The 60,948-nt window shown below is 38.5% G+C and overlaps 3 protein-coding genes across 3 annotated transcripts in view; 1 reads left to right on the top strand and 2 right to left on the bottom strand.

Annotated features, from left to right (window-relative positions):
* Positions 1–14,777: 14,777 nt before the first annotated feature.
* Positions 14,778–31,688, bottom strand: ASIC5 (acid sensing ion channel subunit family member 5). The gene is made up of 10 exons (XM_072863101.1): positions 31,649–31,688; positions 27,740–28,046; positions 25,550–25,781; positions 24,294–24,413; positions 23,156–23,305; positions 22,436–22,583; positions 20,757–20,813; positions 18,459–18,627; positions 15,587–15,678; positions 14,778–14,977 (listed from the first exon to the last, which is right to left on the bottom strand). The coding sequence occupies exons 1-10, from the start codon at positions 31,686–31,688 to the stop codon at positions 14,778–14,780; spliced, it is 1,515 nt and encodes a 504-aa protein (XP_072719202.1).
* Positions 31,689–41,590: 9,902 nt separating this feature from the next.
* TDO2 (tryptophan 2,3-dioxygenase) lies at positions 41,591–53,297 on the top strand. Its single transcript, XM_072862944.1, has 12 exons — positions 41,591–41,625; positions 41,999–42,104; positions 43,250–43,340; positions 44,166–44,236; positions 46,001–46,128; positions 47,802–47,988; positions 49,265–49,372; positions 50,352–50,463; positions 50,588–50,645; positions 51,158–51,237; positions 51,841–51,931; positions 53,144–53,297. Exons 1-12 carry the CDS (start codon positions 41,591–41,593, stop codon positions 53,295–53,297), a joined length of 1,221 nt encoding a protein of 406 aa, XP_072719045.1.
* The window catches only part of CTSO (cathepsin O), a 13,715-nt gene continuing 4,830 nt past the window's right edge, over positions 52,064–60,948 (bottom strand). The window contains exons 5-9 of the mRNA XM_072862943.1: positions 59,647–59,768; positions 58,257–58,420; positions 57,700–57,792; positions 53,945–55,977; positions 52,064–52,113 (exon numbers count right to left, since the gene is read on the bottom strand). Of these exons, the coding sequence (XP_072719044.1) occupies positions 55,943–55,977; positions 57,700–57,792; positions 58,257–58,420; positions 59,647–59,768 (414 nt within the window). The 3' untranslated portion in view covers positions 52,064–52,113; positions 53,945–55,942. The remainder of the gene's footprint in view (positions 52,114–53,944; positions 55,978–57,699; positions 57,793–58,256; positions 58,421–59,646; positions 59,769–60,948) is intronic.

Raw genomic sequence — 60,948 nt, 5'->3', positions numbered from 1 at the left:
CGATTCATTTTCCCGGCGTGGTATCTGTGGGTAAATGTTGACTTGTATTTTCAGTTGGAAAACACAGCACTACAGCTGGAGACAATCTCCATTGTCTCTTGCATTCCCAGGTATTTTAATAAATTTTCCAGTTGACAGGAGGTTAGCAAATGTGACACCCATCTACAAGAAGGGCCAGAAGGAGGATCCGGGGAACTACAGGCCTGTCAGCCTGACCTCGGTGCCAGGGAAGCTGATGGAGGAGATCATCCTGAGTGCCATCATGCAGCATGTACAGGACAACCAGGTGATCAGGCCCAGCCAGCATGGGTTTATGAAAGGCAGGTCCTGCTTGACCAACCTGATCTCCTTCTATGACAAGGTGACCTGCTTAGTGGATGAGGGAAAGGCTGTAGATGTTGTCTATCTAGACTTCACTAAAGCCTTTGACACCATTTCCCACAGCATTCTCCTGGAGAAACTGGCTGCTCATGGCTTGGACAGGTGTACAATTCACTGAGTAAAAAACTGGCTGGATGGCCGGGACCAAAGAGTGGTGGTGAATGGAGTTAAATCCAGTTGGTGGCCGGTCACAAGTGGTGTTCCCCAGGGCTCAGTATTGGGGCCAGTTCTGTTCAGTGTCTTTATCAATGATCTGGACGAAGGGATCGAGTGCACCCTCAGTAAGTTTGCAGATGACACCAAGTTGTGTGGGAGTGTTGATCTGCTTGAGGGTAGGAAGGCTCTACAGAGGGACCTGGACAGGCTGGATCAATGGGCCAAGGTCAGTTGTATGAGGTTCAACAAGGCCAAGTGCTGGGTCCTGCACTTGGGTCACAACAACCCCATGCAACGCTACAGGCTTGGGGAAGAGTGGCTGGAAAGCTGCCTGGCAGAGAAGGACCTGGGGGTGTTGGTTGACAGCTGCCTGAATATGAGCCAGCAGTGTGCCCAGGTGGCCAAGAAAGCCAATAGCTTGTATCAGAAGCTTGTATCAATACCTTGTATCTGGCTTGTATCAGAAGCAGTGTGGCCAACAGGACTAGGGAAGTGATTATCCGCCGGTACTCAGCACTGGTGAGCACTCGAATACTGTGTTCAGTTTTGGGCCCCTCACTACAAGAGAGACATTGAGGTGCTGGAGCGTGTCCAGAGAAGGGCAACAAAGCTGGTGAAGGGTCTGGAGCACAAGGCTGATGAGGAGCGGCTGAGGGAACTGGGGTTGTTCAGCCTGGAGAAAAGGAGGCTGAGGGGAGACCTTATGGCTCTCTACAACTACCTGAAAGGAGGTTGTAGAGAGGTGGGGGTCGGTCTCTTCTCCCATGTAACAAGTGATAGGATGAGAGGAAATGGCCTCAAGTGGCGCCAGGGAAGGTTTAGTTTGGATATTAGGAAAAATTTCTTCCCCGAAAGGGTTATCAAACATTGGAACAGGCTGCCCAGGGAAGTGGTTGAGTCACCATCCCTGGAGGTATTTAAAAGACGTGTAGACGTGGTGCTTAGGGACATGGTTTAGTGGTGGACTTGGCAGTGCTAGGTTAATGGTTGGACTTGATGATCTTAAAGGTCTTTTCCAACCTAAATGATTCTATGATTCTGATTCTGTGAACTGTGATGCTTCCTTATCTTTGGACCATGTTTTTCCGGGCAGCATGGCACTGTAGCAGTAAGAAGCATTACTCTCTGACTGAGTGCCATAGCCTATCAAAAAGAGCCAAAGTGAACTTTAAAAAGCCACTGATTCCTTTTCTCATGCTTTCTTCATTTCTGGCCTCAAGAGGCTAAAAACTCTCCAATAAGTTGTTCAGAAAGAACCTGCAAAATGAAGAGCTGCTGCAACATGGGAGATCATGCAGTAGCCAAACAATAAATCTGACTCAGTAGCTCTTCACTGGCACAGCTGCCAGTCCCCAGATTTTATGTTCCTTCTTGTCTAATGGAAGAACCTGTTCTGTGTCAAATGATGTCATGTCTTGTAATTAAATGCTGCAGGGTACTAATATTTGCTCCCCCTGTTGCTACAATAATACCAGGGAATCTATGTAGAATGTTACAACAGTCTTGAAGAAAACAAAAAGGATATCATACTAGACTGTTGTGTCAGTTTTTGAAAGCTCTGCAAGGCTGACAGGATAAAGCTGTAGTGGTTGCTTTGCCTATGATCCTGCCTGAGAAGTACCTGCATGTCCCACTGTAATACCACCCAGGTAAAATACTCTCCATCTGAAACACAATTTCAGTTTGCTTTGTAAAATCATAACAAAACATGATGGAGGAACATGCTTTAGAAGAGGAAATCCTACCTTTTCTCAGTTGAAACGTAAAGAGAGGCAATGAGATGGGTGGCTGAACTTGTGTTAGTCTTGCAAAAGGTATGAGGCTTTTCTTCCCAAAGCCAGGACCTGCCGCTGCTCCGGACCTGTGCTGGCTCTGCTGGATCCGCGCTCACCCTGGCAGTGGACGCCATCTACTGAAGCACCACAGCATTGTCAGAAACATTTCGATAAGACACGTGCTCAACTAGTCTGGGCTTCTCTTTTGTTGTTCTTTAATTTTTAGCAGGAAGTGTCATTTTTCTTGGGCAGCAACTCAAAACTGCTGTAAAACATTGGGAAAAACTAACGGTAGGGCCTTGCTCTGCCCTGACCCTAGCAAAAAAGACATTAACAGTCTCAAACAGGTCATCCAAGGGTGGAACAGGAGCTGCCTGAAGAAGAAATGTGTCTGGTTTGTTTGGGGTTTTTTTAAATTGAAGTCTGTAGAAGAAAGAACTGTGAACTGGATAGTTTTACCCTATCGTGTTTTAATGTTTGTTTTCTGTTTATACATGATTAGAAGATAAAGCTTTCCCTGGAAAAGAGCTAATTGACGGGCCGTGTGTTTGGTGCTGAGTTACTTTATGTTTGTTAGGCCGTGACATGAACACAAACACATTGCACAGTGTTGCTCTCGGGTGGAGGTTGTCTTTCTGCATCCTTCTGGCTGATTGCTGTTGTCTTGAGCTGTCACCTCTACCAAGAGCGGGGACTGCAGTCCCATTAGCCGTGTTACAGGATGTAAGAGTTTGCAACTAATACCCAGGCAAAACTCTCACTGAAGGCAGCCAGTAAATTCTGGATTAAACAAACACACAGTCTGTAGGGATAATTCACTTCCACAGATAGAGCATGGCTGGAGATACTTCATAAGACTGCAGATGTTTTGCAGGAATGAGGAGGAAGAAAAGGCAAAACTAATCAAAGAGAACCTGCACACAGTGTAGCTCTGGCTGTGAATGCTCAATTAGCCCTCTTCCCCCACTCTCCAAATGGCCTAACCTTGATAAACCCTCACTTGGCAAAGGAGAAAGGAGATGCAGGAGATCGTACCTACGTACCAAGGGTGCAACTTCAATATGTTGACTTCCGTGGGGTCGCTGACGTGCACAGATGGCACACTACATCTCTTCCTTTTTTGAATGAGGACAGTGCCTCTGGAGGTGTGGATTCATGAGCAGGTGGTGAGTAAGACCCTCAGGAGGTGACCTGATGCTGGTGTTTCTCTCCCAGCACTGCGCAGACACCCAGAAGAGACACTTAGAAGTCTGATCTGCAATCACGGGGCAGAGACTGCTGCCAGATGGGGAAGGGGCAAAGAGCTCACTGTGGCTGCAGGACTGGGTACCTCCAGGGTCTTGTCAACCTCCCCTGCTGTTGCTATCCTGGCAAAAGGGTACAGAGAAGCAGCTGGCCATCAGCCTGGAGGCAAGGGGCTTGCCTTGGGTGCTGGAGGCTTGGTTTTGGTTGGAGGTAGCAGGATCTTGCAGGTATTTGTTAGGGAAGAAGCACAGGGTCACCTTGCTAGTTGTTGGCTTTCTCCTGACTAGCATGCAGGTAGCTCTCTGCTGTGCCTGCAGTACTCCTGTTTAAAAGGTGAGGAATTAATCACTGATCAAACAGGCACCTTTGTGCACCCATTTGTGTACTGTACACTCTTGCATAGAGTGCATAGCGAGAGTGGCGGACAGACTGCAAAATCTGAAGTCAGCAGCTGTTGGAAGAAATTGCTTTCCTGAGGTATTAAATTTTCCTCCTAAGGAGGACCATAGAAATAACTGCTGCTTTGCTTTTGTCACTGGAAGAAAAGAAAGGTCAATTTTGTTATACAGGAAAATATTTATTTTTGAAAGCAATTGCTTCCTTCAACACATAATGATTTGTCAAAGTACAGAATTAGATATATTAATTTCCATTGCTCATTTTATAAGGCTGAAAAGAGAGGCTATCTCGACAAAAGTGCTAGTTTAACGATCAGATATCTACCTCTGTGAGAGGCTCAACCTCAATTTTCACTTGAACCTTATTTCCTGGGGGAATGGTCCCCAAACCATGCTGCATACCTGTCGAGGGACACTGTTCATCCTGTTGGTTCATTGGTTCATTAGTAAAAACAGTGTTTTTACTAAGCGCTGAATTCTCATCTCACCCCTGCCTGCCCCTGCCACTTGCAAGAAAAATCACAAGCCTTTCCCTTCTTGATTTCTTCTAGCTCTGCTTTGGACTTCAGACGTCAGTTAACGTTTGTGGTTAGTTTATCTAATACTGGTGGTATTAATGTTATTTAAAAAACATACACCATGTGGTTCATTACATTTTACTTCAGGAATACACAAACCAGATGTTTTGCCTCTGATGGATGTGTCGATACTTTGCATTGTAACAGCTGTCGTGTAAAAGGATGTAAAATAACCTACCGTTTTAAATTAAGATAAAATATTCTGGTATCTACATAAGAAATGGTTAAAATGCCATTGATCTTTGGCAACTTTTTTGGTAGGGATTATGTAACAACAGTGTTATGTAACAACCCAAATTCAAGATAAATTAGTTAAACTTTTCCCAAGCAGCACACAGTATTCCTATAACTGCCTTTACAGGACGCTTTTAGAAGAAAACTGTCCTAGAAGCAACCAAAACTTGTTATAAAGCAGATCCTGTTTTAAGAGATAATTGTTTGTTTTAATTGTTTAAGACTTACAAGCCAAAGATACTATACTACCACATCTTTCTAAACATTTCATTTCATATTTCATAGATAGTTTCTCATAAAAGAATTTTGGTGTCATTTCCACTTGCATAGTGGCCAATTTTATTGCCCCCATGAACCTGGAGACTTGCATCAACTGCAACATTGCTGCAAGACAATGTTATATTAGGTCATTACCATGATGCATTTATCTGGTCTGTTAATGGAATTAGTTGTTTGAAAGAGCTCGTCAGCACTTCAGGAGTGGCTTCTGTTGTGGAGTGCTCACTTCTCTGCTAGGAGTTTCCAGTTTCTGCTGACCAACAGTATCACTCCCAATGCAGGTAGTCCATTTTACACACCTATTTCTGTACCTTATGTTCATTTTGACCACAGCCCTCTGGTGAATATACAGAAAAAGTTCTATTAAGACAAATGTTACTGAAGGTGTCTCTGAATTGAAGACAAGATTGAAAATACTTGCAAAAAAAAGAAAAAATAGTATCATATTATCTCCAGACTGTTGCTCATACCTGGAGTATGCCAAAAGCCCCTAAGTCTGATGCTTCTGTTCTGTTCTACAGTTCTACCATCTTCAAACTATTGCACAATCTTAAATTATGAGGACATGGGTAAACTGGATGGACTGATGTTAAAGAGTTTTTGCTTCTTTCCCTCATCTGTTTCTGTAACAATTCCCTTTCCCTTCTACACATCGCAATAACGCACATGTGAACTTTGGGTTCCATTTATCAATCAGAATTGTTTTACTTGCTCACTGTACTTGAAAACATCCATAAGTCATTAGTGTTACTAACTGCAGTGGCTGGGTCAGGTTGGAACATCTCCTGCTCCTGAAGAACAAACACATGCTGGAAAACTCCCTGCCCATGGAAAAACAAAAAGCAGCTTTCCCCTGGCTGATAGGCAAGTCAGTGAATTCTATCAGTGCATGGCTTGGTGCAAAAAAAATGTAGTAGCAATCAGGGAATAGGGACCTGAGCAGGAAATTAGGTGATGAAGGGAACAGCCCCCACCCACCAGCACGCAGCTCAGTCAGGGAATAGCTTTAAGCACTGCTGTGGCTTTTTCATTGATACTTGTTTCCACCCTAGAGGGAGGAGGCTGCAGGACAAAGGAGTCTTGATGCTTTCTGAGCATTAGGCCTCATTCGGGCCCCTCTCATTGTCGGGGCACTTCCCTGAGCAGCAGCATGTGGGATGCACCTGCCTTGCCCGGTAGCAGAGGGGAGTGTGGCTCCATGGGTGCAGGGGGCCCGGGCAAAGGAGGCTGGTGTGCAAGATGCTGGAGGCTCTGGTCACTGCCGAAGACTTTCTTCCCATCAGCACCCAAAGCAAGAGTACAAAGCAATGTTGCTGCTTTTGCACTTTTAACAAGAAAAAGAGGGACAGAAGTTGGGCACTAACCAATTCTGTAAGTATGGCCAAAGGAATTGTTGTTTTATGAGTCTGAGAGCTGCCTGGCATTTGTTGTCTGTTCTGCTGTCCTTCATGCTCCTTAGGGCAAATATTCATCTGTTGATGCATGTGAACTATGCATTAATTTTAATTAACAAGTCCTGTATATGCTTTATTTCATTAATCTGTTGTTAGTAATACATAGCCAAATGCATGCAGTCAGAATACATGATACAAATCCATTCTTCTTGTAGCTTTCTCAGCAGGATAGCCACTCTGTCCTGATGACTGATTGCTGAACAATCTCAAAAACTAACCCTCAACCTCTTTCAAGCTGATTACTTGAAGGTAGAGAGCCTTTGGGTAACCTAGTGTTTATAAATCCAGACAGGGAGACTGAAAAAAAGTAGTCAAATTTTATCCTTGATGTAACCCTCCAGTATCTGGCTAGCTTTAACCACTATTGCATTGGATTTTGTTGTTAATGAAATCCATATTGATAAGTGACTGTTGCACGTTTTCCTTACAGGGCACCCTAGGGCTGATCTTGAAATCATGTAAATGACTGATCAGTTTGTGGACGTGTTTGTATTCTTTGCTCTATTGAGGGAACAATGTCAGAATTATGCAGTTGAATTCTGAAATATATTTGTTGACTTTAAACTGTGAGAGTGTGATGAAAGCTCCTGTAAGCGTTAATTACCGGAGCCTAACTCCATTGCTGAGTGCAAACGTGGTAGCAGGTTCTGCGTTTAGAAGGTATATTTCCTGTTTGGTGTTATGAAAGACATAGATGTTAAGAAAGAAGGCAAATGTCTAGGGTTTTCCTTAGCACAGGAACTGTTTGGATCCTCAGCCCTTCTGATTTTCCTCAGAGATATGAACCATACCTCTCATCGGAAGTGTCATAAGAAATACTCTGTTCTTCTGTCAGAAACTACCCCTTTCTCTTCCCCAAAGAGATTGTTTCCCCTATTGGATGTATCTTTGGGATTGAATACAGTTATTAATTTGCTTATAGTATTCTTGATTTTCAGACAGAATTTACTGCCAAAAGTTTCTTATTGGCTTATTGTACTGAAAACTTCTCATGGGATATGCAGAAACTGGCAATGCCAACTAGATAGAACTCAGTCATGTATCAGCAATAAAGAATGAATAGATTGTCTCCAAATTTGGCTATAAACCTTACAATCCAGTATTTGCTAGTGTCCCCAGCAGAGCTTATGTGGGTGAATATTTGCTGGAGCAAAATCAAAGATGTCATCAAAGTGACTGGGTGGCAGGGAGCTGGGCTGTTCAATACGATTCAAAACCCTTTTTGCCCCCCCACCCCGTTTCTTCACACACCGGGTGCTTAACATGTCTCCCTTCGCAAGGGAGGCTTGGGGGGAGTCATGCCCATCGCTATGGCAGTGCTGTTGCTGTTGTCTGCTCACTATTTGGGCCATTTGTTTTATGTTTAGACATCTAAGCTTTCCTTGTGAGCAGTAGGAATGAGGGAACAGATAATAGCCATTGCCTACCTACCCCACTTTCCTATCTGACCATTTAAAGTGGCATCCCAAAACACTTTGGCACTTTGAATTCCGTGCTTTGAATTGAGGGATGAGGCAGATGCTTTACAGGTTTCTAAGGCTGAAGGACGTCTGGAACAGGGTCCACATTTTGTGAAGTACTCCACACAGTGGAGTCCTCATCTGAACTGGGATACTGGAAAATACAGAGCATCTAGCAACTTACTCTTCAGGAAAAGTAAAGTCTCTAAAATATGGTGCTGTACTGCATGATGTGACTTTGTTTCTTTGTTTCCCTCACGTTTTATTAGAAGTATGTAGGTCTCTTAGTAACAGTTTTGCCTTTTTTTTTTTTTTTTTGCTACTTGTTACTGTTTGCTAGATTTTCATGTTTCAACAGTGAACAGCTTCTTACAATTAGTCTTAAACGAGACATTTTGTGATGTTTCTCCAGTTAAATAGTTGTTTTTTTCTCATATCTGGTTTGTTTCACGTGAGGTGCTGTTTGCCATTTTTATTCATACATTGCTCAGAAGTTTGAACTAAAACAACCTCCAAAAATTCCATTTATTCAGACTGCAGGGGAAGATCAAGATGTGATGTAACACTTCCAGACTAGAGCATGCACAATCTATAAGTGAACTGTAAGTTTACATGGGCATGGTCTGAAGTTGTTTGGCATTTTTAGGTTGGAAAATTTCCACTGAACTCTGGATCAAGTCTGTAATAAATAATATTAGTCCTACAGACTGTGACTAGAAACGTTAAGGATTCATTCAGGGTTACAAATGTAGCAGGCCAGGTGACCAACAGGAAAATATTCCAGGGGACCAGGGCTAGTCCTATTAGCCAGGAGTCGTAGCAGGCTTTCTAAATATGTTTTCTTTGGCAGCTACTGCACACAAAGACCTGTTGGTTACCCCAGGAAAAGAGGTTATATAAAAATTCTTAGCTAAAGTTATTGGGAGTATCAGTTATGGAAACTGCACTAAGAATTGAGTCATTGTTGTGCGAGGCATATAGGTTGAGTTGAACAACACCGGAAGCAAATTTTGATTTTTAATGAACAGTTTTTGCATGTTCTATAGCACGAGTGCAGCCCCGAGAAGCCCACATTTTTCACAGCTTGTGTATGGAAGTCTTCCTTCTTGTAACTGTTCCTGTTTCTTATCTTCAGTTGTTTCGCAGTTTAAAATTAAGCCGTTAAGTATGTGATGGATACATCAGCAACGGTCAAATATATAATAAATTCTGCCTTGAATGCCTGTTTGCCGAGTCTTAAATAGGTAGAAGTAGATAAGGGAACCCAACGCTGTGCTTAATTGAGACCCACGAGGGACACAACCTGTGTTAATCTAGGTGTTCATCACTTTAACTCAAAACAACTGGATAGGTTGAGAGTGGCTTTGAAAGTGTCACAAAGTCACAAAGAAATACTAACATTATAATGTGGACTACAAACCTTCTTTTCATCAAGGACCCTGAAGTATACTGGAAGTATTACTAAATTTTCTAAGGCTCAGGGTCCTTTCTTTGAAAGCAAACCCCACAATTAGCAATGCAAAACTAGATATGCACTTTACCAGGCTTCATGTTGCAAAATGACAGTTTTCTAGAGGTAGAAGGGTTTTACTATTTCAGTCTGGAAAGAACAGCTACATGCATGGATCTCTCTCTCCCTTCTACTGTTTTGTAAAAGCACTCCTGAGCCCAAAAGAGGTTGGTTTTTTTTTTTAAAAAAAAGTCAGCTTGAGCGCCTCTGTCCTGAGATAGGAGATGGGTAGAGAGCCCCTGTTTGGACGCCAGTTGTGTGTGTAGTGGGAAGGGCCATTTGGGAGTTTTCTAAAGAAGCTTCCCTTCCTCTTGTGATGACTTTGCTTCTAGTGAGGAGTCAGCAGAGGTGAGCTACTTCTGGCGGATAAAAGGACTTACAATGCAAGAGGGTTAACAGGACCAGGATGGTCATAAGCAGCATCAAGAAGATGTGATGCTAGCCCTGGATCTACAGCAGTATCCCATTCATACAGAGCTTATCGTTTACAACCCAGTCAAGTTTCAACATTGCAGTAAGTAATTACTACAATATGAGCTTGGAGATATATCCTGTATCCGGAGTTTAACAAGCACATCAACTGTCAGCCTGAGAATGTCTTTAACTCAGGATACAGTTACAGTGACTAGATGTACTAATGTTTGTAGCGTAATAAGGGATATAGACTTCTAAAAAGCTGTGTACTTTGACAGGCAGTATGAGTGAACCATTATGGTTTATCTGGGTCTGGGATTTTTTAGAATCACATGATGATCCTTGGACTTCCAAAATACGGAGCAACCCCAGAGCAGCGCTAAACTGGAAAGAGGCTGTAAGAAACCAAGGGGCTGTATCATGCTGCCATGGAGTACTACTTGGGTGAGGAAGACTGCTTTCCTGAAGTTTTGCCAGCACCAGATTCACACACTGCAAACACCTGTATTAGGACTAGAGGGTAGACACAGCTAACTACCTTCAAACTCTAGTGATTGTATAGGGAAATTCCTTTTTTCCTGTATAGTTTCAGCTTAAAGAATTGGTGAGGATTAGGGAGATTCTTATTTTACCTTGACCAACACTTTCTTAAGCAACAGTAGATCAGCTGGCTTGTATAAGATCCGTAAGAGATACTTCGATCAGCTTATTTTGATGCAGAATGGGGATGGCTGTATATTTTTGTTTGTTTGTTTACCTCAGAAATTGCTCTGAACATTGTGCAGCAAAGACACTGTCACTTATTCAGGCTAAGTAACGTCAGGTTTGCCAGAAACTCCTTTGAAATATTTCCCCAGCTCATACATCATTAATTGGAGGGAAATAATCTGACTTAAATTATACTGAGTAATTCCATAATAGATGCTGAGAAATCAACTCCACGCACGAGAAGGCTTGTGAACAGAAGCCTAAGGTAAGTGGGGCATCTACTGGCGAGACGCTGCAATGAATTAATCTACTGCGTAAAAGTCAGATCCAAATCCTTCTCCTGTACAGGCCATTCTGTGTTCCTTTTGCTTTGCCAAATAAGCAAGTGCCAGGCCTGTTTCCTAAGCTCTTTGGCCAAAATCACAATTTCTCCTTGAATAAATCCTTACTTTCTGGCACTCCTTTAGAGACGTCTGCCACGTACATTGCAATAGTAGTCTTGTGAAATACCTTAGAAGAAGAAAGGAAATGAGCTAAAGAAACTTGTCCAAAGATGTGATGCAAGTCTTTAACAATCTCCAACCTTCCCCCATCCCAATCTATCATGGCAGGTTCTCTGTCTGATAGATTATAAAGCTGTCTTCCTTGTACCAGGAGCTACTTTGATACTCTGATCTGCTCCCCAAGGATGTGAAAATGAATACAATGCATAAGAGGAAGCAACAATACTCTACAGACATAAAATTGAGAGCAGCCAAACACAGGTCGCTACCCACACAAGCCAATTGCCTTACTCCGTTCTTCAGAAAATGTTGTATGCAACAGCATGATATTCTCTACAATGTTAAATAAAGTTTAATGACTTTGGCAGAATGCATTTAAAAATATGTCCCATTCTTATTTTATTTGTTGTGCAACACTTACTACTTTGGGCCAGTTGGAGGGTGTCATCTTCAGGCTGACGTGTTTCTAGGTACAAAATTGTGTGTTGCATCTCCTTGTGCACATCAGACAAGGATTTGGAAGGAGCCCAAGGGGGCTTTCCCAATCACGTCACTAATTCCATTGTTAGGATTAACATTTTAGAATCAAACAATTAGCATGGGAAGAGCTTGCTGATATCTGTACTTGGAGCATGGATGTGCACTTGTGAAAAGGAAAAGCAAACAAATAAGCAGCAAAGTAATGCTAAATTGGGAGATGATCTAATCAAACTGTTAAAATACCTTGCTTCTGCTGCCCTTATAGATATGTCATCTTTACTTAGCTGGTAAATCCAAATATTTTCTTAAAACTTTTTACAGTCTTTTGCCTTCAGTAGTCATACATCTGTTGATTAACTACTGTTCTATTAGAACTACTGTTAGAACTACTGTTCTATTATGACTACTGTTCTGTTAGAACAGTAGTCATACATCAAAATACAAAAGCACCCTTACTTCTGCTCTACTGCACAGCACACTTGCTATATTTAGCTGTGCTGGGGAATCAATTGCTTTATATAATCTCATCACAAGCCATTGCTGAAAAAACCACATCTGAGTCTGTCACTTGACCTTGGGCAAAACACCAGTCTTTGTGCTTTCTTCAGCGCTCCTTCTGCCACATGTTAGAAGAATCTGTAACCAAGCAGTGATTTCAGCTGTCCTTGTCCAAAGTCAGTGGAGTAAGGAAAAGTCATTTTAGTCTGGTTAAACTAAGCAAAGATGCAAGTACCTTCCCTTTCTGAGAACTGGCTTTTTTTTTGCCGATTCTTTAGCATGTTTTGTGCTTCGTTTCACTTGAACTTTTGGAACAGCAGAAACAATACCAATTTTCTTTTGTTTAGTCCTTACAATACTATTTTGCTTTTATTTAGCCCTTGTTAGTAGAAGCAAACAAAAAAATAATTGTGATTGATAGCTACAAAACACTTTCATCTCTGAAATACAAGGTGTGCTAGAGCACTATGTTTAATCTTTCCCCTGGTTTTCTTTTTATCCAGAGGCCAGGTAATACCTGATTCCTACTTTCAAAAACATAATTTCTTCTGGCTCAAGAATTCCACAGCTGCAGACTGTTTGAGGCTGGGAGAAATCTTCAGAGAAATATTGCAGTATGTTTGGTCTGTTCTTTCCAGTCTTCCTCTCCATTGGCCAATGCACACCTCAGACAGTGGGGTTAGATAGACCTTTTTGTATGGCCGCTGTTCCAAGTGTGCGTGTGCTGGGTAATAGTGAGGGGGGAAAGTCCTGGCAGAAATGACCGATAAAAAAGAACGGAGCAAAAAATCTTTAAGTTAACCTTAAGGTCTCTCAAGCCTCTAGTTACTGAGGAGTAAAGTCAAGGCACCTCTTTCTAGGAAACAAAAACATTTCCTGTATTTCCTGAGCTGCTTCTCCTAGGGCTTACATTGAAGGGAACCTCTTGCCAGTGATGGCCAAATGGTAGCATTTTCGTTACTTTATATCTAACCTTAAGGACTTGGCTGCTTAATAAGTACACTTACTACTTTCTTTGTAGAAACTAATTTATTATTAGTCACTGTATTTGAGCAGATGGTGTGGAAGATAGTGTGAATTATAGAGCATGGCTATGGCCAATTGCTCACCAGGAGTTTCAGGTGCAGCATTGACATTACTTAAGAGCGCAGAGGCATGCTCCTGGGCAGTCTGAGGGTTGCAGAGCCCAGGCACCGACTGGGCAACAGTGGTTCAGAAGGTATAATGTTGTAGCCTTTGTGAGCTTTCTAATGTAAAAATGTTTTGATTAGCAAAACCTGTATGGTGCTAGTCTGAAGTCTAGACAACTGTCTGTAAGTTTTCAAATAAACAGTTATCTATTGCTATTACATATAGTTAATCAAATAGAAGCCAATGCTTCAAATCAGGATAATCCTTTATCATGTAGTCTTAAAATTAGTCTTTGGTGCATCTTTTACAAGACTGTTTTGTGTCTACCTCTCCTAAAGGGTTTCCATCCAGGCTCTGTTTGGCACCTCCAAATGCATCAAAAGCTCTGATTGATAGACTCTGGCAGGAGGCTTGGGCAAGCATGGATTTGTTCAGAACTGTATTCAGAGACCTGTTCTAGAGAAAGAAATGTATTAAAGATACACTGTATAATTTCATTGTATAAAGTGAAATTATCGTATCCTATCAACTCTCGTATTTTAAAATGATTATGCTGTTTACTAAGATGTTGTACTTAAAAAGAACATAACACCCCCCTCCAGTGCACACTTCTTGTTCTATGAGCTTTAGTGTGTGTGTGTGTTGGGGGGAAGAGGGTCTATTTACACTACACTATTACACATCTTTGGAAGTTTATTTAATCACTGAAGTCTTCTCTAAAAACATAAGACTCTAAACCACTACTGCTCCATAGGCCCACACAGACATAGGAAAGCACAGAAGCTTTTCTGAACACTTTTAAAGGAATAAACGTTCAGGAAGCCTGATTCAGCAGCAAACCCACAAACTTCTTACTCTCACTGATTTTTAGTAAGACTTAGGTGAAGCCTTTAGTCTTTATTATAATTTTTCATCACATTAAATGCTGAACTTGGCCTATGTTTGCCCACTTGCCAACCACTCAGATGCCCTATGGTTCTCTATAGTAGTTGGCAGACTCATGAGATTTTTTTTTTTGATGCATTTCAGACAAACAGATAATACACTGTAGAAGCACACTCCTAATTCTGATAGGCAAAGCTATGATATCCTTCACTGGAACATGTAACAGCGATAACCTACTAGCAAAGACTTTGTCATTAATAAGGAATCTGCTTTTTCAGCATAACAATGCTCCACCTTTATGGTGGTTAAGAATCTTGTGTGTATTAATTTGGCTGTGTGTTAATATTATTTCAAAATACAGAAGATAAAAACTGGGTCAGAAATGCTAAATTGCATTGTATGTCAGTATCACTTGCTATGTTATTTTAAAAAATTAGTAATTCTTTAAAAAAAAATTTAGGTAAAGATTACATAGATTACATTTTTCTTTACATGAGACAGAAAGTGAGACTTTCCCAAGTTCACTCTTTAAAGTTATTTAGCGCAGTTAAATAGTTCTAGACAATAAAAGAAGCAGGAAGAATAAGGAGTGCAAGGAAGGGAGCAATGCAAAATATTACTGTCTCCTTTGTATCTTAAAAAGGAAGGCAAGTTGCAGAAACAATTAGTTTTGTGCTTCTACAAGCTACTAACATTCTTGTATTCCCTTCTTTTTTTCCTTGTGTGTTGGTTGGTTCTGGGATGGATTGTTCCATTCAGGCATTTCAGGAGCTTTCAATAGAAGAAAGATGCACATCCAACAGAAGTTAGTAAAAATATACTCGAGCAGTTCTATGATTGTAATCATACTGGCACCACAAAACAATCCAAGCTGGCCACCTACATCAGCTGTAATAGAAGGAAATAAACATATGTCATCCTAAGCATTTGGTTTAGTCTAGCAAGCAAACAAAACCCTGCCGGGTTCAAGTGTTAGATAAATTCAATATACATAATCCATCACTTTAAGAAAACAGAATTAATATTCTTAAGAATGTTTATTGGAGAAGACTAATGTGTTTCTTAAGATTCTAAATAAAGCAAGTACAACACAACACATCCTACTGTGAAACAGATACTTAAAATATTTCCTACGTCTATGCCTTTTTAACTGTTCTGTTGCTTCTCCTCTCCCCTCCAAATCCTGTAAACTTCACTATTCTTACAGTCCTGTGTGTGATATAGCTGTAAACTAGTGCCAAACTTAATTCTTACTTTCAGCTGCTGTCCATACTGCAGGTTCTTTAATGGAATGACAGGAGACAGTATCAAAAATGACCATGAGGCAGACATGATTATTACAATTATAATATAAAAGGTATTTCTTTTTGTTTAGAAGCCTACATAGGCTATGACTCGGGAGGGGAGAGAATAAAAAAACAGGTTGGTTTGTGTGTTTTGGGTTTTTTTTAGATTAATTATTAATCAGCAATAAATAAATATTAAACACTCACTTACCAAGCAACTCAGATACAGTTAAGGCCTTCTGCTGCTGTGTTATTTTGTAGCTCAGGTCATGATACTTAATGTCAATACGCACAAGGTTCTGCCTAATGACAAATACATATGGTATTACTTGAGACAGTCAGGAGTGCTGTTCATCTTTACCAGCATTTATCAGCATGGACCGAGTTCAGGGAGAGTGTCTTGTAAGGAACAATTAGATGAGTGTTACCAAAATGAGTTAGATGACTGAAGAAAAAAAAAGTGTCCTAATAACAATAGTTATAACAGGAGCTTATCAGAGGAGTAGATCGTCAGGCTATGTTGAAAAAGTAACTAGATCTGTACTGTGAGATAGACTAGTGCTTTTTAAGGGTCACAGAGATAAGCTTGAGTGGAAGTGTCAAGCATCCTGACCTACAGCGGTTACAGTGCTTGGAAGTGTAGTCTACCACTCTTGATTATGTGCAACTGCATATTTAATTGTGCTTATTTCAATGAGCATGTTTGTGCAGAAGAGCCCTTGTCCTATACTCGGATGTTTACTTCTATCCTCTGCTAATAGCCTCGCTTACCTAATTATATTCTTGCCTACTGCAAAAGTGGAAGAGTAGGTAAATCTCAGTTGGAGCAAGACCTGTAGAATGATTCAGTGTGAGTAAAGAGCTCATCTTTATGATATCCTGTCTACAGAAAGATTCTGCCTAACTCCTAAATAGAATATAAACATTACAGTTGTGGAGTAAAACAGACGCAAAAACTGATTGCACACATAATGTTGTGACCTTTAAGAATAAAAGTAGCGATTATTCTTCAGAAGTGTGAACAGCTACAGATTTTTGGGTTGACAGTGATAATGAGCTCATTAACAATATTCATGAAAATAAAGTATTTGCTATACCAAATAATCACTTTATCTCTTTAGGTGATAATTCTAAAACTCAAGTAGCACTGAGTAATAAAAATAATCTTATTCTCATAGCTTTCATTAGTAAGACGTCCTACCATTGTCATGGAGTTGCTAGCAGAACTATCCAATAAATATTTAACTTTTCCCTTCTTATATCTTCAGAAATCAATATATCTCTACGTTTTATAGTTCAGAATATGTACTCGTTAATATGTGGGCAGGATTCCTATTGGTTAAGGCTTGGTAACGGGGGAATGTTCTGTATTTTCACTTGCTTAATTAAATAATTACTGGGTTGCGCATGATGTTTACAGACAATAAAATAATCAACAAAGATAAAATGTCCTCAAAGGATTAATATCTTTTGCATATAACAACAGGTTTAACTTTTATAATCTTCATTGGGGACAGACATTTTAATAGGGCCTATAGCGATAGGACAAGGGGTAATGGTTTTACACTTAAAAGAGGGTAGATTCAGACTAGATATAAGGAAGAAATTTTTTATGATGAGGGTGGTGAAACACTGGAACAGGTTGCCCAGAGAGGTGGTAGATGCCCCATCCCTGGAAACATTCAAGGTCAGGTCGGATGGGGCTCTGAGCAACCTGATCTAGTTGAAGATGTCCCTTCTCATTGCAGGGGGGTTGGACTAGATGGCCTGTAAAGGTCCCTTTCAACCCAAACCATTCTATCATTCATATAGTTCCTGTTCACGTATAAACATATGCAAGCGTTTGCAGACTGATGGCTTCAAGAGTAAGAAAACTGAAGTCACTAAAACAATGAAATACTCATAGATATTTCATTAGCCAAATTTTCTACAGTTCTTTATGAACATATTTTGATTTTGTGGATACTATGAGTTCATGTAGCACCTGTCAATACTTATTTGTACTGCTGACATCTATGTCTGTGAGCAAGAGGCAATTCAGTCTATAAAACTGTGTGAAATGCTCTTTGACAACTAGATTGTATCTTTCTAGCAAAAAAATCTGGAAATCATTCTATTTTTGGATATATAATGCTTGTGTTTGCAAGAAAATCTGGCATCAATTTATTATATTGTAACAGTAAGGCACGTATGCTCTATTAAAGCATAAGCATATATGATATCTCTTCTATGAATTTAAAAGTATGCAGATTATGTCAGCTCAGTGCTACTACTGAGCGGCACAGCTCTATGCGTAACGTAAGTTCTAATACCATTTCCTGGATAAAAGGTGTAGTCAGTACTGCTGAGACATGCTTTCACACTAGAAAGTCTCTTCTTTTGGGTTAGACCTACTTTCCTTTGCTGTGTAGCGTTTTCAGTCACACAGATAGAACCATGGTATTTCACTCTCCTGCTACCTCCTGAGAATTAATATTAAAGCAAATATTTTCTGAATAACTTTTATAATATAAATGGTATTAGTGAATTCTACTAACAATAGAAAAGATTATTAAACTTGTGACATTATTGCTACAATAAAACCTAGCTCTTCAGTGCTTATGAAGCTTCCTTTGGGAATGGGTTGAGATAAAGGAGAACAACTTTACACAGCATCTGTTTAGATTGCTCATTGACTTCAGTTGTGGAAGGATGAAGATTTGTCTTCTCTATTGGATGGATTGCTCACGTGGATTGTGGGTAGGTTTAATAACCCTGCCCTTTCTTTATTCTTAATTGCAAAAGTGATCAAAAAACTTTGTTACAAGAGATCAATGACACAGAAGGTAATTGAGGACATTACTTTTTAATTGCAGTATCTATTTTATGTTATCCACAAGTCTTAGATGTATATATTTTATATATGAATCTGTATAAATCTTAACCAATTTTGTCTAAGAGATTATTTTATCTTACAGACAACATTATTTATACCATATGTAAGAATATCTTTTTAAAAGGTCATATTTACATCATACTCTCTGTTAGCACACTTAAAAATAATTGATCATTTCTTTACTAGGCAAGGTGTTGAGCAAGATTACCTGATGTATTCTGGGCTTTTCTTCAGTTTTGCAGAAAAGTATTTTATGGCTTTTTCTCCTCCAAAACTTGAATAGGTGACAGTGGTAGGATAATCAGTTTCTTCACATGGGGAAGGGCAAGTGGAATTGTGGGTTCCTACTGTACATAATCCTTTTATCTCTATATCATCTGAAATTTCAGGATAAAGAATTTACATAATATTTCTAAAAAAGCATACAGTTTAAAACCTTTTTTTAAAACTTACAAAACTACTTTTAACTGACTTTGATAAATGTATGGGTTAGTTATACTGAGAAAAGTGGATACTTATCAGTTTTAAAAGAACAAATAAGTATTTGTAACTGGCATTTGGGAAACTGGAGCACAGTAATAAGGGCTGAGATTTTTTTGGTCATTTTTTCCAAAGAAATTCAGCACCTGTAAGTCTTTCTGCCTTCATTGGGGCTTTATGTGCTTGCTATTTCTCATCCACAGTTAAACTGTAGGACAACAGAAGACTTTCCATGTTCTGTTCTAGCTTTCTGATTATATACTTAGGTATATAATCCTTGGTCTTGATGCCTTGATGTCTACCTAGCTCATCTCAGTGCACAGAAACAGCTTCCAGAGCAATGCCAGTTGTAGTTTATTATCATCTGATAGCTACATAAAAATCTTGGTAAGCTAAGTTCACTTTACCTTAACCCCTGCCTGCCATTTGATAATTGGGCTTAAGACAGCTAAGAGGGCTTAGGGACAGCTTTGTTTCTTCAAATACCAAAGACAAGTCACAAAATTCTGCAGGTCTGGCTGCTCATGAAAGTGGGGAGCCATTCCTCTGATGAGGCTCTAACAGAAATAAATCATTATAGAAAGCTGGGAAAGCTGGAGAAAATTCATGTAGAAGAAAAATGGTAAGACATAAATCTTTCATAAAGCATAAACCATCACCCAAAGCCATCTGGTACTCTGAGATGAGTACCATAACCTCCTGCTTGTCATGCTCTATTTGTCCTGGTGTGGTGGTAGCCATTGTGTCTGTTCCCTCTGCGTGTGGGCTTCTCGCTTTTGCAAACCGCAGGGGAGGAGATATCTCAGCCTGTTAGTTGATGATTTGAGGTACTCTCCAGGGATGCTGGGGTTGTGGATTTCATTCTGGATAGCCTGCCTTTAGAGTTCCTAAAATAAATGCTCTCACCAACCGTAGGTCCCACAGATACTGGATCAGTGTGCTGTCATTTGAGATTTTGTTATCAGATGTCTAACCTCTCCTGCACTGTAAAAGGAGACTTAGCACCTAACTTGGGGTCCTGGGGACCAGGCACCTACAAGCCAGGTCCACCATGTACAGTACAGTGATGCCAGTTCCTTCTGGGGTCCAGCTCTAAATCCTACCCATCCTTGATAGGACTTAGGGGTCATTTTTGTTTATTGCTCAGTGGTTTCTTTGAAACTTGGTCACAGAATATCCATTAAGTAAAATAAAATATGTATTTCCACCATGACAGGCTATCAAAGATCATGATTAGATAAGAATGTGAACTTAGTGGAATCTATTTCAAAAGAGCCACAGGAAATAGTCATTGTTCATAGTAGTAGATCTTTCCTGAATGTTGCACACACCTAATCAAAACAGAAATAAACCCCCTCAGAGGCCTCTCAAAACTTGTTAATCTACTTGGTATCTTAATCATCATTGCTTTGGGAAGGGAGAGTCACATTACATAGCAGAATCCAAAACAATTTAAAAGGAGGCTTTCTAACGTTCATGAGAAGTTAATTCTCAGATTGCCATTTGCAGTATTTTCCAGAAAGTCTGGATTTCACATCTACTGCATGCAGATTATTTGCTTACGGAAATTAATTGCATTTGGAGCACTTTGAAAATACATAATTCATTTGACTTTTGAAAAGAGAAAACCTTAAAGTCCAGTGATTTTGAATTATATTTTCTGTCAGTTAGCAAACCTGTTATTACTGTGCTGTTCACTTTTCTGTCACAAACAAAAAGCATACAACATTGGAGCTACAAGGATGATACCATGAAGATGAAAAGATGCAAGCCAGAGGCTTGATAACTGAAACCAGATTAATTGAACATTCTTCCATTTTAAACCATTTCTGATTACTAAAATGAATTCTTATGGTTTTTTAATTGGCATCTATTTAATGCTCTGTCTGGTCTCTATTTTCAGAATATTAAATGAACTGGGATGTCCTCCATTTCAGTACTACTTTCAGTATTTTGTTTTAATTGATAGATGCTGCCTACTATTTGGAATTAGCTTAGAAAATACTAATATGAAGTTATTACTTACAGATTGCTGGGTAAACACAATTGTAAAACTTCAGCAAATCACATTCTGTTCCATTTCCTTAAAAATAAACAACAAACTTTAGGAACTTCAATTAACAATCTAACCCTTAGCTCTGTTTGTACTGAACTGAAATGTAAGGTCATCAAAGCCTGCTCACCACTTCATGTTTATCATTGTACAACTGAGAAATCAGTTCAGCTGGGCACAGTGCAGTTACCAACACCAAAAGGGGTACATAGTGAAAAGGGACAACAGACCAAGCCAGGAGGCTTGCTGTTGGAGCAAACATCTTTATTATGTGTGCAAGCCAGAACTGCCTTTAAGCTTGTGGCTCACTCTTTTTGTTAGCTTGCTAAAGCCAAGAATTTCTGTTTTTTCCTAGTGGAAATGAAAAAACAAAGTAGGGTAGATGGGATATATGATTACACTCCATGTGTTTCAGCAAAAGTTTTGAGCTTCATGCAAGAGTTGTTTGGAGACCTAAGGGGTAAGATAGCACCCTGAGCTAACAGCAAAATTTTCACATTTCAGATGGTCTCAGTTTCACCCCAATTTTTTCCCTTGCATGGAAATATTACTTAGCAGTTTAGCACACAGTTAAAGAAGGCATTGCCCTCCTTTATCTAACTGTCACTGTATAAAGCTCTCACCCTGGGTTTGGGAGACCTAGACCTAATTTCCTTCTCAAACCCCTTTCCATGAGAGTTTCCAGGAGATTGCCAACCTCCTTTCCAAGAGGTTGTCAAACAAACAGGCTAGAGATTACTCATTAATAGGTCTCCCTTAGTGAAACCATTCTACCTTGCTTGGGGATATTTAAAAACACATTGAGTCAGAAAGTGCAGGCGTGACAGTGGCTTTCTTGCCCACTAATTGTGAAAAAAAGAGCTGTGAGAGCAGAGATTTGGGTTCCAGCTCTTGCTTCAGATAGAGGTGACAGTATTATCTTTACTTCTAATGCTGGGAGGTGGGAGACTGGTCAGGGCTCAGTGTTACTGCATTGCATTTCTAGAGTGATTAGGATGCCTGGATCCTTGAGGGGAGTATTACAGCATACATCTGTACTCTGCATTTTGGGCTGATTAGATGGCTCCATGCAGCCTTTTGGCTTTTGCAGAGCCTTCTTCTGGTGCCAGAAGTCTTTCCAGAGACTTTTCAGTCTGGTGCCAGAGTCTGGTGCCAGACAGACTGTTTCCAGGGACTTTCCAGTCTGGTGCCAGAGTCTGGTGCCAGACTCTTTCCACAGTTCATGTGGGGGACCTCGGTTTCTGTCTTCAAACAATCAGGTCTGCTGGGGCTGCTAAACCTGCAAAGTAGGTTTTCTGTGGTATGTGCGAAAATCTATGACTCCTTATGGATTTAGTTCCAGCTCTTTAGTAAGTCAGGTTGAAGACTACAGACTTGTCTCACAGCCCTGAGGCATAATCTTTTCTTTCATGTTTTTTGGTCCATATCCTAAGAATAGCCAATGACCCAGATGCTAGGTCTAGAGCTGACCAAATATCTTGCTTGTTTTCTCTGAATTTAAAAAAAAAAAAAGACAAATTTATATAATTTTAATTAATCCCAGCTGTAGATATCCCTCAAGCATGTGCCCCATCTCCTTTGCTGTTCAATAACAGGTGAGGTCTCCTAGCAAGATGATCAGTGTATAGTATGATGCTATTCCTGAGAAATACCTGGAAGAATGAATGGCAAACAGCCACACCAGTCCTGTATGTACCGGGCTTTGCATTCCTGCAAACATCCATTAGTACTATAAATCTTGTGGTACTGAAGCTTTATATCAGGCTTGCACTCTCCCCATGGGTATTCTTGGATAATTGACTGTAGGGTAATAATAACAGAAGATATAATTTTTTTGTCTCTGTTTTAAATTTAGATATTCTTTTCTGACATTTTAATGTGCTGAAGGAAGCCTGTTGAAGACATAAGCAGTAACATTGTGATTTAATTGGAGGCAATTACAGTTCATGCTTTTGGGATTATAAAATCATCTCCTCTCTCTCACAGCAAAAGTAGGACCTGATCAGACAGCCTTGCACAGAAGGGAAGTCCACTCCACTGGGATTCCACTAGGAATCCGAGACAACCTTAATGGTAACAGAATGTGTTGATGGGGAAATGCTGTCATGTCCTTGTATCATTATATGTCAGCGAGACTGTAAGATGTTAGGAAAGAAAGGCTGACTTTCATAGATACAGATTATGAAGACCAATGACAACCCCCTCCAAAACAGCAGTAATTTTGTTTGTGTCTGGAGGAAATGTTCTTTTTAGGAGTCACTTTGTCATGATAAATATTTTAACTTCAAAAATGTCTAATTCATTGTCATGCTTCAGAAGAGAATTAGAGACAGTAAAGACCAATATTTCCACTTGATGGACAAAGTCCTTACCTTCAGCTGGCGGATTGAGACCTGTGCATGCATGCCGACCGGTGTTAATAAACCTAAACCATCAAAGCGTGGAAGCTCTTTGGGTGAATGGATAACAAAAGTTATACCAGCATCAGTATAACCAAGAGCAGGTTCATCAGTGAATTGTTCCTGATACAAAACAATTATTTAAAATAGTTTTGGCTTTGCTTACCATTTGAAGCTTTAGCTATATTTAAAATGGTACTATGCTTTTTGATTTGGTCTTGTATCTCTAGTCACATTTTTGGCAATTTACAGAAAAGTATAGAAGCAAACTGACTTGAATTTCCTTTGTTGATTACTTCTGTGGGTTTCCTTCCAGTTACTATAAACTTTCAGGTTTTTTATTCCTTCTGTCATCTCCCAATTTCAAAAGCAAGAAGGCATGGATGAACATTTACTCATAACTTCGATATTCATTCATTTTACTTGCAACTACCCATCACATTTCAGCAAAATTTCCGTTACCCCCTCCAGAACCTGTCACTCCTGTCTCATAATTCCTAGAGAACAAAAGTGAATGTCTAAGTCATTTATCACAGTAGATTTTAGTTTTCTTCCCTGATCTCACAAGGTGATATTCCCTGAGTTTTCTGGTTTTTGTTGGTCAAAGACAATTCTAATAAGGTCGGAGAGTATTTACAGTGCAAAGACCAGATCTTAGCTGGCATTGAGCACTTACAGCTGCTGCTGCTGCAACTAAAATTCAGTACTGCTTAGAAATTGGCACCATGTGACCTTCCCTACTGGGCCTTTTATTAAAACGAATTGATGTTATCCTGAAGTGCTTGCATAAAAATATATTATTGCTTTGATGACATGCTTCAATTGTAGGTGAACTGTGTATATATACGTATATATGCTCACTCGCAACTTTCAGAACCATTTAGCTGGGGACAGAGTCCATAATAATTCTGACTTTTAAAATCTGTATTAGACCTTTCCTTTAAAACACCCTCTCACTCAGAAATAGTCTTGATACAGAATTTTGTGCATGAAATTCTGTTAGTCTGTGTAAAACCAACCAAACAAAAAAACAAAACCAAACCCAAAACACCTCTGCTCATCTATAAGTTATTACACGATTTGTGGTTTATATTCATTAGGATAGCTGTACCTGTTGGACATCAAAAAGCAAATGTAAGCCTCTTCCAGACAAACTCACTCTTCTTGCTGGAAGATCATTGTGATTAAAGGTAAAGCAGTTTCCATATTCAGTGAAAACATGTTCAAAATCCTTCAATAAAGGAAAATAAGGAAGAGTAAAATGAAAGAAAGATCACTTGAAGTTTCCTTAGTGAATTACAATGCAAAAGATGGACTACTGGGGTTGTGGGGTTTTTTTCCCCCAAAGGCAGTACTAAATATTGCAATCAGAAAAGTGGTAATTGATGGAAATATTCAAAAGGATTTCATCCCTTTCTATAGAAAATGAAGCTTACAGGAGAAATTTCACATTGTTTATTAATACCTATGAGCTGCTCAGAATCATTTAATGAGGTTCTGTTGTTTTTCTATACCTGTTATTTTATATAGAAATTATATATTCAAGACCAACTTGTTTAATTTTTCCAGTAGATGTTTAGTGAAGACTGTTTCAAAACTGAAAGTCGTGTTACATATGAAAGTACAATATTTGCATTTTTTCCCAAAGCCACCTCATCATTTAACATGACTGTATCTCATTGCTTTAGTTTTAGTTATTAGCACTAGTGTCTTTCAGTTAAGAGAATTCTCCAATGCCTAATTTTAGAAGCTACAGCATATCTAATGGTTAGATTAATCTGGAAGAGTATAGGCCTGACTTTTCTGTTCATGTTTTCTGTTTAAGTCGGGAATTGCTCTATGGAATAAGTGACATAAAAATGGGACCATCATATTCTTTGGCTGTTGTCCAAAATTCACAGAGGTGGGCTATTTTCACCTCATTATTTAAAATTCCTGTGGACTCTGCATATAGTCACCCTGGCTGTCTATATTCTTGACCTCAAGAACAAAACTACGCAATCATGTCATGCAAAAAACTCCATTCAGACTGACCTTCGTTATAGGCCATTTATGGAAAAGGTTGTTAGATACAGCCTGGAGGTATGACAGCTTTCAAAGGGTGCTATCTGTGCAGAAGTGGCACTAGGCAGAGAGCAATTTAGACTGAAATCCCATTTTACAGCTCAGGGAGTCCAGCAGGCTCTGCAGTCAGTAGGAGAATCAGGGTCCTCAGGGTGACTTAGAGCAGGACTTTTTTTTCTCCATTGGCTGACTGTAAAGGGAAAACAGGGGGAGTAGCTGGCAAGCTAGATGTCTCAAGCTGAGTGGTAAGAATACATCCCCTTCCCCTCCATGCTACTGTTTTAGTAAAATAAACATATTTACCTGTGGGTAACATGGCTTTCCAAAAAATTCACATTCTAGCAATGTGCTGCTGTTCAGATAAAACCCATTTTTCCTTGTAAACTCTTTGATACTGAAGTTCTGATTCGCAAGAAGGAAATCGTTTAGCTCTTGAGAATATTTATCTTCAATAGCAAATTTACGGAGAAGTCCAGACACAATGTTCCAAATTAAAAAAATTACTTTGAGGTTGCTTACTGCATAAGCTTGAAACCTGTCAGTGGGAAGGAAAAAGAATTGCTTGGAATTCTGCAGTTATACGACTGATCTCAGGGCTTCTCTTGCCAAATCTGTGACACGATTTGTTGTCTGCCTGCAAACTATAAGAGATTCTTGCCCACCACATTGCACTTTGATCTCTGCAACATGAATAAACAATATAGTCTCAATTTCTGGAAGGTATTTTCCATATCTGAAAACAGAAAATGGACTCCTTCCCATGGCTATTCTGGTCAGTCATATTGGAAACATTTCTGTTGTGTGTGGTTGTTTATTAAAAAGATTAAAAAAAAAAAAACCTGAGTAGATTAGTCATCTGCATAAGCCAACAACCAGATTTGTACTAATGATGACAAGCTGAACAATTGCATTTACATGCAGGAAACTAGCTGGGAGGAGCTGTTCCTTTCAAAAAAGTTGTCTTCCATCATTTAGAAAACTGATTTCTAAGTGCATTTGCCGTAATCTCATATACCTGCTTTACTAAGGCACTACGCCCCAGTGTAGAGACAGTCTACCTTCCCATGAGCTCTGTGGCTGGTGACACAGTGGTATAAACCAAGGATGATCCTTAGTCCTAGAATCCACTCGAAAAATCTCAAAAACATGATGAGGCGTTGGAAGTGCTTTCCTGATGTACAGCACTGAAGTCCTTTACTGAAGTAAAGTAAGGGTTTACAGAACAGTTATAAGTTTGGAAACAGAATAAACACAAATGAAACTACAATTCCATGTTCTTTAGAATTGCCATTTTATGTAATCTTGTTTTTAAAAACATACCAATATATTTGTATAATAGATCTTAATGCCCCAACTTAAGGAAGATTGGTAGGAACAACTCTTCACAACTGAATTTGAGTAAAAAAATAAAGACAAAAGTAGATCTGTGCCTCTTTGTGCTGCCAACAAAAAAACTGGTTACTAAAAACAGGAGGGAAGGATAAGCACAGCATGAACAACAGATGGATGTGGCAGCAAACTGTCGCTTAGGCGGACAACTGCCATGCTCAATAGCTGACTATTTACTTAAAATGCTCTGCCGCTATAGTTATAAGAAGTAAGGCATTTTTATAAATAGACAGCCCATTGTAATGAAGAGGGACTTCTATCCACAGTGCCTGTTGTGCAGTATAACCCAGGATGGCTTTATGCAGGGCAAAGGGAAAGAGGCATCGTGAGGCAGAACGGCTTCAGATATTTGAGACTTGGACTTCTGGCAGATTCTGCCACCAAAAGGTAGAAGATAAGAAAACTTACAGTTCTTGAGGAAACAATGTGGGTAAACTTTCTGTATTTCTAAAACTGCTCCTAAATTACATATTTGCTCTAAAAATCAGGCTGTGGGTTTACTACATTATTTTCAAAGTGGCTGCATCTGAATCTTGGCCATTATCTTCAAATGTAGAAATCTGTAGTGAAGCTCCTGCTTAGATACATGACTTCCAAATGATCCAAATGCTTCCCTCCTGCAAATCCCACTGACATCAGCTGGAACCATAAAGGCTGAGCACCTCTGAAAAGAAAGTATCTACTTTGCCTAAGACTTCTACATTTGTATGATGCTTCTATTTGAATATCTCTAATTGCAAATCTTGTCTTTTATTTTTAACTTGTGATTCATGACTGTCCCGTAGTTACACTGTAGAAGCAACACTCATACCTAGAAGAACAACGCCAGAGATGTTTTTCTACTCCAACTTATGTTTTGAAACTTAAAAATCTGTAGTGCAATTGTTCATCTGAAGGGAGGGAAAGATTAAAAAAACAACCTCCCTTCCTTGATTCTCATATTTTCCTCTTCATTTAAATCTCATGTGGTGGTATGGAAGACACACCCCTTAGAGACATATTTTCCTTCTTTTATGTGATTTGTTCAAGCAAGTTGTGGAACCTGACTGCTTTCAGATAGAGAGGTGTTGCCTCTCAAGAGCAAATAACAAACATAACTTTTACCTGTTCAAGTTGCAAAAAGTCACAGCAGGGAATTTGACATTTTCCACATATTGAACTACCACTGTAGTTGTGGTTGGCCAGCTGAAGTAGTAGATGAAGCGACTGCAGATTTGCCAAATAACAATGGCAAGACAGCCCACGACTACTAACAGCCACAGCACTTTGCGAGTCTTGCTCTGCGTTTGAACAATATTATGCACTCCATGAAATGAAGTGGATGAAGCAAACTCCTGATGATACTTCCTTCTGTCTTCCAAATGTGGCAGCAGTTTCTTTATTAAGTACAGTCGTATCTTTTCCAATAGTCCTTAATACGGAACAAAGTGAAAACACATTTTTAAAATTAGCATTTAAATGGCACTTCAGAAAGGAAACCACGTAATTTTGATATTGGAAAGGAGTAGTAAAATTCCTCTTTAATTGTAAATTCTCTTTAAGTAGTGAACTTGCTTCTAGGTTGGAAGAGTTGTGTGCTGACATGAGCTCAGTGCTGCCTGAGAACAGACTATATCTTGCAATATTTTAAGCACACAAATTTTTAAGCACATTAATATAAAAGAGTAGTTCCACTTCTGTGGAAAAGATTGGATTTTGACATACCTCAGTGATCTAAAACCACAGGTTGCTGTGAACATACTGTAAAAAGCTAAGCATCTGATTTTTACATAAACATCCCATTAAAGCTCTGGTCCTTCATACCTGCTCTGAGAAATAAGGTAAAAAGGAAATGATATGGAATAATATGAAAGGGAGTTTCACACTTTCACTATTAAAAGTTTCTGGATAAAACTTGAAAGGTTACAGGCTCAAAAGGAAATCTATCTTTCTTTTAGGTTCGTACTTGTCTGATTCCATAACTTTGAAACAGGAATGTTTTTAGTTTTCATTTACCCCATGTTTTCTACAAACTGATGTTAAAAAAACTAAACCAAGCCATTTTAAAATCTAAGTTTAAGAGCTATAACAGCAATGAATATAATCAATACCTGGAAATGTAGTTATTTTCTTATGCTTGTTGCTGAATGATCTTTTGAGCATGGATTTGAACAGAATGCTCTCTCTCAAAACATCCAAGTGAGGGAAACTTAATAAGACCTTTCCTGTATCTAGTCATAATTGGACCAGTCTCTTTGCAAAGTGCTTCATTTACAGATTGTTATCTGCTACTTTACTCTGTCATTAAGAAAGTCCATAAGAACAGTAAATCAAAGAAAGTTTGTGAGACAATAATAATTATGATCTGAAAATATATTATTTAGATCAGTGTTTAATGGCAATTAAATGTTTCCCTAATTCTGTTTTTTAACCAAAAAATAAATTTAGTAGTGTGGCATGCATGGTAGGAAGAGAATATACCCTTTATGAGACTGATTTACTTGAGGCTATTACAGTTGGGCAAAGGAACAAAGGGATGTAAGAGTCATCTGCCAAAGCTATCGCAACCACATCAGCACTCTGGGATGTTGCTTTGGTCTCTGCACAGTCTCTGGACCGTGATAAGGAAATCCCAGATGGTGCTGGATTTCAAAATATTTCTGAAGGGAAAAAATTTTCTTTATGTTGTTCTTTAAAGATCTATGTAAGAACTTTGATCAATAGTGGTATAATTTACTGTGACCCCTTTTTATCATCAAACAGTTTTCTACTGGAAAACTGTTCAAAACTTTCTCTCCTAGCTCTAGTGATTATTTGATCCCATTGCAAAGCTCTTCAGCCATGTGTGCTTTTGTACATCGCACTGGAATGGAGTGGATTTCTGGTTTTGCTGTAGGCTTCTCACTCACCAGTGCATGTGTGGTGGGACAAGCACTTTGCACGTTCCCTGAATAACAGCAGAGCAAAGTACGTTCCTAGCATCTGTCTGTATCTGCTGCCCATAGACTCCAACAGGAGACCACAAGCAGGTCAGAAACTTTTCTCCAGGGAAAAGTGCTGTGCGTGTTTGTTCCTCCTATACACACTGTGCTAGGTGAGAGAATGATAGCATATCCCTACATAAAAGTCCATTGCCATCAAAAACCACTAGTTAGCTTAATCAGCAGAAGTGTAACTTAGAAACTATGCAAATATGTAACTAAACTGTATTTCAGCTTTTGTGCATAGCTACTACAGTAAGTATACGTGATGTTTTATCTGATTGAGAAAGTTTTGCTGTTAATGCATAAGATTATGCAATATCATACTGCTGCTTTCATTACTGTCTTTCACCAGAGGAATTAGCACTACTAGTTGAGTGCCTTTAAGTATCCTTACTCTACTTTCATATTTCATTAGAAAATGCTATAATTTTAAAAAAAGAACAGAGAGAAAAAAGATTGTTAACTACTCTACGTAGGATCAAGTGGTAAATTTCTAGTATGAAATTTCTCGCATGTGGTGGATTGGAAAATAGTGTGAAACGTGTAAGTTGGGACTAGCCATTTATTTGGGGATTTGGTCTGTTTATGAAGAATAGGTACATTCCAGTGATATATAATTAATAAAAGAATGGTTATTCCAGGTCTCAGTTAATGAATAATAAAATAATACACCTCAATAATGTGCGGGTGTGAGATTATAAATGATTAACCCTTCATCCTGTGCTGTGCAAAACTTAGGCTGTGTGTGTCTGGACTAAGGTTGTGTAACTAACACAGCTGAACTAGCTGTAAGTGAGTTAGAGTATCCCAGCTGCTGCTAAATACACAGTAAGGTCTTGCAAGACCTTAGACATGTTAGACAATAAGGTCTTGAGAGCGCTATGTTCTTTTAATAGCAATACAAAGTACATTTAATGTAGGCACTATAATAAAAAATATTTTTGTCAAAGATGTGAATAAAACCAATATTTATAGAAGATCCAAAGAGTAGAGGATGGATAAGTAAAAAAGCAAGAAGGTAACTAAATGAGAGGAATCCAGGTCCAGGAGCAAACCACATGTTTGGAGCCAAATATAGAACATGCATGTAAGAACTAGTAAGGTAGCTCATACATTCAGGATGGGCTGCAGATGCTTTGTCTCAGGAAACACTGATTACTGGAGAAGCCCTGAGAACCATCATGGTTAGTCAGGTAAACCTGATTTTCCAATCAATGTTGTTAAAGAAGAAATGGCTTCCCTGCATGTATAACCAGGGATACACGTCCAGGGACATACTATTATGAGCTTATATAAAAACATATATAAAAACTTCAGAAATTCACAGTATCCTTAATGTTAACACTGTAAATTGAATTTAAAGGGGTTTTTAACTTCAGGCAGCAGGTAATTGATCACAATCTATAGCTACTTGTATAGGGAACTGATAGGTAATAATAATATGATCTTTGATCTAGTGGGGAAAAAGATGTAACAGGACCCAGTGGGAAGAACTGGAAGCTAAGCTCTTGCATAGCAGAAATAAGGTATAACATTTTTATTTTTGTATTCCCAATGTTTAATTGTGATTGGATTTTCATTAATGAACATATTAAAAAAAGAATGGCTTTTTAAAAGCTCATCTTCAGCCAGAGTTCTTACCTGGAAGGATTTATTTCAGGAAGATTATATGTGGCCTCTGTGCAAGGGTTAGTTAGCCTAGATAGATTTGTGATTTCCTCTTTGCCTTAATCTAAAAATCATTCAAGTATGGTATCATTCAGAGAAGTAATTGCCTAGTTAAAACTGTGTTAGCTTTATTCTAAATGCATAAAGGACCAATAGCTAGAGACTTTTCCTCACTTCTTAAGTAAATGTATGATTTTTTTTCTACAAGCTTTTTTCATCTCTCCCTTCTTTATATCTTGAAAATGTACATTACTGCTATTTTTGGACAAGGTTACAAGAGAAAAGAGACAGATTTTCTCATTTTGGTTGTCAGTCCTGAAAAAAACCTACCAAAACGTAACAAAACTCTTGGTAAAGCACTCTAATATGTCTAGTCACATACCTTTAGGATCCAATTGAATGAATCTCCCAAGCTGGTCCATGAGGCTGTGCTTACTTCAGTAAGGAAGGAATGGATAACAAGCTGCCTTATCACTGTGATCATTGCCAGCTAATGGCTTTTATAGAAAACTAAATGGGAGGTGATACTCGATGACACATAAGGCTGGGCAATTTACCTGCCGGGGTTGCTATGTTTTACCTTTAAATAACATGGTCTGCAATGTAAAAGAGAAGATTATTTTTATGACAGGATCAGATGTACATATTTATATACATTTCAAGTACATATTATACTAATAGTACAAGTGCAGGCTTGTCTTGTGTGTTGCAACACCTTGCAAATTTCTTTCATATTTTTTCCTTTTATTTTAGAAAGACCAATTATTTTCACTAAAATACTCTGCTGTTCAGAACTGAATAGATTCTTTTTAAGTAGATAAGGAGCCCTTCCTGCTCTGGAGGGCAATAAATGTCTGCCACTAGGTTCTCACCAGCAGCAGGATGCAGTTCATCCATGCTTTGAACAGCTGTCTTCATAGCCAGCTCCAGATTTCATGTTCTTGGGGGCTTTAGCAAAAATGAGATATTATTCCTGAGAACTAACCCTGTGGGCGAGGATGAAAACACATGCAGAGCCAATCATTCCAGTAACTCCTTATGAAAAGGACAGAGACTGCTTTTGTGTTAGATGTCTGGCATGATCTTGTTTGAAATTTGTTCCAAGGAAATAACTGAGCATCTAATAAAAGGCAATAAAAAGTACTAGAAAATTCAGACCTGGAATGTGCTTGATTAATGCTTTAGGAAATAACAAAACCCCCCCCTTCACATTCCCTCTCTCTTCTGCAGGGATGGGAACAGCTGCTGCTTCTTTCATTCACTCTCTTAGTAATGGTGCAGTTGATTGCCCACAGTGTTCTTGGGTTATCAGGTGTATTAGCTTGGCCACTCAGTGCCTCACCGTCTAGTTGCTTGTCAACTGTTTTCTGGCCGTGTTGTTCAAGCTATGAGCTGCAAGGTAAAGCACTGATCTCCATTTAGTCATTCCTGTGTGACAAACAGAAGATTTCTGTACTCAGCTTCTTGGAAATCCCAGCTCCACTTGTCATTTTTGCCTCACCGATGAAGCTCTCTGCTGGGGCAAGCTTTGTACAGCACTTGCGTTCACTCAAGCAGTGAAGTGCTTAACAGTAAACTGTTTTTCACCGTCCTTATGTAGCTCAACCACATCTAATGTGCTGCTGAGCAGTTATTTGCAGATCCGTTGAGTCCTATTAATGCAAACCACTCTAATTCACAGAACCCAGACAATGCCTCTTGCTTGAGTTGCGTGAGTTCTTAAAGCAAATTATGTCGGTCTTTTATACCGCTGTGTGCATACAATTAAGAAGTACAAACTCTAAGTTGCTCTCTACATGGCAAATATGATTCATGTTACTGTTTGTTTTTTTAAAAATTCTGTGAGTTGATGTCTTACAAAGAGTCTTTATGCTTATGTAATACTGTAGATGAACACGGCTTGTGTTCTCTTGTTGTGTTTTACAAAAGAAATTAATTTTTAAAATTTTCTTTCTTTTATGGTTGTTTTACATTAATTCGTAAGCAAACACTAGGGGGCGAAGACCAACCGTCTTGTATTTGCTCCTCTTTCCCAAATGGCTTGCACAAATAGCTTTCAGATTATAAATTGGTCACAGGGAGCTTGGTTCGTCCGCTCACTCCTTGCGGTGTGTATCTGGTTATCTAAACAGCACATTCCCTGATACTTAATGCAGTAAAGGTTAGGAAAACTGACTGATGACAGAGGTGGTCACGATTTTTTGTATTCATACATATTGTAAATTTTGTACTCAAATTGTTATTTGAAGTCAGTCCTCAGTGCTGTTCAGTTCTCTTATGGTGCTAAATTTTTTAAAAAATGCTGCAGTAAGCATAACTACATAGCTATTTGCTGAGACAAATAGATAATGTGTTTCTGATAAAGTTATTTCTTTACACCCTAGTTGCAGCAAAATGTCTTGTAGGAATTCTTAAGGGCTGCTAAGAGAAAATATATACATACACACACACAAATATGTATTTGGTGCATATTTAGCTTTCACTGGACAATTTTTTTTTTCCAGAAAATGTCAAAAGTGTTTCCTTCCAACTTCTGTTTCATTGCATAAGGCTCTGTAAGTGCTTTATCAACATTAATGCTTCTTATGTTTTGCTTAGTTCTCTTTTTTAATAGAAGCATCTCAAATATTATCTCCTTTTAAGACAGAGCAAGTAATGCATTTGCTAATATAGCAGACTGCAAATATTTATACTCAATTCATACAAAAAATATTAGCAAAAAAGGAAAAACAGAGCAGAAAAAAAGCAAGTGACCACCATCTGGACTGTTATAATGCATTGTCATTGCCATTTCATGGCAAATGCTGGGATATGTGGAAAATGGTAACTAATTGTATATGCAAGCATCTGTCCTGCTCCTTCCTTCAAAGCAGGTATGCCAGTGGATTCAGCAATGGAGTGGGGGGCTGCAGAAGAAGGGGCTCAAGGAGAGTTTGAGGACTCATTGGGTCTCTCTCTGCATTGAGGCGGAATCAGCTATGACTGGAGAAATTATGAGCTCTCATAAATATTTTCTAGTGCTCTACAGATACTAGAAATTATTTTTTGTTTTCTGATGTCTGTGTTATCTTGCCATAATTTAAACTGGTTAGTCCTTTTCCCATCCCCTTGTATATGGAAAATTGTTTATTACTCTTCCCTTTAAAGAAAAGGTATTTATCACTTTTCCCCCACAATCTTCTCTTAGTTATACAGGTCAAGTATAATTCTTTCCACCTCTCTTAATGGGCCATATTTTCTACATCAAACATTCGTTGTTCTTGCCATTCTCTTCTGAGCCCTTTCCTTGCTGGATGGAAAGGAGGGTTTCCAATGCCATGTAGAAAGTTTCAATTTAAAATTTCCAGTATAAAATTTGCTCTTTTCACAGTTTTGCCTTTTGCTGCTTAACATGTTATTTTTGAATAACTGAAACATCCAGATAATTTCTAAAGAATTTCTTATTTGCTAGTTAGGTTACCACAGCTGAAGTTCAAAAGGGCTATTCTTTGCATCACTGAAGCTGGACATTATTTATTTCAGTGCATTAAGATAATTTTGAATGCTAGCCCCCATCTGCCAGCATGCTGTTATACCTTCCAGGCTGTTCTCATTTGTCAATTTAAGAAGTGTACAACCTACTCCGTCATCCAAGCCATTAATGATAATACCGAATAGCATCAGATTAGCAAATTGTTACCAACATTTGTCCTGAGCCAGCCCTTTGCCCTTGCTAGCCAGCTGTACCATGGAGTAAACAGCAGCACGAACTGAGCCACATGGAGGCATGGGAGTAGCTTATGGCTCCAGATTTTGACTTCACTGTACCTGACTGGTAACCAGGATTCAGGTGTTTAGGAAGGGGAAAACAACAGCCTTCCTATACTAAAGAATTGCACCTTGCAGTGTGTGGCTGCAAGGCATTAAAAGAGGGTAGGTTTGCCTTGGCACAGCTCTGTGGCATGTGTTCAAGATATGTTGTTTTCCCTAAGTTTATAGTTTTGGCTGATCTTGATACATTTCATTGATGAAGGGAGGAAGTATTGGCAATAAACGTAGCAGTGAAAGAACATTTTCTCCATAGCTGGGAAACAATTATCAGTCAGAACATGAGGAACATAAATTGTTCCTCTGGGACAATTGAGAGAGCAGGCTGCTTCACTGTCAGAGTACAGCTTGCAGACAACCCATGAAAGCACAATCAGCATGAGTGCCGTATATTTAAAAAATACAGGTGTAGGAGGAACTGGTGGTAATCGAAGAAGAGTTCCTTTTTAAGGACAGCTGGGGGCAAGAGATTTGGTACCAGTATTAACAGGGTCAGATACCGTGCAATGTGAAAGAAATTCTGCTGCATTCTGCTGAGCCACAAATGATAGACAGCGGGGGGAGATTGTGCTGGGACGCGTGAAACGTAAATGGAAGTTAAAGGTACACTAGGAAGTGACAACATGGTTCTTTGTGTTTAAGAAGTAGAATAAATACAATATTTTAAAAAAATATCTTTGCAGCACTATCTCTTCTCTTTGTTTGTAGTTTGCAAGACCTTGAGCTCTGTTCCTCCCCCAGGTACAAATGTCTGATTGGATTATTAATATTGCATCAACTTTAAGCTTGTTTGTTTTAGCCTTGAGTCACTAAATTTTATTTTTCTTAAAACCGACTGTTAATTTCAAATGCTAGTTAAATAGCAAGTTCAGTTTCGAAAATCACAAAACACTCATATAAGCAGAAGACATGTTTTGGAGCCAAATTTATCTTCTCCTCTTCACCTTCCCTTTATGTGTGTCTATTCACCTGTCTATCTCTTGTTATGTTATTAAATTGGCTGGAGAAGTGATTTTTGTTCAGTGCCTGTATAGCAGCCAGCACAGTGACGTTCTAGCTTAGGCTACTGGGTGCTTTATCTGTGCAATTTGAGTTGCACCTTGTCAACCAAAACCTACCAGTAGCTGCTGTACTGCATTTCACTATTATAGTTGTAGGTTTGTTGTCCAAGAGATAAATTCTTTCATCACTATAATTTTATGCAACTAACAATGCTCACATCTATACATTGAAAAGATATTTGTCTTTTGAATGCTTCATCTCAAAAAGGTCACAACCAAATCTGCACAAGTGCAGAAAAGGGTGACTGGGACTGTAAAGGTATAGTACAGTTATTTCTCATAAGCTCATAAGCCATGACTTAGTACCAAACAGAAATTAAAATTACTTGATAACTTAGCAGGAAGTTTGAAACTACCACAGGGAAATACCCTTTCACATGATATGCACTTCAGTTATGGAACTCATTGCTGCAGGCTGTAGATTCACAGAAGAAGGGTTATTAAATGCAAGGACACAGGTATCTTAGGAAGTCCTGGACCGTCAACATTGGAAAGTTAGATGGATATACTGGGAAAATTACCTCCCTGTTTGTTTGGTTTGGTTTTTTTGTTTTTCTTTTTAAATGTTTGATTGTTTGTTTTGTTCTAATAGCTCTTCCCAAGACATCTGCTACTTTCTACTAGAAACTCTTCAGCATAGCATGACAGACTTGGACCTTTTATCCAACTCACTGCAGCCACTGTTACCTAGGTAGAAGTCGTCTGTGCTAGATAACTCCTAGTCCGTAATTCTGGGACAACAGTGTTGGGAAGCTTCAAGCGTCACTTGTTTGTAGCCAGAAGGTCTCCAAGCTCTTTGTTCAAGTTAATGAACATTGGAAAAACAAATTGATCTGTGATGATTTTGTAATCAGAATGAGAGTTTGAGCAGAAGAATGGGTGACACTGTCCAAACCATTTGTGTGTGCATTTTGTCTTCTCCATAAGTGATTTCATGTAGGATAACTTGAGATTTGGCTTGGGTGAACAGGTCACTGCTAATTTAGTAGGAGAGAAGAGTCTTGTTGGATTCATGACAATACATAGGAGGTCATTCTTACTTACCTGTCTTCATCAGACTAATGTTTTAGACATAGAGCCCCACACAATAAGAACATGCAGACTCTTGGCTCCAGCTGTATCTACCAAATATGCTACAGGCCACTTCTGCCTTCCATCAAACCTCCCTTTGGCCAGGCTAGAGGAAGGCTCCCTTTTTGCCCATATGAATCACTTCTCTCAGTCCAAGTCAGTTCGGTTTGTCTCTGCTCTGCAACCCTGGTGCAGCTGAAATGAGCAAAGCTAGCCCAGTCACCCCATGTCAACCTGGGGAAGGGGAGGCAAACAGAAAGGGGATGAAGAAGGGTGCTTAACAATTCCCATGCTTGGTCACGAAGGCCATGACAGTTCATTTGAAGGCCACAAAGTGCAGTTCTGGGAAGCTGTGGGGTTTTTTCTGCTCTGTTTAACAGTTTGTCTTGTATTCAGCCCAGTCACAAAACAGAACATTCTCACTGTCTGCTGAAGGTTAGAGTCCTCTGATATGTTTCTGGGATGAACAGAAGTCTTTCTGTCTGACTTTCATGCTTTAAAAGTAAATACACAAATAACTAAATAAAAGCTCAAGGGCACACACATACTCTTGGTTTTCATAGCCTTGCTCAGTCATCCACAGCACGAACAGCAAGTTATGTGTGTGGTTATATCTGCTTCTATGTAGTTCTGAGTGTTCAGCATGAAAAAGGGAAATAATGGTGCATTTTGAGAAAAAAGTAATACCGTCAATTAAAATTAAGGTTATGTTTTGCTTTCAGGTATATTCACACAGAAGAGCTTTTTTTCATCAAGACTCGTTTATGATTATGCTAGCATAAAGAGATGGCAAAGTAGCTGTAAAATCTCTGTCAGGACATAAAGCCCACTCAAACCACTCAAAGAAAAATCAGGTCCCTACAGTGAGCCCCAAATTGGAGCAGCATGGCAGAAGCACATTTATTTCTAAGGGTGTCCGCAGCCACACCAGAGTTTAAGGCTCTGAGCTGATCCAAACCTGAGGGCTCTTTTAATCTGTGCTATCATCTACACTGCCAACAGATAATTTCATAATCAGGTAGTACAAGTCACTTTTAAAAAAGTTTTTTTAGTACCAAGTTCATTACACACTTGTGAAGCCTTACCGAGATTAGATGAGGGCAGCCAGTAAGATGAATGAAAGATAGTTTTGTATTGTCTATGGTTTTATTTCAGGGGTTTTCAAGTCCTCATTAAGAGCTCTTTTTCCGCTGATCCAGGATAGTTTGAAGTCTGTTGTAGTTGGAATGGTTAGACAGCAGAACTCAGCTAGTGTGAGATTAAATTTCCTTAAATGAATGGTTGCAAGGATAGTATTATCCATAATATTACCCAGCTTTTCAGGAAATGGTCAGTCTACAGAGCTTGCCCTGGCTCGATACACAATGCAGGTAGGAGTTACCAACTTTAAGTGCCATGCGTGTTTCTGCTTCTCTCTATAAAACATGAATACAGTGGTCTCGTTTTGTTTGCTTGTTTTTGAGGCAGGGCAGGGGAGAGGTAAGGCTTTTGCTCAAGAAGTTAACATGAAGCCACTTCCAACATTTCTAGTTTTCAAAGTGAAACATGGACTGTTAAATTACTGCAGCATCAGATCAGACTGATTGAATTTATGCACATTTTAGATTGAACATTTATTTCAGTCGAGGTTCCCTACGAGAGATAGAAAAGAGAGAGCAAATTATTTCTGGTTTGTGTGCAAAATCAGAGAGTTCATATGCTTCGCCTGGTAAACATGGATTTGCATTTAATGCAAAGAATACAGTCTATAGTATCCACTCTACTAAGTATATACAAAGTATAGAGTATCTATTTTAGATGCTAAAAACATTTTTAAACAAATTTACTAGGTAGTCTTTTTTTCTTAAACGCATATTTGATTTTTGCTTCTCATAAAATTACAGAACTTGAGCTTACCATCTTCATTCTGCATTGTGTATGAAAGTAACAGCTTACTTATTTTTAATTATCTCTGCCATGGAAAGGAATTGTTAAATTGTTGGGGCTTTTCTAGGACCTGAGTGAATATTTTGACAACAGTGTTTCATGTATTGACAGCACTGCAAAAAATATTTTTGTTTCTTATTTTAAATCAAAGCGTGATGTTGTACAAACATGGTTAGAGGAATGTATTTTTGGCCCAAGTGTGGGCTTGAAACAAACTGCTTGTGTTTCTTTTTCCCGATGTCTTTGCAGTTTTCTGATGATTTGGAGAATCATATTTTTGAATCCTCTCATGTGTATCATAAGGTTCTTGGTTGCTAGTGAAATACAAGAGGAACTGATGGAAAGGCCTTGGTGATAAAAGACTCAGAGACACTTGGGAATGTTCTCTCAGCAGGAGGGTCCTGGGAATAGCCAAGCTTTCTAAATGCACCAGCACAAGAGGGTTTAACAGGAGAAAGTGAACATCAAGCAAGGGCGATGAGTAGTGGATGCGTTTCATTTGGATTGTCAAGTTTCACAAGTGTTACTAGGCTGGTGTTTTTTAGGATGGAGGTGCTTTGGGACCAATCAGCTATGAGGTCCCTAAACAGAAAGCTTGAACATGTTGGAAATACTGGAAATAATAACTTTCTAAATCGTTGTAGTCTGGCTGATTTTATTTGATTGACTGAAGCTTGTCTGTTGCTGAATCAGAAGGGGAGTTTGTATAGTGCTTGGTTCAGTTAGTATCCTCAGCTAGATTTTGAGTGAGTTTGGTAACCCTGAACTGATGAAGGGTAGTATTACTTCCCAAATTAGGGAGTTAATGTTTTGTTAACCACAGAGTTTAAAAGGGCTCTGATGCTTCAAAGTCCTTTGCCTCCTGAGTAGGCAACCTAAAGGGTGCAAGTCAGAGACCATTGCTCTGGAAGTTTATTATTCTCTGTGTCCCACAGAAGAAACTAAAACTGCACAAGAAAACAGACAGTAACTTCTTTGGTGAGGTTAAGAGTTCGATATTTTTCAACTGTCCTCATTTTTACTAGGTTCACACTCTTTCTTTGCTTGTGCCACGAGAAAAGTAACAGAAAGTTTGATTTCACTGTGGAGACTCAGTCTGGATGTTTCAGGTGAAGATGTATAGAAATGACAAGATAAACCTTCCTTGTCCATGCCTTTGAGATCTGTGGATCTGAGAGATTATTATATTTGTAATCAAGCTGTTGGAGTGCAAATGGGATGGTGAAAAGCACAGTTATCGACATTTAATTCCTGATGTATGTGTCAGTGCACAGTCTTCACTTTCATCTCTACTTGCCTGCATCCCAAGCAGATGTATAGATGTGTGTGGTGAGAGGATTATTCTCCTCTGTCAGGTTTTACATCATGAAGGAAGAACACCTTGACCTTGCTTGATGAGTTGCCTCAGTGGACTCCTACTTTTCTTGTGGCTCAGCTTAGTTTTAAGCTAATATTGGTATAGCCTGACGTATGGCATCTGGCTGAGCAGGGTATACATCCCCATGGACTGCGTATGACTTTTTTTATGAGCCAACTACTCTTAAGTGTCTAGAACAGCTGAAGCCACCATACAGACACCACTAAGCAGAGTAAGTCTTGCAGAGGGCAAATGGTCTGGGGTCACAGGGGCCCTGTAGCGTTGTTTGCAGTAAAACTGAGCATTAACTTTTTTTTCAGAAAAGGCTGGCAGGCAGGAAAGAAGTGCGCACTAGTTAAATGTTACTTCATTGTGTGTTAAGCTGATGATTAAACAGAATTGAGTAACATTTGTCAATAAATGAGAGTGAAACTTTTGCGCGAGGAAATAAAATCAAGAAATTGTCATGAAATAAACCACTGGAAAAATAGCATGACATGTACATGATTGTTTTTAGTTCTTTTACTTAATCTGTGTGCATTATTTGAAAGTATCTGTATTACCTCCAATCTCTTACAAGCATTATTCAGTCTGCCATAGAAATATGTTCTCCTTCCCTCCCCTTTACTTTTCCATATGGTTCATTTTTTAAACTTAAAAGTATCTTGATACAAGGGGCTGCAAGTTAAAAACCTACTTTAATAGTTCCTGAATTGGTTAAATATTGCGCTTTTCTCACACACAGACCTCCCATTGACTTACCCCTTACACCAGCCTCAGTCTCCAAAGAAGCAATGGGAGGAAACCTTGCAGTAAAAAGCACAAAAAGCGTGTGCCATCGGACAACGTAAGTATGTCAGCCCATTTTGACTGAAAAAAAAAACCCTGGAGAGCCAACACCACATGAACTTACTGACCTTTGTGCCGCGACAGTTTCTGTAATTATTGAATAGTGGGGATGGGCTGAGGGCTAAGGAGGAGAATTTGGGGGTTGGCCTAGGCGGTGAGGTGAGGTTACATATAAGGCGGCTGCAGTGGATTTGGGAACGCTAACGGAGTATATTCCCTGGTGCGCAGTGCAGCGAGTTTGGATCTTGGAATCATGAGCGGATGCCCCGTCGCGGGGAACAATTACCTGTGAGTCCCTTGTCCCTGTGTTTTGCTTCATAACGTCAGTTCAAACAATATAATGTTAACGTAAAATATGAAAGCTCAGAGAGGAATTAATGATTATCAACAAATAGACAGCTGTAGCTATCGCTAAAGGAAAAGAGATTGTACAAGGACTTGTCCAAGCACTTGTTATTTGATGAACTAGACGTAATGGTGCCAGCTGTTACTGTGACAAGAGGTATTTCGGGTGTACTGTTTTTCTCAAAAGCCTGCTTTAGTGGTTCAGTTTCTCAAAACAAAGCATTGTTTGAATTGTAGATGCATCTTAGTAAAAAGGCAGGTATATTCATAGTTCTTTAATTAAATAGTTTATATATTTACTTAATTTTCTTCTTAGATTTAATTTTAACAAGCTATCTTTGGAAGATGAAAAAGATGACAAATCACAAGAAGGGATAAATAAAGCCAGCAAAGGTGGACTTGTCTATGGAGACTACCTACAAGTAAGTTTAAGGATTCAATGTTTACTGCTCTGCTCACTCTTAAGACTTGAGCCAGGACCTGTGATTGACACTTCTCCCAGCAGTCAGCCAGTCACTAAGACAGGTCTCCAAGTGCCCTTCGTCTACCTGAGCTCTCCACATGTAGTCACGAGCACAGGTGCCCCTCTCAACTGGGATGGTGCAGGTGGACTGTGGGATGGCTTCTCAAACTGCCAGGAGGCTGGATATTTTGGGGGTTTTGGTAGGGAATTATTTATATTGGTAAACCTAAACTGTAAAGTGGTGCACCACAAAATGCTTTCTTTGGTCTGACAGTCACCACTTGGCAATTTCTCCATGTCAGCAGGCCACGTGCAACTTCCCTGAATTATTGCATGAAAGCCCAGAATATTTGGCTGGAAAAATATATTGCAGAAATCTAAGGGGTGGGATGATGACTATAGCGGACACAAAAAAACCCCCCAACAAACCAAAAAACAAAAAACCGCAACAACTAGAAGTAATTAAGAAATAAGTAAAAATAAAATGCCATAAGTAATAAAAGAATCCAGACTTTTTTTTTTTGGTGACAGAATGAACTGAAGTGAGCGGAATTACTCTGTGCTTGTGAACAGAAGACTGATTTGTTGACATAGTATATGGAATCTTGCAAAGATTTCTTTTAAAACAACTATGATTAGATTGTAGATTTGACTCAGTAAAAAAATTAGTAATGCCAGAACTGAAATAACTAGTACAGCTTCAAATCAGAGCTCTTGTGCAGGTGTTATTGCATGATTACACAGGATTTTACTATAGGAACTCTGTTTCCACAGAACACGTCAGTATAGATATAAGACCTGGAAAACATGCTGGATATTCTGTTTTCTCATTTTTTATAATTAAAAATACCCTTAAAATGATTTTCCAAACTTTATTACTTGAGATACCTATATGATCCATTTTAGGCAATGGGGTTTTTTTTAATTAAAAAGTAAAAGTGACACCTGGGACCATGTAGTCGAACTTCTCATACAACCTGGAATATGAGGCATATGTATATATATTTTAATATTATCCTTAAATATCAGCTCTACACAGTAGGACTACCGTTGCTAATAGCAGAATTGAGAGCTTTACAGAACAGTCTTATCTTTATTTTTAAGCTGAACAAAATATTGAATGCTCAAGAACTTCAGAGTGAGAAGAAAGGAAACAAAATCCACGATGAGCATCTTTTCATTGTGACACATCAAGGTACGGGGTTGAGAGGAGTTCGGTGGTGGTTGAGCAGCATTTTTGCCACAGGGAGTTATTCAGTGCTGAAACACGCAATATACAATTTGGTTTCATTTTAGACACAATCACTACAATTGCTCTGTCTTTTATCTGCATTTATATTTGTATATATCCCTATATCATTTGTAAGGCTGTAGTCAACTCTATGCTTATGAAGCCATAAGTATAACCTTTGGATTTGGTAAACCAAGATTTGGATGGTTCTGTTTCTAGAGAAATTAACGTGGTGAAATTCATTCCCCATCTGAGTAATAGGCTGCTATGCAGTTTATTGTGGGCAAATTTTGTGTGTTGGCTTGTGCCTTCTTTGAAACTTCAATTTTAACCATCTAGAGGCTGTCTAGAAGCCAGCGTACTGGTTAGGTGCTCCCTAACTGGTAATATCCACGTGTTTTGCAGGCACTGGCCTGATGATATTGACAGGAAATATGTAGATGAACAAGGTTGTGAGCAGCTCTGGGGTTAGCATTTATTGGAGTATCAGATCTAGATTTTCTCTTTCCCCCTTTTGTAATGAACATTCTGTACATCAAATACCTGATGTGTAAAACATGCTTTAAAAAAATTTGTTAACATTCTCCATGCTAGATTATTTCATGTAACAGTTTAGGTAAAGGACAGCATACTGTAACAGGTAATTCATTTGAGTATCAGCATCTTTTTATACACCACCAGTGTAAACATAGGCTACTCATTTCAAATCAAAATGTAATAGTTTAACTTCTTCAATGCTATGAAGAAGTAATTTTGAAGTTAATGCTAACAATGCCTTTCTTGTTGTAGCTTATGAACTTTGGTTTAAGCAGATTCTGTGGGAAATGGACTCTGTGCGGGTGATCTTTCAAAACGGCCACGTAAGTTAAAAGCAAATATTAATTTTGGAAAAATGCAGCCCTCTCTTTATCTTGCCTCCTGCCTTCCAGCCCAATATATTTGGGTTTACTAAAGCAACATGTGCTCTTTTTTAAAAACAGCATAAAAAAAAACCCCAATGAAATTTGGCTGAGTGGCTCTTATATCCTGATAGTGCAGACATTTGATCAGCAAACTCTTATTTCCTCCTGAATTCTGCCTTTTGCGTAGATCGCTCTCCAAAACCAATTTCATTGGCCAAAATGCTCTCATACTCTCCTACTAGCACTGGATAACTGCAGAAACTTAACTTGGGAATATTCTACTGCAGGAAAAGCATGCTCAAAGGCAAAACAAAACCAGGGGGCTCACAGGTTCTTTTATGTTGAAAAGTCACTTCTGCCTTTGTTCAGTTTTTTTCAAGTCTACATACTGTATTCTTCCATCCAATATCTGATATATGAAAGGAAAAGTCTTTTCGGTAGTTGTGTATTATTAAATCCAATGGAAAAGCAATAATCAAAATCACAGTGTACAATTGTATGAGAATTTCTGAAAATTACAGCTATAACAGGAATATTTTGAACATCTCTAAACATTTGTCCAAAGCTAAACACCCCTCATAATAATAGATAACAAAGGAAAACTCCTGACTTGATATTACAGCCACAGAAAAAGGCTGACTGCATGTAATTTGAGAAATACCTTGAATAACATCATGAGCATGTATATACAAAGAAAATTTGAAACTAGATCAGACTGAAAGAAGGAACCTTTTTATCATAATGTCCAATGAAAATGTTCTCTGTTGACCTCCACATTCATAATTTTGTTGGCTTTTTAGTTGAACATTATATCAAATTATAACTGATCAAAATCAGTTCTTAAGGAGAATAATTTTTCGTTATTTATTTTTGTGAAAAATGAAACTTTGCTTATAATCAGAATTTGAAATGTCAATGTTAAGGTTAAGTACACAGCCAGGTGATTAAGGAAATGGTTATCATCTTTCATTTTTGTAGTTTGATATTTCCTGGTTGCATGCCCAGGTCTTAGAGAGAAGTTTAATCCCATTGAAACTAATAGGAATTTTAGCAGACTCCTCTGCAGGCAAAGTGCTCAACTTACCCAGAAGAGAGCTTCTGCATTTTCCATTTAATATTTTCTGTTTCCCACCAGATGCAGTCTTCTGTTTTCCTCTGCTTGCTAATGCACATCTCTGATGAACGTCTTTTTAGATGTGCTCTCCTGATGTACCTCTCAGATTGTTCTGCTTCTCAACTTTTAAGTACTTTCCACACCTGCCTTATGACTTGTTCCTTCACAATAATAGAAATGATTGTAGAAGTGATTATAATAGAAAGCATAATATAATTATCATATTATGTCATATATCATTAAAATCACATTGTAATCATTGGAAATGATCATGATATAAATTATTTTGGTCTAGAATTTAATTTCTTATGGTGACTTCTATTTCAGTCAAAAATGTAGAAAAGAAAAGAAAAAATCCTATATATTTGGCCTAGTTGTAATGTAGCATCAGTCAGAGAAAAACAGATTTCAATCTTTGAAAATTATCGTTTCAGTTTTCAGTTAAAAACAGGGCTCTCTATTCAATATGAGATTCTGCTGCTATGGATTTCACGTGGAAAGGACTTGGGAACTATAGTCACGTACAACAGCGAAAAGACCTGAAATAAATAGGTAGAATATAAAGAGAACACCATTCTGTCTGGTTATGATCTTTATTTTTTCTGCAGGTAAGAGATGAGAGGAACATGCTGAAGGTTATTACTCGAATGAACAGAATTTCAATGATTCTGAAATTACTTGTGGAACAGTTCTCCGTTTTGGAAACTATGACTGCATTGGACTTCTTTGATTTCAGGTAAATACTTACTATTCCTCCACAGTAATCCACGAGCTGGTAATTCCCATCCTTAGAACTGATTGTGAATTTTGCGTGTGCCCTGGCAGCTTGCAGTACATGCATCATTCAGCAAGGTGAGAGCATACCTTAGAGAGGCAACCGTGACATTAGAGTGCAAGGGTCAATTAAGAAGGTGAGCGTGAGTGTGAGTCCAGCATGCTCTGCAAAGAAGTACAAGTTAATTGTTGATGTTTATGAGTGGTGCTGCTGAATGGTTTCAAAGTAAAAACAATAGAAACAATAGAAATAGCTCACGGTTCCCTTAACAATTTACTTGAAATTTACCACTGTGCAGCTGCAGCCATATTCTATGGCAAATCATAGAAGTGCCTGGGTGAGAGATGCACTCTCTGTAGATTATCAAGTAGATATTTCAGCTGCCTTGGTTTGCATAGTGTTTCCTTGCTTGATGTTTTCAGTGGGTCTGCAGTGCTGGAGGCTTTAAGTGGCTGAAGGAAGCAAGCTGAAGGAAGCAAAGGCTTCTTCTTTCTCCCCACTAACTTCTGCTCTCCAGTAGCTGCCCAATGTATTGCAATGGGCCGGTGGTTGGTAGCTCTTCTGCCCAGGCTTTCTTTGGGATCCCTTGGTTTGCCTCACATCTCCCATGGCATTTCTATCTCTTCCCTCACTTCAGCTCGGTCCTTCCACTACACTACCATGTGTGACAGCTTCATCCACTGCCTACTTTCCTGTTCTTGTTCTGCTTGTGTCACTGACCCGTCTGACTCGTGACCCCAGTGCCATCCAGCATCCCATCTGCTTCTGCATTGTTTTAGTACCCTTTCCTTTCTGCCTTTTAATGTTCCCTAACTAAAAAGCACATGAAACTACAATTTTGCTTCTCTTGGAAGTTTGAAACTTCTGTATCGTCTAGCATTACACTACAGCAGGGGAAGTCCGTGGGCCAGTCATCTGTTTTGATGCATTCTTGCTTCTGCTTTTCAACAACATACTGTCATTTGATAAGAAAACATGAGATCAGATCACTGATCTGTTTCTGCCAAATCTTATATTTGCAATTCAAAGTACATGACAATTATCTAGCAATGTGGGATTTCAGATTACTTTTATTAATAATTTTTTTTCAGCATGGTTACACGATTTAACTCTGAAAGAATCCCATTAATGAATCCCTCAAACGAAACCCACTAAATGTTTTTCCGAACATTATTCTATTGCATACATAGCAATTATTCTGTATAACAAGCCTATTTAAACTGCATTCATTGGCACTTTAATGATGCCATAGCTTTAATGAGAATAGCTATTTGGGGTGAAGCTGCTTATTCTGTCTGGAAAGGAAATTATATTCACTCACGTTTCCTCCTGTACATCACACATGCAAAGCTGCCATTTTAAAACACAGTACAAACATAGGTGTGTGTATATATCTGTGCATGCACAAACAATATATAGCTAGAAAATCAGAATACGTTATACATACATGGTTGCATTAAAATAGCTTGGTTTTTTTTCTTTTCTTAATTGTAATCATATAAAAAATGCTCAGATATCTATTTGATATTCTTCAAATGTGAAATATGTATTTTTTTATTTTGTTGAGAACCAGAAAACCCCATCATTGTGAAATAATATCCTGTATTTTTGTATCTTTTCTTCTGTTCCCAAAGATACTACCTAAGCCCAGCCTCAGGTTTTCAGAGCCTGCAGTTTCGCTTGCTAGAGAACAAAATTGGTGTTCCCCAAAGTCTGAGAGTCCCCTATAACAGAAGGCATTATCGTGACAACTTCAAAGGACAGGATTATGAACTGCTGCTTAAATCAGAGCAAGAACCAACGCTGCTGCAACTTGTGGAGGTAACAATGTCTGTCTAAGACCTTGCCTCGTTTTCCCCCGTCTCCCAAGAACGTCCTTCATTGGTGTCAGTGACAAATTCTTCTTCCTTGAGAGAAGCAAGCATGCTGGCAATTTCCCAGTCAGTCATGTTTTGTATTCTTACCAAATTTTGTATGAAAGCGAGGTAGTCATTAGTAAACCAATTGATTTTTCGCAGCATTTCCTCTTGTCTGAAAAGTCTGACTGTTAACTAGTAAATTGCATTGTGGAAGTATGAGCTACGAATATAAATGTACTGTTTCATCCGCATTGTTTTTCATGACCATAAACCATTTTCAGAAGAAAACTTTAAAAGTATTTCCACTGTTAGTGATGGCTATTAGAGACATTAAAAAAAAGGAAAGGAAAAATGACAACCCAAAATGGAAAGGAGAAAAGATGTTTAACAGATGTTTCATTATCACTTACCTTGATTTCATGACTTTGTCTCAAAGTTATGAATGACTCATGGTAATTTCTCTAACTCCCTTGTCATTTTCATACACAAAATTAACATTACTTTCTAAAGAACAACACAGTATAAACCTCAATAAAAGCATCCACTTCTTAGCCCTATCCATTTGTCTAAAGACACCTGATACAGAATATATAAGAAATTTCTCTAGCTTTTCTTCATTTGTTAAGACTTCATGCTCTTGTATCTTTCAGATCAGGAGCTAAATTAAGTGATCTCTAAAGGGAGTTTAACCGTAAAGATTCTTAATTTTTTTCCCCTCCCAATTTCATTCCCATTATTAAAAGAAAATCAAAGAGAAAGCTTTGCTAACTGCCAAGTAAATTTGCGTCTTGTATTATCACGTATTTTGGTGTAAGCTAATGACAGACTGCTCGATCAGCATTCAGCCTGTCTGACATGATAAAAATTGATTGTACAAGTAGATGGTTCTGTATCTTCCTTCTGAGACGTATCTTTACAATTGCCCTATGTATGTGGAATCAGATTTTTTCCTGTATCTACAAGGGCATTGGTTTCAAAGATACTCTTAGAATGAGACAGCTTTTGTCTTCCAACACTAGTCATTTAACTTGAAACCTGTGGGTGTGTTTGCACAGCACCATTATGCAGTTATAAATCTTCTACGTGGACATGCTTACTCCAGCAATAAGCACCTCTATGGGATATTAAACCAGAACAAGTGTAGCAGTATAATTTATGTTGCTATAACTTGTAATTCTAGGGTAATGTGCTTGCATTATTAACATTTGAACACATTATTATTATTATCATTATTAAAGGCATGGCTGGAAAGAACTCCAGGACTCAACGCAGAAGGATTTGATTTCTGGGGACAATTTGAAGTGAATGTTTTAAAAGGTCTAGAAGAGGAATTTGCCGTGGTGCAGGTATATAATGTACTCTTGATCTAGCTATAAGTAACGACAGCTGGCAAAATGACATCCTGACATAAATCTGACTTTTGGCCCACTCACAATTTCTCACTCACTTCACTTAATCTTCAGTAGCTTCTGTCTGCAAGAAGCAGAAAAAATTGCAAACTTTTCCAGGAAATCAGAGTAAGTTTGTAATTTGACATCTAAGATGGTTTAAAATATGATACATGGATGATTTTGATTGCAAAAGGAAAGGGATAGTATCAATGGAAAGGCTGAAATTGATTTTACTGAAACTACAACTTCACCTTTAGTTAGTACTTGCGTCTACAGTTCAGAGTAAAACTCCACAAAGTTTGTGCCCATGAGCTGTGAGCATGGAGTGTCACTATAAATGGCCCATTTCTATTTAACAGTATCTTGCAATTTGCTGCTATGTGATCATTTGAATTACACTGGCAAAAAAGCACAAGAAAATCCCCAAATATTGAAGACCTGTACATTTAAGTACATTTTTTAATTGAAAAAAACACCGAAGCATAAGAATTAATCAGTTTCCTGAGAATATCTGTTTACAACTTTCTAACTTATCTAAACTTCTTTATTTACAATTTTCTTATCCATAGATGTGCAAGGATGTCTTCTTTTTGCCTTGGGAAAAAAAAAATCAGACTTCAAACAAATGAAGATTAAGTGTTTTAAGGCCTCTAGACCTAAAGAAAAGCGATAAGCTGCCAGTTTGTTTGAACATTCATTCACCTGAATTATGTTGACAGCTATTTAATTGTACATTTTGTGGTAATTGCATTTTTTAAAGGACAGTGACTCAGTGACTCATCTACCTTGTTTGAAAATACAGTTCTTACATTTAAGATGTAAACTTGCAGAGTATTCATGATGAAAACAGAAGTTACATCATGGGTCATTCAAGCGCTTAATTTTCCCTATTGAATTCTAAAGCCTGTTTTTGTTTTTGTTTTAAATATCAAAGGCCAAACCAGAATCAGAAGAAAAAGATGACTTATTATCTGAATTCCAAAAACAGAAAGATGTATTACTTTCATTATTTGATGAAAAACGCCATGAACACCTGCTCAGTAAAGGTAGATTGTATTAATATATGTCAATATGCACTTTTTATTTTTTATACATGATACATATAATCATGTAATAGCATTAAATTTGCAGGAGCATCAGTAACAAACTAAGGACACTTGTATTTTGCAGGAGAAAGACGACTGTCTTACAAAGCACTGAAGGGTGCCTTAATGATCTACTTCTACAGGTAACATTAGAAGATGTATCTTTAATGCTTACTGGCAGGAGGAGAGGTGAAGGTTAAGGACAGCAGCACAGATTGGAACAGGCCTTGGAAAGTAATCTAGTCCAACTGTCCATGAAAACCTAGATTAGTTAGATCCAACTCGAAGGTCAGATTGGGCTGCTCATGGCTGTGTCCAGTTGAGTTTTGAGTATCTTCAAGGATGGAGATTACACAGCCTCTCCGGGCAGCCGCTTTGTGTCTGACCAGACGCTGCTCCTCAGACTGAAACTAGCAAATGCCTTGTTCAAACTGTTCTACGAAGTGTCCTAGAAAGATTTAGAGTATTTTTCCAAGTATGAGGGAAAAGACAGATCGAGACTTACATGGCAGAAGCATTTGTTAGAATATCTACTGACATTTCAATACCAATTTAGGAAAAATATACATTGACACTGTTATGCATTGGTGAAGCAATACTTTGAAAAATACAGCTATCATAAGAGGTCTCACTGTCTTCTCTTTCATTTTCCAAGGGAGGAGCCTCGTTTTCAGGTTCCCTTTCAGCTTCTTACCTCCCTTATGGATATCGATGTGCTCATGACCAAATGGAGATGTGAGTTTCACTTTTTGACTGTGACACTCCCTCGCTGAGATGCAAGTAAACTGTTCTGTTTCACACTCTTCTAGACAAGTTATACCCAGAGTTTTAGAATTGAGTTTCTGAGTTCATCCTTTAGGAATGACTTTTTTTTGGTCTGTACTTTGGCCAAGAGGAAAGATGAACAGCTTCTTCCGTGATCACTAGATACATAGGTATAGCTATCACTTCTATGACATGCTTTAAGTTAGGTGAACAATTTTATTTAAAGGACAGGTATATACTTTCCAATGTCTGCCAAAATGTCATCCTGACAACTCTTCGTATGCAAACATTCCTTTTGCTCCTTCCCTATTTAGACATCCATAAATTGAATGTATTAATTCTGTATTAACAGAGCATAATAATTAGTGTATTCATTCTGTATGAACAATAATTTTATATTAGTTGACTGAAGAGTGGCATAATTAACTCCTGCATTGCTGAAGACCTAGTAGTTCTGTTTCTATGTAAACATCTTCGTATGATCTTTCATATTTCACTGATGCACTTTGATGTGACCCTTTCGTTGTGTCTTAACACTGAAGATATGCCACATCCTTCTTTTGTATTACTCAGATAACCACGTCTGCATGGTGCATAGAATGATTGGCAGCAAGGCTGGCACTGGAGGCTCATCAGGCTACCAGTATTTGCGTTCCACAGTGAGGTAAGAATAACATTTCCCCCATTACCTGCAATAATGCAGTTTGTAGACACCGTACTGCCAGGAGACAGATTTCAGATGGCTCACTGGAGGCTAGAGGGCTGTTGTTTCTCTTTTGGGACTCCTGCATTTCCTCCTGGCTGTTGAACATTTACTTATCAGGTTGACGTATATAAAATCCAAGCCTTTTGGGGCAAAAAGAACTCCTTTTGGTCACTCATGCAGTGCCATTTGTAATTCTCAGTCAAGGGATCTAGGTGTTACTGTAATAGCAATAATATTAATCCTGCATTGTTTAGTTTATGTGCAAGCTAGCCCAAGTTAATGAGGTGATACAGGCTGGAAGTGAGTCCCGTGTACTGTGCAACCGATGACAGTTTCTTTATTCCTTTGCATGATCTCTAATCGTATAACCTAAGGTACTTCCATTCAGGATTGAATATATACTTAAAGGTGATAGCAATTAATACTCTCAAGCTGTGCAAGCAACAATTAGAAATGTGTTTCCTTCTGCTGGATGAAGAAGAAAAGGAATTTAAAAGGGATGGTGGGAGCCTGAGCACAGAACTCTCTGAATGGGTAGAACTTTTTTTTACACCAAATTTGAGGATTCAGCTAGTTAGACAATTCAAGCTTTTTAGCTGCAGCTATGTCCTGACAGTCCTGAACCACATGATGTCAAAAAGCACAAGGATATTTAAAACGTCTTCTAAGAGGATGTTCCTTGAGGTTTGTTTTCAAAGAGAAACGTATGTAGCTGGTAGCTGCCATGTATGGCTGTGGGCAACAATTCCCATCACAGCCATCGTAACAGAGGGTGGAACAGAAAGCAGATGGTTAGACTGAATTAGATTAAAGGTTCACTCTTTTCAGCAAGCCTCCTCACTCTTCCTTAATTTCAGGTTAACATTCTTCCTAGATAAATTCTACTTCCAATCTACCACAAGAGTGGAGGTCTGGAGATTATAGCCTGCATACTCTGCATTTTCAGAAGAAAGATGTGACTACAGGAACCATATTTTCTTTTTAAGTCTAATCTGCTATGCCCTAGAAACAGTTAGGATTGGATTCTTACTCTAGAATATTCAGGAGGAGGGTTAGTGCAGGAACCTTACTAAATAAGTAAAAAGAGATGGAATGATTCCTGAGGATTTTGAAATTATGGCCTTCTATGCCAATATAGCAGTATTAATTGTTCCCAATTGTCTTTTTCAGTGACAGATACAAAGTGTTTGTGGATTTGTTCAATCTTTCAACGTTTCTAGTGCCAAGACACTGGATACCAAAGATGAACCCAACCATTCATAAATTCCTTTATATGGCAGAATACTGCGACAGCTCCTACTTTAGCAGTGACGACTCCGACTAGCCTGCCTTTCTAGACTGGTTGCTGTAAAGAACTTCAGGACTTTCACCTCGAGTGGTGCTATCCCTCAAATATAACAGCTATTCTCATGCAGTGTGGGCGTGTAAATATGTATTTATGTATGACAGCTATGTGAATAGTATAATCGGTTTATGGAAGAAGCTTAATTGTTTGTAGAAAAAATAATCTGTATTGAGTTAGCCTATATTAAGACTAAAATGATACTCCAGTTCAGCTCAATGACCACATTAACTCTTAGTTGGCTTCTTAAAACCTCCACCTAGAGAAAGGGAGGAAATGATACAGGATTATCATGATCATGTCTTATTTGTACATACTTTTTTATTTGTTTGGTTGGCTAATGGCTGTTAGTAATTTACTTCTTCTAGTTGGGGATGTAACTAGTCTCATCACCTTCAGAAGAACATTAGTTTCTGAGCTCTAGTGGAATTTCAAATGGAATTTTGGGTTAAGTTTCAAAAGCCAGATCTAAAAAAATATTAAGTCCTGAATCTATAGACACCCAAGCCTCTTGAACTTTCACATACATCAGGAATAATGTTGCTATCTATGTGTTGTTACACATGAATGTAAATCCCTTCAGTAGAAATACTTACCGTTAAGAATAGCAGATACAAATAAGTACTTACTTTGCACTTCAAATAAAGCAGTATTAAAGCTCTTCTTTTGTTGACTTCTAAAGCAAGCATAAAGTTCAAACAACATTATGGCAGGCATTTAAAGTGTTTTTTATTCAAAATATCATTGAAATAAGAATAAAATTGATATATAATAAAAGCAAGGCAAATTTGGCCATAGAATATTGATAAAGCTGCGTCGCCTTCTCATTAGATGGGCTCTTGTCTTTTTAAATGCTTCCCTTGGAAATACACATATGCTGTAGGCCTAAATTTCTGCTGAGTTGCTCTGTATCTTAGCGCTTTAGGTACTTATGCCTGCTAGTACCATCTCAAAAACACCGGTGGAATGTCTGTGTTTGATACTACTATAACAACATTACTCTTATCAATGCCAATTAGGAACTTTGGCTATCATTTTCCAGTTATGAAAGTGTGCTATTTGTTGTTTGTAAACTGCTAAGGGAAGGCCACACTACAGAAGACTGTAAGACTACAGAAGATTTCCCCTTTTGTTAATCTGAAGTTTTCAGCCAGTGAATTCAGTAAGTAGCAGAACCTGAAATAGTGAAACGTAGCACTTGGTCTTCCTTTCATTAAAAATATTAACACTTAGAAATAGAAGGACTAAAATGGCAATACTTACAATAGACTGCAGACTTACAATGATTGCATTTGTCATAAAAAGATAATAATACACTGATCTGTTAACATGGTATAGTAATTGAGTGCAAAAATTACAGAACTGCTTCAATACTTTTCATAGTAGTGTTTCATAAAAGATTACAGGTAAAGCATTCCAGATGAAAGATTTGGAGCATTTTAGAATTACATGTTTGGTTGTGAATTCTGGTTACATTTGCCTGCAAGTGCAGTTTTACAGGTCAGCAAAGTTGGAACCACCTTTTGATTCCCAGCAAGTCCCACCTACGAATTCAATTAATGTATGGAAATTTAACATCCACTCTATTTGGAGTACTCTGTAATTGCTGACTTTCTAAAGGTGGCAAATACATATTAACAACCCACACCCTCACAATTTTTTTCTATAAGTAAGTTAAGGTTTTTAATTTCTGCTTTTCAGCTGGCTTCACTGTTAGTTGTGAAGTAGAAAGAGAAAGCGCGGAACTGACACAGCTCTCAAACCACGGAAAGGCAAACACATACATCCTGCCAGGACACAGGATGTTAAACCACTAGAACTGCCTCAGTTTGTCTACATACAGTTACTTCTTACTTTTCCATCCATCTAACAAATTAATCCAGAAGACTGTGATATTCCAGGCACTTTCCAAAACACACTCCCTGCGCTGAAGAGCTCTGAAGTTATATTTACCCAATAAAGTTCTGAAGACTGAAATTGAAGGACTGCAGCACTTCAGAGACAGTGGGTGCTCAGGAAACAACTTTGACTCTCCATTTCCCTCTTTTATTATTCTAGCTGTAGAGAAAAAGGAGGATTTCACAAAAAGGAGGAAGACAAAATGTGTGTGTCTGTCAGAGGTGCTAGAGATGTCAAGACAGGTATCAAAGCAAAACAGAGAGAATATTTTCTTCCAACTGCCCTTCCTCCCCACCCAATAAAAGCAGAACTAATCATGGCGGTTCTTATATTCTAAGCATTTTGATTATGTTCTGTCATACTATTGATTATTTGATCCCAATTCTTTATCATTTTTCATCACTTCTTTCCTTGTAAGATTTTTTTATGGAGTAGTATTCAACACCTGGATAGAGTTCACATTCACAGTTTCAGTCCATCTTTGTAACTTCTTTTTGCATACTCTGCTGTTGATTCCGAGTCTTCTTATTTCACTAGAGATTTGATACGCAACACACTTTCCAAATAAAAACACTTAAACTCCAGCCAACCCATTTCTGTACTGCCCAAAAGCAGGAATTGCCCTTACAGTCATCTCTTATTTTAGAAAATGTTGCTTTGAAGTAAATCTTCACATAAAGCATGTGCCAAACTATTATCCAAATGATAATTGTGATCTTTGGCCAGCATCAAACAAATACTGATGAAACTGTATCTGCTATACCTACAAAGGAAACAAAAAATTATTTTTAATAAATACTGGAAGTGGAGACTTGCCAGAAATAAGTTCCCAGAATTCACATTCATATAATGCCCTCTTTCCTCCATGCCGTGACAGTAGGTGAACTGCTGGGGTTGGGTGGGGGGGCAGGGAATCAGCTGCAACCCTTTTATTTCTTCATTGCCCGACACTATTTATAGCTGTGCTCTACACTCCTCCCTCCTCTGCTTTCATGTTCAAAACTGTAGATCCTTTGAGGATTCAGCATTGGTCCAATCTGGGTGCTGAAAAGCAATTTAAACCTTGATATCCTCTTCCCTTTTAATCATATTAATTAGCAAGGGATAGACAATATGAAGCTATGTAGCTTTGAAAGCTCACAAAGAGACTAGAGATCACAAATTCCATTACAAGACACATTTTTGCACACTCATACACACACAAACGCAGAGCAAACTAGGCTTTTGTTCATGCTCAGTTCTTTTTGCATTGTCGTACTCCTTCCAGCACTAAAAGCAAAGTCTGACCACAGCCTGTGAAGGTATCAAAGGGTGATGGCTGTTATACCCTCAAAAGTGGTGTCGGAGCACCTCTAAATCAGAAGACAACACCAGTGGGGGAAACAGAGCAACTACTGGCCTTTGCTGGATTGTTCTTGTGCGACACGCTACAGAAAATGGGAAAGATCCTGCTTTTTGAGAGAATGGATTTTGAAAATAACACAGCTGTTCTTCCTGACAACTTGTACAATTGACTTGCTTTAATTATCACTACTTCTAAATTTCTCTTTCCAAATAGTTTGTTTACACAACATCAAGAAGAAGAAAAGTTTCAGCAACATGGAAAAGCTATGATTGGATACATTGTCCTGATCTTTATTGAGTGCAGGCAAACTGAATATTATCTATTCCTGTTTGCAGATTATTTACATCATCTAACACCTTTTACAATGACTGTGAGAGCTACTGTGAAACATACATGGAAGGGAAAGCCAACAGGAGACCTACGGTGTTAACCTAACAGACAAAAATTTAATGGACACACAGGACTTACTATCTAGTAGTCCAATCCCAGCAATTGGGCTCAGCAATCTTTGCTGGTAAACAGGACCTTCACCTGCCTTACCCCCATATCCAGCAACTCAGAAGAAACTGGGTATTTAACATGACAAAACCCCCTCAAACACCAAGAAAAATCTCATGTAAATGGTAAGAGGGCGGGAGATGGAACTATCAATAAAAATAAACACCTCTGTCCTACAAGAAAAGTCACAAGCAGGGTACACAATTCCCAAGCACAGGCAGATCCACGTTCCATATTTGTTTGCTAAACTGAGCCCAGAGATAATTGCGTCCACCAGACAAGGACAGCAGCTGTTTTACCTACACCGAGTATAGCGATGGCACGAACCTAGAGCCATGATACATGAATGTATACTTTACAATGCCATTACTCCTACGTGGTAAGGTACAATAGCACTTTGCTTGTTATGCCTTATATAGCTTTACCTTTGCATGGTGTTTTTTCGATCGTTCAACTATATGGCTTGGTTGAACTAGCCACCACTTTATTTATTTTTCCACCTGGACTCATCTAATGTCTTTTAAAACATAGCAATGATTTTTATTTCCTCTCTGAGGATCCCATTATACCTCTTTACTTACATGGAGAAACGTACCCCAGCATGTGGCCTTTACCACTTTAATTATTTTTTGTCAGACTTACCACAGATATTGCCGCCTATCTTCACATGAACGTAGCCGTCTATTCCCCATGTAGACCCCCAAGAGTTCTGTACAATCCAGTAAGGGATACTACCTGGAAGAGACATTTTTGTAAACATGAGACAACATGAGATGTGGGAAGCATAAAAAGCTTCCAACACTCTACAGAGTTAATTACCATTTTAATATCTCATAGTTTATGAGGGTTTGATGATATAGTACAGTGAAACCTACTGCTGTTCACATAGAGGACAGAGCTAATAATAGTGCAGTGTTGAACAGTCTGGCTATATCCTCTGCTAGCATAAAGACACATATAGCCGTGTTGGTGACTTTACAAGGACATGAAGCCCCACAGAACTGAAGGAGCACAGAGAAGAAGAGTATTTCTCCTGGGATCAGACTGCGCTTCCAGAACTGATGTGACACCAAACCAAACAGCTCTCAACAGAACACCCAGTTCTGGATTTTAATCACCTGCCCCACAGGAGGCAAGTTGCAAGTAAGAGAAAAAAACACAAAACCTACTGGGTTGAAGTTCAGTTGATGGAAACGCACCTGTTCTGTCAAAACCAGTGATTAGAACAGCATGATTTGCTCTTCCACTGGAGCAGTGATACTGTATGATCCCACCAAGATAATCCTGCCAGCTAACCGCATCTACTGTTACTGCCAAAGGGCCCCAGTTAACAAGCATCCTCATCATTTCTTCTTCCTGACCGCTGTGAAAGAAGTGAGTGATAATGCCGAGTGACTTAAGTTAGCACACTAAAGCAATTTCAGAGGTGGTAATCTACTTGTTAAGTATAATTTAAAAATCAAATAATTCAGCTGTTTCCTGTGAGTTCTACACACCACGTAACATACATCAATAAATATGTATTTCATATACTACAACACAGTAATACAAATATAGGGCACCCAGACTATGGGAAAGGTTCAGATCCAAAGATATGATGCTCCTAAAAAGAAGTAGGTTTCCGGGTTAAGTCAGTGGGCAATGGTGAGCACTATGTGCCTTTTATACATCACTCTTAATTAAAAACCACCTTTGGACAAACCATTAATCTATATTATTATTTCCCATTAGTTTTTCAAACATGTAAAAGTACCTCTTATATCATAAATAATAATACACTAAAATATGTACCTCAAACATATCAAAACACAGGACACTAGCGCTATTGGACATTACCATTAACATCCTCATACAGTTTTACTTATGTAATATACTGGAACAGAAGTCTTTTTCACTGCATGGTATGTGCAATAACTAAATTTAGCAAATATAGACTGGCAAAGCTATAATTGATTTTAGTTACTTATATCTGGTAATAATTCAATCCCTAGTCAAAATTATATTTCTTGTCTTGAAGTTCAGTATGCAGCTGCATTGTACTGATAAAAATTAGAAACAAACTTTCTTAGTACAGAAACCTAAAATGCTATCAGTTGTCTTTACAAAATTCAGTTGACAACACTGTTTGCTAAGTCATGGACTGAAGGAGGATGTGAGTGGGGATGTAAATGGATGAATACTGAAGTAACTGAATACTTCCTAAATTTTTCAACAAATTCCAATTATTATTGGTAGGATTTACCATTTCTGATACTTAAGCAGCGTAATGTTCACTTAGCATATATTTAAAATTGTAACTGACTCAATGTTCCAATTTAAACACAGCCAACTGAAAAGACCTAAAGACACTGACTTAAGCTTTCTAATTTGAACAAGCTTAGGGACGGTAGGGTTGAGTGGATTCATTGTGGCAAGCCATAACGCTAAAAAATGTTACGTATTAATTCTTATCCAGTACACAGCTACAGAACTGATGCAATCAACCTCATAACCTTTGGCTGGTCAATGCACTATTGCCTCTAGCTTACTCCACAGTTAGTGAACACAGAAGGAAAAGTACAGCAAATAAAAAGAATCAATAGTAGCTACCTGAAGTCATATGCAGCAAATCCTGTTATTGAAACTCCAAAATCTGAGCGACCAAAATAATGGCACAGTCCTGTCTGAGCTTTAAAAGTGTATTCTGAATCCCTCACAAGTTTTACTTTTGTCTGCAAGAAGATAAATGAATGAGAATGTAATGCATTTGACTTTAACACTATGCAGATCAAAACAGACATCGAAACTGACCACAGAACCCACTCAAAATTCAGTGTGTTCTTGGTGAGATTAGAAATAAGAATGTCATGTTGGGAAATAAGGTATTTACTATCTCTAGTTTCCGTGTTCACAGAGAGTGCTTCAGAAGGGATTCAGAAGTGTTTAAATAATGAAAAAAATTTAAAAGGTATCTCTGGTTTAAACTAGCCTCATGAGCAATCTCATCAATTTAAAGACAGAGACTATGCATTCATTTAATAAATGACCATTAATTCTCTTCAAATGACAACCACACACAAAATTATCCTCTCCTTGGGACAGTTCAAGAACCACAGATATCCCAAGAACAGTTCTATAAAATATTGAAACTAAGTCCAATTCTGCTATTAGCATCAAATCCTCATGCCAGTATATAATGTATTATATTGGCTGCCACAGTTTAAAGTCCAGCTACAAAGGTATTGCATCAACCTTTTGTACTTTTCTTGTATTTTGCAGTACAGCATGTTTATGACAGTGTCTTCTCCAGTCTAATTCATTTGTAGTCTCTCTGTTGCCACGCAAGAGGGAATTTTGCTTCAGAGGAATCCAGATGAATAGCCCCTGTCTTTCTTGAAATGCAAACTTAAACAAGTTATCTAGACTGTTATTATCCGGGGTAGAATTACAGACTTCCTTAAAAAGGGCAATCGGCTTTTTTTTTTAAACTTCAAAAAAATAAGAGATTCTTTTTATTTTCCTATAACTCAAACTGTTGTCCTAGAGAATACTTTTTATTTCAAAGATATTAAAATGTTTCTGCTTACATATATCATTAACACACATTTTGCATTTTTCATGAATGAAATGTGTTAGCTACAACTGACGTAGAATTTCTTTTTGAAACTATGTCTGCATTTTCATTGTTTTGAGTTGCAAGTGAAACAAAGGTAAATGCATTCAATTTTGTTCTGAGGTTCTCCACACTCCTGCATGATTTTACAGTGTTTGCAACAGAAACCGCAGAAATTCGAAAGCCGAAAATCTCAGCATCCCTCCTCTTCCCCAGATGCTGGTGCCTAAACTGGACACTCAAGTCCATAAAATGACATGTGGATAAATGGCTCCTTCTACACTGGCACTGTATGTCTG

The sequence above is a fragment of the Ciconia boyciana genome, chromosome 5 (genome assembly GCF_034638445.1).
Source record: "Ciconia boyciana chromosome 5, ASM3463844v1, whole genome shotgun sequence".
Lineage (NCBI taxonomy): Eukaryota > Metazoa > Chordata > Aves > Ciconiiformes > Ciconiidae > Ciconia > Ciconia boyciana.
Note: the sequence above shows the minus strand (reverse complement) of the source record. Positions and strands in the feature narration are given on the sequence as shown.

Bases quoted from the DNA above. Each gene is read 5' to 3' on its own strand.
- ASIC5 (XM_072863101.1), bottom strand. From the start codon at position 31,688: ATGGACCAGCTTGGGAGATTCATTCAATTGGATCCTAAAG. The intron at 20,814-22,435 runs GTATTTCTCAGG...TTTATTTTTAAG, and splicing joins TTTGCCATTCATTCTTCCAG to GAAATGGAACAGAATGTGAT. The intron at 15,679-18,458 runs GTAATCTTGCTC...ATTTGTCATTAG, and splicing joins AAAAGCCCAGAATACATCAG to GCAGAACCTTGTGCGTATTG.
- TDO2 (XM_072862944.1), top strand. From the start codon at position 41,591: ATGAGCGGATGCCCCGTCGCGGGGAACAATTACCT. The intron at 43,341-44,165 runs GTACGGGGTTGA...TTCTTGTTGTAG, and splicing joins TTTCATTGTGACACATCAAG to CTTATGAACTTTGGTTTAAG. The intron at 51,932-53,143 runs GTAAGAATAACA...TGTCTTTTTCAG, and splicing joins TATTTGCGTTCCACAGTGAG to TGACAGATACAAAGTGTTTG.